Below are 72,089 nucleotides of genomic sequence, written 5' to 3' on the forward strand. Positions count from 1 at the left end.
TTTCAGTGTCTTTATCCAGGTATACTTCAAATTATGAAAGAGTCACTATAACAGCTTTATCCTATTTTATGTATTGATTTTGAGCTTGATCAAATTATCTTTAAATTTATCTTCAGCAAGTTTTCCTGACACACTTATGGTTAGTATTTGTCTTGTAATTTTCACAATTTTTATTTTCCATCCCATCTACAATGGCACAGATATATGTTTAACCAAACAAAAAAGGATGGAAACTTGATTTAGAAGAGTCTGTAAAATATCATGGTAGTAGGCTCCCAGTACATATCATATAGGTTTTAAAAAGAGAAAAAAATCTGTCTTGGGCATTCAATACTCTTTAGGAAGTTGAGAAGTCTGCATTACAGATTTTAAATACATCAGTCCTAATAATCTCTCTCTCTCTCTCACACACACACACACAACAGTTTCCCATTTCCTTTTCCAGCTCACTTTACAGATGAGGAAACGGAGGCAAACAGGGTCAAATGACTTGGCCAGGGTCACACAGCTAATGAGTGTCCGAGGCCAGATTTGAATTCACAAAGCTGAGTCTTCCTGACTCTAGGCCTGGAGCTTTATTCACTGCGCCATTGTTAGAAAAAGAATCCACTGATGGAGGCTGCTGCATCCCTGCGCTTACAGGGATGCGTTTTCGGCTGACGAGTTCGTTCGCTCCTCTTGGAAAAACCCAATTGAGGCCAAAACCATGACGGCCTTCTGCCTTTTTCAGTTCTGATGACCGTTTCTCAGAGCTTGGATTTTTCCCCGTTAAATGCCAATTTTGCTGTTAGCAGCTTTAAAGGAGGGCTCCAGGCCAACTTGGCTGGGTTTCTGGTTGATAACGTGGGAAAGGTCCCAGTCGGGTAATTCCCAGCACCTTGGGTGGTTGTGGAGAGAGGAAGAGGCTCATCTGGGAGGCGGTTGTAGCCGACCACATTTCCGGGGCACTTTTCCCCTTTTTCTTTTTGCCTCTTTGATCAGCAACACCAGAGCGGGCTGCAGAGCGCCATTCTGCTGCTTCAGAAGCAAAGTCTCTCGTTGGGCTTCTTTCTTCTGTGCTGCTCTTGCTGCGGCAAACTCCTGGCCAAGGACGCCTCTTCTTCCCAGGCGGAGGCGTTTCCTTCCCAGGATCCTCTCCAGAAGATTCTTTGGCCGTCCGTCTTCCCGCCCGTGAGCTCTCCTTTCGGCAAACATTTATCCTTGGATTTTCCAGGTCAACCAAGCAAAGCAGGACAATCCTACAACCACCTGCACACATACGTGATAGTCACCTAGAGGACAGGCTACATGCATAGCGCGCATTAGAGTCATCTAGATGTGTGAACACACACACACACATATTTGCTGTTCAGTCCTGTCCAACTCTTTATGACTCCATTTGAAGTTTTCTTGGCCAAGGTACCGGAGTGCTTTGTCATTTCTTTCTCCAGCTCATTGGACAGATGAGCAAACTGAGGCAAACAGGGCTAAGTGCCTTGGCAAGGGTCACTCGGCTAATAGGTGTCTGAGGCTAGATTTGAACTCAGATGAGTCTTCCTGACTTCTGGCCTTCTATCCACCTAGCTGAACACACACACACATATATACCTATCTACACACCCATATACATTTATATATCCCTTATCAGAGGTTTGATTCTGAGATTTTTTTTTGTTCAATCAATAATTTTTCCTTTCTTAGCTCAGGGGAATTGATTTTTAAGAATTTCATCTATCCAAAAATTGTCTAGTAGAGACTTTGCGATCAAGTCTGTCTCTTTTCCCTAGTTCTGGGGGGAGAAAAGGACCTGACATGGTTCTCCTCTATTATCTTATGTTTATGTTTAGTATTTATGTATAAATATTGATATTTGTATATACTTTATACATAAACATATAAATATGTTTATTATTCATTTCACACATCCACTCCAAATACTAGTTATATAGTGGTGATTTTTAGCTATTGTGTTATATAAGATGTTGGGCTAAGCCTAGTTTCTGCCCAGCTGTTCTTTCTCCTTTTCCTAGTGCTTGAAAGATTGATACCGAGTATCAGTTGCAAGGCAGAAGAGAGGTAAGGGCTAGGCAAATGGGGTTAAGTGACTTGCCCAGAGTCACATAGTATCAAAGTATCAAAAGCCAGATTTGAAATCAGGTCTTCCTGACTCCAGGCCTGGTTCTCTATCCACTATGCCACTTAGTTGCACTTACCAAATAGTTTAAATGCTTTCTACTTTATAGTAATTTAAAGTCCAAAATTGATATCATTCTCCCTTTATATCTTTCCTTAAAATTTTTTATTGATATCATTTTTTCATATCTCCTAGATCCTTGTATCCTTCTTCCTCCTCCTCCCTCCCAGAGAGCCATCACTTATAAAAAACTTTTTTTAATTTAAAAATTTTTAAATTAATTTAAAAATTTTAATTAAAATTTAATTTTAAAAATAATAAAAGCATTCATTAGGCCATATCTGATGTATTTATATTTATGTTATTTGCAATTATATCCTTATGCCTCATCCTCTTCTACTTTCTTTTCTATTATTTCCCTGAATATTGCAGATCTTTTGTTCCACCAATTTTTTTTTATGTCTAGTTCCATGGTGAATTCCGTTGCTAGTATGATGGGCATCAGATTAAATCTCTAAATTAATTGAGATTATACCTCTATTTTTATTATATTGGTATAACCCTGCCATGAGCAACGAATTACCCTCCAATTATTTAAGTTACTCTCCATCTCCTTAATGGCTTTTTGTACTTGTCACTATACAGGCATTGAGAATGCTCTTGCAGATTGACTCTTAGATATTTTATGCCTTTTGTAAATGTGTTTGGTTCCTCCCTTTCTATTATTTTCTTCTGAATTTTGCTTGGGGATCTCCAACGAGGGAAATCTCTCCTTCAGTGAAGTGGAAACAGTACCAAGACTTCAATCAGCTCCTCATCGGACACTTGCCTGTTGGGGGGCAGTTGGCAAGTCATTGAACCTTGCTGAACCTTGGTTGTCTTATATGTAAAATGGAGATAATAATAATAATTATTAAAGTAGTATCCACCTCACAGAATTGCAACGAGGATCTGATGTAGTCATGTATGTAAAGTGCTTTGCAATTTCAAAGTGCTCCACAACCCTGATCATTACCTCTCGGGCAGCTTATTCCATTTTTGGAAAGCTCTAATTGTTGGGGAGTTGTTCCTAACATCAAGCCAAAATCTACCTCTTCCATTTCCACCCATTGCGTCTGTTTCTGTTCCCTGGGGCCAAGCAGAAAAAGTCTCCTCTTTTCCCTATGGAACACCGCTCTCATGTGGCCCATGAATCTCCTTCTCCAGGGGAAAGTTGGATGAGTTTTACTCTCCAGTGTTTCAGCCTTCAACAACATCCATTCCTTCAGAGCCCAGGGAGTAAAGCGGATCAATATCTTTGTGTATATTAGGACGCTCATGTTTTATTCTGTTTTTGAAACCCTCTCTGTTTATGCAAATTGAGGAGTCTTGATTTGTTTGGACATAATATCTGGATTGCCAAGTAACAATGTGATAATGTCTGTACACTGGCTTGGGGGTCAAGAAACCTGGCTTCCAAGGCTGATTCTGCTACCCCTGTGAGGCTTTGGACAAGTCGGTCATTGGATGGACCTCAGCTTCCTCATGAGCAAAGTGAGGAGGTTAGACTGGGTAATAATAATAACATCACACACTTACGTGGATGTGTAAGATTTACAAATTTATGGCATCAGGGATAGGGCTAGTTGACCTGGCTTCAATTCCTACCTGTGTGACCATGGACCAATCACTTCATAACTCTGGGCTTCCTCTTCCTTCTCTACAAAATGAGGGCGCTATACATTATCATGACTGTATTGATTTTATTTTATACTTGGGGATTTTCAAGGCTTTCATTTCCAGCAGAATACAAGCTCCTTGAGGGCAGGGACTCCGTTGCCTTGTGGACAAAGTAGATGGTGGTTTGGCCACTTCCTTTAAGCTGGTTCGACTCTCTGATCTCTTCTCTCATTACCCCAGAAAGGAATTATGCACCAGTTGTAAAGTAATACAGCCAAATCCATAGAAGAAGGATATAGAATTCCTGACTAGGTAAAACAAAATCCTTGAATAAAATAAGTGCTTGTTAAATGAATGAAAGTTAAAATAATATTAATATAATAATAGCTTACTGTCAGTCTAGCTTTGCTTCATTGGAAGGATCACTTATGTCTGAGGAGAAGGACATTCAAATGCCACCAACCCTTGACTCATCTTTCATCTTTGGAGGTATTTAACCTCAAAAGCTGGAAGCTGGCTTGGAGATGGACTGGCCTTGAGTGAATGATTTTTTTTTTCTGTTTGGTGGCCACATAAGTGGTTCCTGTAGCCATTCCCAGACAGTCTGGGTGTCTGGTGCTAGGCTTTCCAAGAACTCCTCAGTAGGCTTCCTGGTATACCTGCTATTCTAGAGAGAAGGACAGGCTTGTGGGTCAAGATCTTTGGAACCCATGAATGGGAACATATTTTGATAAATAAAAAGAGAGTTGAGTTTGAATTTTGAAGGTTTAAGCTTGTTTTTCTTCAAAATCTCAGCACAGTGTGGTGGATAGAGCTTGGAGTTGGGAAGAACCGGTTGCAGTCCCTGATAAGGGATTGAATTTACTAGCTATGTGATCCTAGGACTTGTTTTCTCATCTATAAAATGAAGACATTGGACTACATGACCTCCCGGGGCCTTCCAGCTTTATGTCTCTCATCCTCTGACTTTTATTACCTGCCTAACAAGAATTTCTAGCATTTCGGATATGCGGGCCAACAGGAAAAGCTATAATCCTTGACCCTCAAAATGAAGCTAGTCCTGACAGATAAAGAATTAACTGCAGGTTCTCTAGAGCCTCGTAAGACTTTAGACATGTCATCGCCTCATAGCTTGCAAGAAGAGGCATTGCTCAGGTCAAAGGAAAAAGATCGAGTCAGCTGATTCTGTTTTAACATACCTTAAAAGTTGCCTCAGAGAATGAGTTGTGTTGATGCTAAATTCTTCAGAGGATGCCAATAATAACACAATTCAACAGATATTTTTAAAACCAGAAGTGGGACTGTGGGTTGGAGATACGACAAGCCACTGAGGAAGCAGGGGGTTGCCCTCCTCACTGAGAAATCCAGATTTGTCCTGGGTTTAATCTTGGGGAAGTCTGACTGCTAAAAGAAGGAGCAAACCTCTTTTTATTCTTTCTTACACCCTATGGATGGCTGAGGGAAAATGGAAATGAAGCTCATAGGGGTTAAATCCCAGATCTCCCCTCTCCTTTTCACAGCCAAATTCTGAGCAGGAGTTATCTACTCTATCTGACTTCCAAAACTCATCACTCATTTGGAACTGTTCAATTAGAGATGCCCAGTGGGCAGCTGGTGGTAGATGACTGTAGTTCAGGGAAGATCCTGGTGCTGAGTATGTAGATCTCAGAGTTATCTCCACAGAAGTATAATTAAATCCATGAGAACTGAGAGAGTTCTCTCACAAGAGAGAAAGTGTAGAGAGAAGAGGTGGGTGCATTCCAAGGCTTTGTCCTAGGTTCTCTTCTCTCTATCTACACCCTCATCCACCATCTTTTACCTGGACAATCAATCAGAATAGCCTCCCAATGGGTCTTCCTGTCTCCAGTTTCTGTAGAGTTGGCAGATGGACTGAAACAAACTCAGGGTAACTGATAGGCCTCAGATCCATCAATGAGTTAGGGAGGTGGCTACCCCAGGCACCTGAAGACTTCCTCTGGCATAATGGGTAGAAGAGAACAATTTGTTCCAATGGGCATGAAGGAAGTTGAAGCAGTCTGTTGAGTATTTAAAAACTTAGTGAGATATCAAAGCCCACAAGGACATCCAGTGCACACCGGGCTATCGCCAGTCATCCTGACTTTCATCTTGCTCCTGGAGAAGAGTGAGACTGATGAGTGTTTGTAACTCTGCCTTCCTTAAATCCAGTTCATGAGAAAGTCAAGACACCACCCCGTGATGCCCTTTGAAGCCAAAGGAAGAATAACAAGAGTCCTCCACCTAATTGTCAAATCTCTAAAGCATAGTTCCTAAAGTATAGTTCACGTTTTAGAGGAGCCTCGTCTCTCCCATCCCCTGCCAAGAAGATTCAGTGACTTCTTCTTGTTTCAAAATCCTCACTTGATCCCACTGTCCCTTCTAGTTATCCTCACGTTGTATATAGCCAATCCTCTGCCATCCTTCACATTTCTCACATACACCCCCCTCTCTCTTATACTCTATTCCCTTCCATAATCCAGAGACACTGGCCTACAAGCTGTTCTTCATAGAGGATGTTCTCTCTCCCAATGCCTCTGTAGGGGCTCATCCTCATTCTAAAATGTTTTGCCCCCTTACTTCTGCTTCTTAGTTTCCTTGGGTGCTTTCAATACTCAGCTCAAAGCTTACCTTCTAGAGGTTGTTGTTCAGGGTCTTCTCAGCTGCTAAAGTTTCCCTGCTCAATTCATCTTCATCTACTATCCATCATATCTCTCTCTCTCTCTCTCTCTCTCTCTCTCTCTCTCTCTCTCTCTCTCTCTCTCTCTTTCCCTCTGTCTGTCTCTATCTGTATGTCAGTCACCACCTGTCTGTCTGTCTGTCCACCCATCCATTCATCCATCCATCCATTCATCTGTCTAGTAATATAGAATAAAGAAACATAGGTTTATGGGATATATAGAAATATACACACATATATTGTATACATTCTCATATATATGTAACACATGGGCTGTCTTTTTAAATTGTGTGACCCCTTCCCCATTAGAATGCCCATTCTCTGACTATTGGGACTGTTTTATTGTTGTTCTTTCTTCATATCCCTTAGCACAGTGCTTGATACAAAGTAAGGTTGAAGCATACTATTCTTCACTTTATTTCCTCCATGAATATTTCTCCCATGCAAGCAATATATGTCTTGTTTCACAACATGACAAATAGGGAAATATGTTTCACATGATAATACATGCACGACCAATATCATATTACCTGCCTTCTTGGGGAAAGGAAGAGAGGGAGGGAGAAAACATGGATTGCAAAACATCTGAACATGAATATTAAAAATTGTATCAACGTGGGATCTGGAAAAAATCAAAATCAAAATCAAAATGAAAAAGTTAATTAAAAAATAGTTGAAAAATATTTGTTGATTGACTGACAAGTATCTGTTCAGTAGTGGCAGTGCGAGGACATGGGGACTTCCAAATCTGTAACATAATGGATAATTTTTTTCTTTGGCTAAACTTTTGGGCAACCCTCTAGTAGTGATGGTGGAATAAAGATGGCAAAAAAGTATAAAGAGATGCTCCAGGACCCAATTTCTGTTATCCAATGTCATGAAGAAAAGAACCATTCAGTGTGAGATGCCCTGCTTCCTTTTTACATTCATCCCAGATATTATTAGGGTAAATGTTAATGTAAAAAGTTGCCATGTGAAGTGATATCATTTTCAATATTTCTGGAATTTGCATCATAAAAGTAGGGAGGAAGGAAATCAAGCAGATTTTGGAAGAGCTAGAATATTCACATATTTTTTTTCTTCTGGGAACAGGTTAGATGGCCAAAGATGGCATCTGGGGAGTGGTTGCCAGATGTCCGGTTTTAGATTCAGATTTAGATTTAGAGCTCAGTTTAAATTCAAGGTTTGCTACCTCCTGGTTTTTAAGTCATTTCAGTCATATCTGACTTTTCCTGACCTCATTTGGTGTTTTCTTGGCCAAGATCCTGGAGTGGTTTGCAATTTCCTTCTCCAGCTCATTTTACAGAGGAGGAATCGGAGGCAAACAGGATAAAATGATTTGTCCAGGGCCATATAGCTAGATGGTGCCTGAGGCCACATTTGGACTCGGGAAGAAGTCTTCCTGAGTTGAGGCCTGGCACTCTCTCCACTGTGCCCTCCTTGCTGCTTTCTAGCTGTATGATTTTAGTCATGTTTCTTCTCTCTGGGCTTCAGTTTCCACATCTGTAAAAGGCAGGAGTCGGACTACATGGCCTCTAAAGTCCCATCCAACCCTGAATCCTATGAACTTAGATAAGGAAAAACAAAAGACTTTCATTTGATTTGGCAAGATAATTTTTATTAATGCAACTTTCGTCTTCAACATGCACTTCTCAAACCCAGTCATGGTGATGAATCAATATAAGTGGAGATCGCAATTCCGTTTAGCTAAGATTCAGACATTTAGATGGCAGAGTCTTTTATGATGGAAACCAGTGATGAGCATTGTTCAAAAGTGAAACTTGTACTGTGAGCTCTTCTAGAAAACCAAGCCTTCACACAGTTCCCTCTAGTCCAATTAGAGCTGCTTCTGCGGGCAGCTGATCCTGTTTTGTGCCATTGATCTGTGTGCAAGTCCATGCTTGTGCAAGCTATGTATAGCTATACTCGTGTGTGTGTGTGTGTGTGTGTGTGTGTGTGTGTGTGTGTGTGTGTGTGTTTCCTAGGCTCTGGGGTGGTAACTAAGAGATGAGGAAAGAAAGTCGAGTGGAGCCCAAAGAGCACTGAATCTGACATCAGAAGAAGGAGGTTCAAATCCCAGCTCTGCCCTCTACAATCCGAGGATGTTGGGCAATCCTAGCCCTTCTCTAGGACTCAGTTTCTTCACCTATGAAATGAGGGAGTTGTACTAAGTGACCTCTATGGTCCCTTCCACTGTGTGACCTGTGAACCTATGAATAGATTGTGTACCCATGTAACACATGAGTGAGGAAAAAGTTTAAGATGCAGTAATTAATGATGGACTTCCAAGGTGGCCATCTGGGATTCCATCTGATTATTTAAAGTTGGGGATGATGAAAAGGCATTGCATTTTTCTTTATCTCTGGGAGGACTTCCGGGAAAGCTGGTCCTACCACTTGGGGGCACTGTCCTTACAAAGATATAGCTCCAGGGAAAGGACATTACTTGGGATGTAGGTTTCACACTTCTTCATTAAGATAATTCTTCCACTTTCTGGAGTCGGAAGAATATTGGACAGGACTCTGAAGATCACAGTTCAAAATTCAGCTCTGCCATTTACTTTCTGGGTGACCTTGTTAAGTCACTTCTTTGCTCTGGGTTAGTCTCAAATTCCTTGTCTATAAAAGGAGGGGTCTATACTAGATGGCCAACCTCTAAGGCTCCCTCCAGCTCCAAAGCTATGTTCCTGTCTCAGCCTTCATTTTCCCCTTCATAATATCAGGAGGTTGCAACAACATGTAAGCTGTAAGACCTCTTCCATTTCTCAGCTATGATTCAATTTTCCTAACAGTTAGGTAGAAGGAATTTCTTGCTCATCATTCAAGGCTCTAGATCTCAGTGGGGTCCAGTGCTATTTATTTGAACCATTTTCCATTTGGGGGTCACCTCCACCAAGTATATAGGACTTCCTGGAAGGGCTCCTTTTAACAGAAAGCCAGGAGGTGTGTCTCTCATCCCCAGTGAAGACTGAATTCTTTGCTTCTCAGGTATTACTCTTTTCTTAAATTTCCTTCAAGCTTGAAGATTGATACACAGATTCATATTTTTAATGATCTTCTTCAACTAACTGTGACAAGGGAAGCAGAGTTCTGTAATCATACTTTAAAAAGTAAAACACACTTTGCTCCTCTATAGGATGGCGGGGACTATGGTTAGAGAATGGAACATACAATCAGATTCTGGTTCAATATTTTTCTTCCTAACGAAGAAGGTTTCAGTGGGGAGAGCATTAAGGGGAAATGAATAAATGATCTCCCTTGCCTAAAATGCATTCCTTCCTTACCTTTTCCTCTTAGAATTCCTTACATTTTTCAAAGTATGATCCTTGTAGATTCTCTTCAATGAGTCCTTTTCTGATTCCCTCAGCACTCTTCCCCACCTTTTTTTCAGGCAAATGGGGTTAAGTGACTTGCCCAGGGTCACATGGCCTGAAAGAGTCTGATGCCAGATTTGCAATACTCACAATTTTTTTTTATTTTAAACCCTTAACTTCTGTGTATTGATCTATAGGTGGAAGATTGGTAAGGGTAGGCAATGGGGGTCAAGTGACTTGCCCAGGGTCACACAGCTGGGAAGTGTCTGAGGCCGGATTTGAACCCAGGACCTCCCGTCTCTAGGCCTGGCTCTCAATCCACTGAGCTACCCAGCTGCCCCATATTCACTATTTTTGAAATAATTTTAATTGCTTTGTCTTGATCTTATATTTACTAATGTTTACATGTTGTCCCCTCACCCCCCCCCCCCACCTCCCATAGAGTAGAAGATCTTGGAGCGCAGTGATTATTTTATTTCTATCCTTGTATGCACAATGCCCAATCCCAAGACTTGTACACAATGGGTATTTTTTTAAAGGCTTGTTGAATTGGGAAAAAAGGCATTAATGAAGCTTTTTTTTTTTTCTTTTAAGAGAGTCTACGGCATTCTGGAAAAACTGAGGAGAAAAATCCCTGTGATATTGTAAATGGCCACGTCTTTCTCTAGCACATCACATGGCTGGTACTGGCTCCAGTGACTGAGTAACTGCTATCCGTGATTAAAGGACATTAGTGGTAGGTAGCATGTGTTTAGGAGCTCAGTAGGGCTGGGGAGCAAAGTCTTTTCTGCTAACTCTCCCTGTCTCCACAGCAGACGGAGCCAATGGGCCGCTTAAAGATATCGTGAGGATGGCACTGCTGCTGGCAGAAGGGCAGTCAAGTGGGACCAGCAGGCATCATGCCTCGAATTCCTCAGGTGTTCCCCATGATCATTCTGGGCTTCCCCATCTGGGAGAATTTGTGCTCTATCATCTTTTTTCTCAGTAATCAACATCCCTTTGAAAACAACACTCAGCCCTTTTGATCTGCCTGGTTCATGCCTGCATTTTGGGGTGATGGCAGCAAAGAAGATCCTTGTGTCATGTGGCCAGTGCCGCTACATTCCCCTAGTCAAGCAACAGATCCGCCTTCTCCTTTTCTCCTTAGAACTTAAATTCAATGAATCTATATCAGATTGCTTGCCGTCTCAGGGAGGGGGAGAGGAGAGAGGACGGGAGAAAATTTGGAACTCAAGATTTTTTAAAAAACCAATGTCAAAAGTTATTTTTACATGAAGTTGGGAGAAAATAAAATGCTATTAAAAACCCTCTACTTTCAGTGGAAGAGATGAATGAAAATGACATTTCTGCACAGTGGCTTAGGGCCCTAAGCACTTTCATATAGCAAAATAAAATCCTCAACCCTTCTCGTCCTCAGAGTCATCTGAATGTTTTAAAATTCACAGTGAATAGAATTCAAACTGAGACACTGGGTCAGGGTTGGACCTTGTTTTCTCCTACTCAGGCAACGGGGATCTCAAACAGGGACCTTGAGCCCTGCCAGCCTTCCTCAGGAATCCCCCAATGATGCTGTTGCTCTTCAATATCCAGTGACCAATTCCAGAGTGATGCTGATTATTTTTCAGTTGATGAATCACAGCTTCAGTTTCTCGGTGTGGTAGAAAAGGCAATAACCACACTGGTAATCAGGGATCCCAATCACCGAATTGTGACTTGGACACTTAGTACTGCCTGTTTGACCTCAAGCAGGTTAATCCCTTCACTTCCCTAATCTTTGGTTTATCCTGTGTAGGATGAGGGGTTTGGAGTAATTGAACTCCCAGTAAAAGATTCCCTCCATCTTGAAATCTCTGATCTTACAAGTCCAGACTGTTTTATTTGCTTCCCCCCCCCAGTCCTTCCTTTCTGTCATAGAATCTACACAAGTATTACTACCAAGGCAGAAGAGAGGTAAGGGCTAGACAACTGGGATTAAGTGACTTGTCCAGGATCACACAGCTAGGAAACATCTGAGTCCATATTTGAACCCAGGACTTCCCATCTTCATTCCATACACTGAGCCACTTAGCTGCCTCTGTCTTTATTTGCGTTCTTGGCACTTTATAAATTCTCTCTCTCTCTCTCTCACTCTCTCTCTCTCTCTCTCTCTCTCTCTCTCTCTCTCTCTCTCTCCCTTTCTCCCTCCCTCTCTCTCTCTCTTGATCTATCTATCTATCTACCTATCTATCGATGTATCAACTGTTCTATCTAACTATTAGGAGCAATACTTCTGGTTGGTTGATTTGTTGTGGCCAACAACTTTCTCTCCAACTCAGTGAATGGCTACCTAGGACAGTGACAAGCAATTATAATTGGCCACTTCCCTGGTCCATCAAAATAAGTATGTGACCAGCCCCCTAGGGCTCTTTTCTGTCCTTCATGTTGGCACTCATACCTTGTAACACATAACAGAAAACCTGCCTTTCAACAATTCTTTTGGCAACGAGAAAGAGGCATGTCATAACGTGTATGGCCTCACTAACCTTGAGATCAAATCTGCCATCTAGAATCATGAGTAAACGACATGAGAAACCCATAACAGTTCTTTTGTTAGTCTCCTTCATTCTTTAGAGGCAGCGTGGGGTAGTGGGAAGAATCAGCCTTGGTGATGAGAAGACTTTCTGGCAGATGTTGGCTGTGTGACCCTGGACAAGTCATACTTTCCTATTGCTCCAAGCAATCCTCTAAGATCATAAGTCGCAAGAAAGATACTGACCAGCATTACTAGGGGGAGTTTCCTCACTCGAAAGTTCCTTATATCAATGAAATCAGTCTCTCTCCCCATCACTACTTCATTCTTAGAAGCCACTTACAAACTGATTAGAATTAATGCAATCCCCTACTGCAGGTGTACAACTTGATTAGGATTCTGGACTCATGGTGATCTTACCATTTCATTCATCTCTTTCACAGACTGTCTAGAACCACTATCTGGTTCTCAAAGAAAATGGAATTTAATTAGATATTAAACTATCCAGGGACATACTTAAAAAAAAAAATCAAAACCCTCAAGGAATCCCTTTCCACACAGACTAGCCTATTGCTTTTGTGAGCCTCCCCCAAACTAGGGTCCTCGTTGTGGATGTCCAGTGCCAGGTCCAGAAATGCCAGGCTATTCCTTCTTTTCTGTAAGTCATGGTGGCACACAAGTCAGACAGGAGACTCCGTCCCATCGAAATCACACAAAGATGAACTGCTTAGCTCTGCTGGGAAATGTGTGGCATAAAGAAAATGAGGCTAAGAACTCTAGAAATCAACTCAGGCAATACATTTTCCTTCCACAAATACCATCTCTTTCTGCCCCCCCCCATTGCTTGCTTGTGTAAAGAGTAGGTATTAAGCACTAATATTAAGGTGTGAATGAAGAGATGTGGACACGCTCACATGTTAAATATACAGATGTGACTTAGGGAACTAAGGATCAAAAAGAAGTAAGCAAATCTCTCACACCGAAGAATCTCAGAGCCATGGGAATCCATGCCCGAGGTTGTCATGTCCTGCAGCATGGGTTGGTTCCAGAAAAGACCACTTGATGTGTCCCATGGCATAACTATTACAGCTGGCAGAGGGTGAGCATGGAATGGAAGGGTTCTCTGCCTTGGGGGAGTCTCAGGTCTCACGCTTCCATCCTCTTGGGTGGGGATTATAGTTGCCATCCCTGAAGGAGAAGCCGTACTCAGACTTGGTCTCCATGGTCATTCTCTCAAACCCAGTCCTAGAGGGCTTCCTGTAATAGGCAGAATATGGCAATGGGACATCATACTGGCTGTTGGCATAAATGGTTTCTCTGGTGCTCTTTGGCAGGCTAGCGATGCCATTTTCCCTCCTGTTGAGTGAACCCAGGTTCGTCTTCTGAAACTGAGGTGCATAGGAAACTCCCAGTTTCCAGTCCTCAAGTGGCTCTGGCAAGCTTTTCCTCTGGGCAGCAGAGACTACATGGGCCACAATGGAATCTTGGATGTTTCTGGGGCCAAAGGCATCATCCACAAGGCCAAGGGGAGACCTAGAGGCTGCTTCCCAAGGTGTGAGTCTCTTGTTGGGTTTTGCAGGCTCACCAGCTGGTTTGCTGGGGTAACTGGGGGAAGGTTGGAACATCAGAGGAGAAGTGGGAGATAGAGTGGGTGTAACTGGTCTTCTAAAAAGTGATGACTGTCCATCATCCTAAAAATAAGAAAATTGTCAACAAACCATATTAGTGTCAAAGATAATCAGTGGGAAGATTCCCCTTGGATGAGGGGCTGATAATCTACTTTCACCCCCAACATATATGGGAGCCCATTCTTCTTAGCACCCCAGCCCTGGTGCTTTAACTTAAAGCATCTTCCTCCTTCTCCTTCTCCTTTCCTCCTCCTTCTCCTCCTCCTCCTTTCCTCCCTCTCATTTCAATCTTACACTGGCACATCACCTTTGTTCACTGTCTCGTCAGGGATAGCATTGCTTAGGTAGGGCAGTCTCAAAACTTGGTTCTGAAAGTAGTCCTGTCCGCATTTCTATGCCATTCTCTCCCTTGAAAAGCAGTATGGTGTTTCTCTTAGAAAGAATACTGATGGTCACATGAAAAAAATGCCCTTAGGGGGCAGCTGGGTAGCTCAGTGGAGTGAGAGTCAGGCCTAGAGACGGGAGGTCCTAGGTTCAAACCCGGCCTCAGCCACTTCCCAGCTGTGTGACCCTGGGCAAGTCACTTGACCCCCATTGCCCACCCTTACCAATCTTCCACCTATGAGACAATACACCGAAGTACAAGTGTTTAAAAAAAAAATTATTGTTTTGAAAGATCACACTGGAGTCAGACAACTTGGTGAAAGCTGGATCTGCACCTTAAAGACCAATGAGGGTATTTCAGTCACTAAGCACAGATTCATGAAGAACACAGATTGGTTCCCAACAAATCCAAACCTAAATCCACAACCACTGTCACAACATCACTGCACACTCTTACAGCCTTAGGAATACACAAATCACTCTCTTGGGCTCCTTCAAAGGAGCAGCAGGTCAGGAGTCAAAGGATTTGGGTCTTAATCCTGTGTAAAAGGAAAGAGTTGAATTCAACATCCTCCAAGATTCCATATATGCTCTAAAATTACCACCAACTTTCTCTAAGCTTCAAAAGAATCTATTTAACTTGGACACCATACATTTAATAACAAATGTACTGATTTCATTCATTTGACTATACTGAAGTGATTATGCACAGACAAGCAGCTATGGGCACCATGGTGCAAAGTACAGTTAGCCATTCTTGCTCTCTACCTTGATTTCCCAGTCTGTAAAATGGAGATAATAATAGCACCTACCTTTAACGGATGTTGGGAAGAACAAATGAGATTATATTTGTTAAGAACTTTACAGTTCCTTTCACAGTGTAGGTAATAAATGCTCCCTCTCTCCCTTTTTCCTTCCTTCCTCCCTCCCTCCCTTCCTTCCTCCCTCCCTCCCTCCCTCCATTCCTTCCTTCCTTCCTTCCTTCCTCCCTTCCTCCCTCCCTCCCTCCCTCCATTCCTCCCTTCCTTCCTTCTTTCCTTCCTTCCTTCCTTCCTTCCTTCCTTCCTTCCTTCCTTCCTTCCTTCCTTCCTTCCTTCCTTCCTTCCTTCTAACTCTTGCTGTGGAATGCCCACAAATGTTAGTGGCCTTATTTCTCGTTGAGTGGGATGAATAAAAGTCTTGTAAGGATGATAAAGGTATTTCTGCATCATGATTGATTTGGAATTGTTCCCATTGCTTTCTCTCTTTGGGCAAGTAACTTCAAGACACCAATTTCCATATTTGTAAAATGAGGAGGTTGAACTAGAGAGTTGCCAAGATCTCTTCAGCTCTACACCTCTAATTCCCCGACCCCGTGTTAGGCTGCCAACTGTCCAATGGTCCCTACCCCTGGCCTCTGGAAAAGGGCAGTACACCTGATAGAGATTGACCTAAACCACAACTTGGGAAAATCTGACACAGGGAGCAATGTGTCACACTATGGAGTAGTAGACAAAGGCTCAAACCAGGAGAGAGGAAGACCTGAGTCCAAGTCTGACCTCTGACATATACCGACTGCGAGATCTTGGGAAAATTACATCATATCTCAGCATCTTAAGTGACTTTCTAAGACAAAAAGTTACAGAACAAATCAGGGAAGCTTTCACACTAGGAGTCCCTCTCACGAATGAAAGAATACGATTGTGCCCCTTGACTCCTGCCTCAAACAAACAACTCATCAGTGGTATCTCTGATATAGGGCAATAATAATAACTGACAAATTTGGAAAATACTTTTAAATCAATAACATACTTTACATTTGATTCTCTGACAACTCTGGGAGATAGGTACTGTCACCCTCATCTTAGAAATGAGGAAAAATTAGAGATATCGGTAGTAACCCAAGAAATCACTTCTGGAAATTGGATTTGATCCCAGCTTCCTGACTCTGATCCCTGCAGTCAGTGGCCTCTGAACAAAGCAGCAAATAGATATCACAAAATGAGGAAGCCATGAGGTGGAAATGGCAGAGCTCAGGGTTTGAAGTCGAAGGGTCTGAGTCTGAATCCTACTCCTACCACTCATTGCCTATGAGACTTTAGGTTTGTAGGCTTTAGTTCCCTGATCTGAAGCAATAGGGAGCCCCCGAAGGTTTTTGATCAGAGTGGGGACATGGTTAAGTTCATCTAGCTGTGGCCTGGATGACCAAGGAAGATTAATGGGGAAGCCATCTGAGGGATGAATTGGAAAGAGGAGAGTCTGAAAGTGGGGAGAAGAGTTTGGAGGCTATTACAATAGTCTAGGTAGGGTAAAGGCAAAAAGAACTAGAGCTGGAGAAGTGGTCTTGGGAGAGGAAAGAAAAGGGAGGAAGGGAGTCTTGGCAATTGACTGAATATGAGGATAGGGGAAAAGGTGAGAGACAGAGGAGAGTTTGAAATGTCTTACAGAAATTGAATCTGGATAACTGGAATGGTTAAGTTCTTGTAGCCAAACAGGAGAGCTTAAAAGAGAAGAGTGGGGGGCAGCTGTATGGCTCAGGGGATTGAGAGCCAGGCCTAGAGGTGTGAGGTCCTGGGTTCAAATCTGGCCTCAGACACTTCCCAGCTGTGTGACCCTGGGCAAGTCACTTAACCCCCATTGCCTAACCCTTACCACTCTTCTGCCTTGGAACCAATATCCAGTACTGATTCTAAAATGGAAGGTAAGGGTTAAAAAAGAGAGAAGAGAAGAGTGTTTAGAAAAGATAGTGGTTGGGGCATACTGAAGATGAAAACTCTGGATCGAGTGTCCAGCTATCAATTGGGATTGTGGAACTGAAACTCAAGATAAAGACTTGGGCTGGATAGATATGTCACTCTAGGCCACAGCTAGATAAACTTGACCATGTCCTCACTGATCAAAAATCCTCAGCACCTCTCTATTTCCTCAGGGATGAAATACAAATCCCACAGGCTAGTATTTAAAATCCTTTACCCCAACTCCGAACTCCCCCCTCCTCACATCACTCCCTTTCATGTACTCTCGGTTCCAGCCACTGACCTACTCTCTCCTCCCAACATTTGATAAATTCCATCTCCCCTCTTGGAATCCTTCATGGGTCATCCCAGGGGCCACTTCTTGCAGAAAGCTTCCCTGATTCTCCCTCCCAGTCCAGCAGATTCCCATGACTGGTGCTCTCTCTCTCTTTTCCTTCAGCTTTTGTCAAGCGGTTCCTCTTCCCATTCATGCCATGTCTCTCCAATAAAAGCTTCTTGAGGGAAGGGGCCGCTTCTGTTTCTGAGGCAGGCAGGTATTACAATGGAGAGATCAATGGGCTTGCAGTCAGGAAGTCTTGAGTTTGCCTCCTGGCTCAGACATTTAAAAGCTGCGAGTCCTTGGGGAAATCAGTAACTCCTCTCAGCCCCAGTTTCCTTATCTATAAATTGCATATAACAATAGGACCTCCCTTACAGTGTTGCCAAGAAGACCAAATGAGATAACATATGTAAGTTTTTTAGAAATCTTAAAGCATTTCATATATTTTGTTTATTGTTATTATTATCATTATTTTTGTATATAAGCACTTTGGAAACTTTAAAGTTAAATGTTCACTACTACAATTATTTTTGCTATTTTTGTGCTTGAATATAGAAGGTGCTCGATAAATCCTTGGTAGATTGAATTGGTGAAAAGAAATATATTAACTATATTTTATATATTAATTATTATTATTAAATATTAATACATTAATTAACAAATTAATATATTAATATTATATTAAATATTATTATTAAATACATTTTTATATATTAAATATATGACTATGTGCCAGGAAAGGTGCTATGTATTGGAAATGCGAACACAAGGAAATGATAGTCCCTGACCTCAAGGAATTTGCACTCTAATAGAGAGACAACACATTTGAATTGAATTCTTATGTCACCTTCAAATAAAAAAATATCAACACTGTGTCTAAAAGTTGTTTTTTCCAATTAAAAGATGACATTTTCCAAGTGCTTCAAGCCAGAGCAAAGGACTGCTGTTATCATCCATTTACTTATTCTGTCTTTTGAAGTGTTGCCTTAAGCTCTGGGTGCTCATATGTACTTATGTAGTAGAGAAATCTGCACACTGCACATTTCTCTCCATAAATAAGAAGGGAAGAGCCTGTCTATTAATGGGCTGTCCCTGAGCTGATGGGAAAAGGCCCAGAGCTTGAGGGGCAGCCACAGCTGGCAAATGACTTGCGGTGTCTGAATGCCATATGCAGAACATTGAGTCTCTCTATATTTAAAGCAGATCATTACTAAAGTGTGATGAGCTCAGCCTTGGCTCCCAAATAACCCTGTCCATAGTACTTGTCCAGTGCCAGGAAATAATGTGAAGGTTTCCCCATGGCTGGAGTTTATTGTCATGCTATTAACTTCTCCTAGAGGGCTAAGCTCCTTGGGGTCATTTCCTGACCTTGAGACATGCTCAACCATGGAGAACTGGTCAGAGGAAACAACTATCATGTTTCAAGGGCTCAGAGAATCTCAAACTGAAAGGAGCACGAGAAATCATCTCATTCTACCTGCTCGTTTCATGAAGGAGAAAACCGAGTCTCAAAAAGGTGATTGGAGCTGTCCAAGGTCACATAGATGGTATGAGCCAGATTTCGATTTCAAACATAGGGCTTTAGTCTCTAATTTCATAAATTCTGCCCTGCTGGACTGGTTCCTCTATGTCAATTTCCTATATTTTGGTCTTTCTGCAAAGTTCTAGAGGAGTCCATGCTTTTATTTCCTTCTCCACTAAACAAAGCATTTTGATGGATGCTCCCCAAATTTTCCATTTCATACATAGTTTCCCCTTCAATTTTCGACCATTTTGGGTGGGACTTTGGAAAAGGTAGGGAGAAAATGTACTGAAGAATTTTTGTCTTTAGAAATTAAATCATCAGAACTCAAGAAAACATATAGTATGTCTTTCTATCCATTTCAGTTATTTCATTAGTCTGGTCATTAAATTCAGAGGTAGGTATTTGATCAGAATGTAAGTAGAGTGTTGCGTTTAGTCCTTGCCATCCATTTTAAAAGATGTTGAAAGACAGAGATAATCCAGAGAAGAAGGAAAAATATAGGGGAGGGGGAATCATGGAGAAAAGAACACTAGAGGCTGAGAGGGAAGTAATTCCCCGTCTTCTGTTATTTGAAGGGCTATCATTTGGAAGACGGGTTATACTTGCTCTACTTGTCCCAAGAGGGCAGTACTGGATCAGTGGCTAAGTGTTTTGAAAGTCAGGGTTCATGGAATGATGGAATTGTGGAATCTCAGAATTCCCAGAGGTCCCTGATACTGAGGCCAGAATTCCCTCTGCAACATTAATGAGAAGTCCTATTCTACTTTGGGATAGCTCTAATTTATAAAGAATGTTTATCTTTACATTGAGCCAATTTTTATTTTCTATCACATGCACCCCAGTCTGGATCTCTGACATCAAACATGACTAATCCTTCTTCCATATCACAATCCTTCATGGACTGTCCTTCTGAGCCCTCTCTTCTTCAGGCTAAATATGCCAGACTCACAGAATCAAAGAATTACATTTCAGAGTTGAGAGGGACCTAAATAGTCACCTAATCCAGTCCATGTCCAAAGAAGAATTCCCTATAACATACCCTACAGCATGCAAAGTTTCCTACAACATACCTGGCCGAGCATCTAGTATATGAAGATCTCTAATGAGGAGGAACCCAATTCCTCCCGAGCCAGTCCATCCCACTTTGGAATAACTCTAATTCTTAGGATTTTTTTCTCCTACATCTCCCCATCTACTTCTATCTCTCTTGGCCCTTAGGTCTGCATTCTGGGACCAAGGAAAACAAAGCTAATATATCTTCCAAATGACGGTCCTTGAAAACAATACTTGAAGAACTTCAGAGTCTTATCTTCTCCAGGCAAGAATTGTAATGGACATTTCTGTCATTACTTCAACCAGTCTTCATGTGGCTTGGACTTGAGACTATTCCTCATGCTATTTACCCTGCCCTGATCAATCTTGAATTTATAATTTACCCTCCTTAAATGCAGTGCTCAGAATGGAACAAAACATCCCAGATATGTTCCGATTGCGTAATCATCCTGGTTACCCTCTTCTGGACACCTCAAACTAAGCACAAGACTTCAGAAGGGAACCAACTATAGACTGGTAACTCTAATAATTTTGCGACTGGTACAAAGTGACCTAATCTCCAAAATTAAAATGACATTGAATCTGCTTAGTCTCCAGGATTTTCCTCAGATCTCTGATAGCAGTAACTCAGTGAGCTCATTTGTAAGTGACTTCAGCACCCTTGGAAGGAACCCATCCAAGCCTGGTGACCTGAGCTCAGTGAGGACTATTGGCATTCTCTCACTGGCACTTAATTCCCACTTAGCTATTTTTTGTGTGTAAGTGCTATACTTCCCACCTAGAGTATTCTTCTTCTTGGTAGGAAAATAAAGGAACAGAGAAGCAGCATATGTGAAAGAATTTCCTAGCCATTAGAGTTTCCTCCCCAAAGGCACGGATGGCATCAATGAGTTCCTCTTTAAATGGCAGCCCCTCTCACTTAATAATTGAAGAACCTGAGGCACAGAGAAGTGAGGACCATTCCCAAAGCCATGGGTCCATTTTAAGTGGCAGAGCCCAGATTCAAACCCAAGCCTACTAATTCCCAGTGAAACACTGTCTTCTGCACTAGGCTGCCCCTTTAGAAGTTCAGTAATCACTTGGCAGGGAGGGTGTTGACAAGACTGATCCTTTCCTGGGTGGCAGTTAAGACTCTTTCTAATTCTCAGATGCTCTGATTGCCCGATTTCTTGTTGCAATCTCTTTTCAAGCAATCGTATCCTGGATCAAACTGACCCCTTTCACATTCTCTCAGAAAGAAATTGGGCAAACAAGAGGCCCCTTAGGGGGACTTAGAATAGAAAATTCAACTTCTGAGGAAATAGTTCTAGGGCGCAAGTAAAATCAGTGTTGAAACTTATTGGAAATGCCCTCCTTTTTATAGAATGAGCACTTACCACCTGCCAGCACAGTAAGGAACACATGGCCCTCCAACCGCAAATGATTATCTCTTTCCATCTCTTTCTCATTCTGTCTTTAAAAAAAACACAACAAAACCCTCACCTTCCATCTTAGAATCAATACTGTGTATTGGTTCCAAGGCAGAAGAATAGTAAGGGCTAAGCAGTGAGGGTTAAGTGACTTGCCCAGGGTCACACATCTGGGAAGTGTCTGAGGCCAGATTTGAACGCAGGACCTCCCATCCCTAGGCCTGGCTCTCAATCCACTGAACAACTTAGCTGCCCCTAGAAGGTATTGTTATCATCAATCATCAATGAAGTGTCTGAGGCGATATTTGAACCCAGGTCATTCCAAATCCAGGCCTGGCTCTCTACCCACGAATGGAGTCCCTTTCCATGCGACTGGTCAGCTAATCATCTCTCAGAGATATGTGTCTGATCTATAAACAGATTCCAGACAGACTGGGAAAAGCATGAGGAAATCAGTGTCATTTCTTCCACTCCTTTGATAATCAGCATTTCTTTCTAAAGTCAGGGCATTGACAGACTAAGCATACGGGGAGGCCAGTCTCTTCTTCTACAAACCTTTCACTGGTCCTCACCCATAATCATTGGTATAGCCTTGCTACATCCTCAGCACACTAAATCCATCAGAGGTACAACCTTCCCAGCTGCAATGTGTGGCATGGCTGTACAGGTACACACACACACACACACACACACACACACACACACACACACACATGTTTTTGCTTTCCTTTGCATTTCCAGTAGGAAGCAGCTTGGCGGCTCAGTGGACAGAGTTGGGCCCAGAGTCAGAAAGACCTGAGTTAAAATCCAGTTTTATACCCTTCCTAGCTATGTGACCTTGAGTGAGTCACCTAACTTCTGATTGCCACATTTCCACTCTGGATGACAAGGTGGACAATGGAGGGACATGGAACCTGCACACTTGAGACTCTGGCATTCCAGAAGAATCCCCCAATCTTGTGTATGCTCCTTATTCCCTGGGACAACAAACCATAAAATACAACTTCACCTGAGTCTGGAAAGGAAGATGCTAAGTAACCAGACCCCAATAAATACGCCAACCGTGATCTATAGGGTATTGGAGCCCCACTCCTTGGAGGAGGCTGTCACCCTAAAGCTGAGCTGCTGCTCCATACTATCAGTGCCACAGAGGCTCCTCTACTAGCCCCTGGGCTTATCCATCAGACCAAGGGCTGCCTGATTAGACTATTCCACCTGCTACTATACCACCATAAACCACCTCTTCTTCAAATAAGATTCTTTTCTTACTTCTGGATTGAACAGAGTTTGATCTCCCATTCTTGGGTTGAGACCCTGTTGCAACTTGGGTGTGTTTCTCCCACACCAGCTGGGGGCACCAAGAGATTGAACATCTTGCCCTTGGTTTCCCAGCAGGTATGTGCCAGAGGCAGGATGTGAAAACCAGTTTTTCTACCTCCAAGACTGACCCCACTAGCCTATACTGCCTCTCTTTTAAAACCTTTAATGGGTTGGATTCATTTGAGTTTTCCTGATCTAATTAAAGGGATCAGAGAGTTTCCATACTGAACCTAGTTGGATTTTGATTATAGCAAAAAAGGTTCAAGTTAGATTCCAAGGAAAATGTTCTAATATCTTGGACTTGGGAGGATAGGGTCAAGCCCTGTAGGATTTCTTGGTATAGGGGACTCACAGAGAAGGAAATTCTCTCAACTGAGGCAGGTTGGTACCCTCCTGCGCCTGAGAGTTTTAGAAAGATACTCTAATGATCTGCCCAAGGTCATACAGCTAGTATGTTTCCAAGGTGCAACTTGAATCCAGTGTTCCTGACTTGGAGACCAGTTCTCTATCCACTGTATCAGCCAGGAGACCTAGAAGTCAGGAGACCTGTGCTAATATCCATCCCATCTCTGAACGTATGAATTGGGCTTTTGCCCACCGAGCCTCAGTTTCTCCATTCCAGAGTAAGTGTGAGGAAGAAACTTTAAAGGGCCCTGGCAACATGAGTCACTTAATTTACTTGGAAAGAACTTACTGAATCTAAAGGCAGAAGCCATTAGTCAATGAAGCTTTCCCCTGGGAATATCTCAGAAGAGAGCTAACTACTTTCCTTCTAGAATATTTCCCATGTACTTTTAAGTGTATTCTTGCTCTAATTAAGCTGGCCCTCTCAGAGCTCTCTTTAACCCAGCAGTTCTTAAAAACAAAGCCTTTGAAACCCAAACAAGCCGCCTCAAGCACTCGAGAGGATGGCATTGTGTAAAGAGGACTTGCTGCCATCTGCTGGGCCTTCTGCTGCACCAGGCAGCCTGCAGAGGCTTGGACCAAAGAGGCCTCCTTCCTTCGGCCATGACAGGCCCCTGGGAAGGAAAAACCCCTTGGAAGCTGGTGAGATGATAAACCCAATTAAGTGTGGGTAAGCTGGCCTGCCAAACCAGCTACAGCCTTATAAAGGAGAAAAGCTGGCCAAGGGCTTCCGGATTGAAGATGCCATGAAGACAAGGCTTAGCCTCAGATAGACAGTACCGTGTGGAGGGAAACCTCCCTTATGCCTCGATGATCTAAAGGGTGAGGAAACTTTTAAAGGTTAAAAAAATAAGGGGCAGTTAGGTGTCTCAGAGGATAGCCATCCAGGTCTAGAGACAGGAGATTCCGGGTTCAAATTTGGCCTCAGACACTTTCTAGCTATGTGACCCTGGGCAAGTCATGTGACCTTAACTGTCTAGTCCTTGCCTCTCTTCTGCCTTAGAATCAATATATAGTATTCATTATAAGATGGAAGGTAAGAGTTTTGAAAACAAATTCAGATAAAGAGATCTAAAAGGGGACAGCTAGGTAGCTCAGTGGATTGAGATCCAGGCCCAGAGATGGGAGGTCCTGGGTTCAAATCTGGCCTCAGACACTTCCTAGCTATGTGACCCTGGGCAAGTCACTTAACCCTCATGGCCTATCCCTTACAGCTCTTCTGTTCTAGAACCAATACACAGTATTGATTCCAAGATGGAAAGTAAGGATTTTTTAAAAAAGAGATTTGAAAAAACCTGTACATATTTTGCCTCCTTGTTCAAGTCCCTTCCACCTTCTGGGGTCCAGTTTCCTCCTAGGGTTAGAATTGGAAGGGATTTTAGAGGTCATCCATCCATTTTACAGAGAAGGAAAATGAGGCATGGAAAAATAAAGTGATTGACTATTAAAGTCATACAGGTAATAAGGATCAGAAGATTTGAACCCAAAGGAGCGAACTCCAAATTTAGTGCTCTTTTCCATTATACTACCCTCCCTCTTTATAAGACTGTAAGAGGTTAGCAGTATTCTAGAACCTCATAAGAGTCCATTTAAAATTTTCAGCATGAACACTTTCATCTTTGGAATTGGCAAGATGCTACAAACTTTATTTGTTTTATTAATTCCTAGACTTAAGAAATAGGAACTGGATTGCTCAGTGGATAGAGTTCTGGGCCTGGAGTCAGGAAGACTCATCTTTCTGAGATCAAATTTGGCCTTGGACACTTACTAGCCATGTGATCCTGGGCAAGTCACATAACCCTATTTGACTCAGTTTCCCCATCTGTAAAATGAACTGGAGAAGGAAAAAGCAAGCCATTCCAATGTCTTTGCTAAGAAAATCCCCAAATGGGATAATGGACAACCTGAAAGGATTAAGAAACAAAATTAACAAAGATCACAAGATTATCAAAAAGAATTAAGAAAGTGATGGAGAAAATGTTAACAATGCCGGTCAATACCCCAAATATGCCTTCCGGGGCTGGTTGTTAAACATTTTCCATCACACCCCAGGAGGTTAGGCTCAGCGACCTCTAGATTCCTTCTAGCTCCACATGAATAACAACAGCCATGCCTAGACATGACATAATTGGCATCTAATAGCACAGAATTCCCAAACAGTTCAGCACCAAATGCCGGCATGTGAAAAAAAGAGAGCATTACCTGATAGGTGATCAGTCTGCATCTCAGAATGTCAACCTTTCAAGGATTCTCCAATGATAGATCATGGGACAAAAGCCCACCTTCCCCCAGCACCTGCCCAAGCCTGGTGCAGAAACTGCCACAATAGCAACACCTGGCAGAACACCACAATCTTGTCCCTCAGCCTGTTCTGCATCCCTGGGCACAAGCCTGGGAATCCAAAGCCAACTCCCTCAGGATCATCCAATGAACTGGACCCAAGTATCCCACTTTGACCAACAGAGGCAATCCAGGTTACCTCATCCCAGACAAACACACTATAAGAGATTGCCCCCTTCTCCCATCTCGTGGAGACTCGGCAGCCATAGTTGCTATTGCTGATCTCTTTTCCCACCTACCCCCTTGCACTCCCTTGCTCTCCCTCTGCCCCCCAACTCTACTGCCATCAGTCTCCCATCCCCATTTGTCCCCTCTTTCCCTCTAAATAAAGCTTTGCTGTATTACTTAACTCTGGCCCCATCTGTCTTGGGTCAGACTGACATCAGAGACCATCTTGCCTGACCATTATCTAAATCTCCCACTTTGGTCATCGAGCCTTTACTGGAAGGCCTTCAGTGAGGGGGAGCTCACTCCTCCACTCCTCTTTAGGAGAGCATTTCATCCTTGCATCTAGCCCAAATCCACCTTTGTACCTCTCTCCACCACTGTTCTACCCTCTAAGGCCAGGCAAGAAAGTTTTATCCCTCTTCCTTGTGCCAGATCTTCCTTTGGATTCTTGAAGACAATTCATATTCTCTCGACACCTTCTCTAATCTTGGCTGAAAGTCCTCAACTCCTCCAGCTGAGCTTCTTGGGACATGATCTCGAGGCTCTTCAGCCTCCTAGTCACCATCCTGCTTATCATCATTCTTCCTAAGATGTGTGTCAGAGCTGGATAGAATATTGGCCATGTGGTGAGACATATACTGAGGTTCATGTGAGCTGTGACCTCTCGGTACTGCCTGTTGAGGCTGCTGTGTGACACCATTGGCTCACCATAGGGTCAGCATCAGAGACTGAGAGCTAGAAGGCACCCTGGAGTCAGGTCCTCTCATTTTACAGAAGAGGAACCTGAGGTTTAGAAAGAAGTGAGTTGCTCAGGGTTACACAGCTAGCAAGTATTTGAGGTAGGATCTGAATCAGGTCTTCCTAGTTAGAGTTTCATTATTTTTTCACCTACCTCAAACTCCCTATCATTTGACAGACTGAATAGCATGCTGGACTAGAAGACTTGAGTTCAAATCCTACCTTAAATAATTATGTGGCCCTGGACAAGTCATTTAACCACTCTCAGTCCTAGTTTCCCCATGCCTAAAGTGAAGCTAATAATTCTTGTGTCAGGAAAGGGTTTTATAAATTTTGAAGAGCTTTAGAAGTAAGAACCTGTTCTGTGTCTTCCTGATTGGCTCTTATCTGTATGGAGAGGGTGGAACATGAGTGTGATGGTCAGGATTACTGGGTAGGAGAAAGGCAAACCATTCTGAGCTTCCTTCATGACCTCCTGTAGGAGACCATCCTGGTTCCTCCCTTTCCTCTCCCCTCTGCTAGTACCTTCCCCTCCAGGATAACCTTCCATCTACTCTGTGATATCCATCATGAATTCCATGCTTTCTTCTCTTTTAGGATGGGAACTCCTTTCCCTTCTTTGAACTTCCAGCACTTAGCACACTCTCTGGCACTATTTGTTTACTGCCTGATTTTAGGGACAGGGATGAGGAGATTTCCTCTTGCCAACACCAGGTGACACCATGACTTTATGGGTATTGTCTCAGCAAGTGACCAAGAACACAAAGAGTTAAGTGACCTACACAGGGCCACACACTAGCATGGATCAGAGGTGAGAGTTGAACCTAAGGCTAGCCTGGTTCCACGGCCAGCTCTCTCCCCCTCTGCCAGGCTGCCTCTCCATGTGATAGTGGCACAGAATTTTGTGAATTATGGGGCATAGGGAGGGCTGACATTTGAGACCTTCTCAAGAGGAATGTGAAACAATAGTTCGGCTAACAGGCTATTTTCAAGTTTGTGTCTCACATAAATGCAGCCACTTTAAAAATACAAAGTTCAAACCAAAGTCAACAACAGCCAGACCAACCAGTGAATTCCTCTCAGTTGGGAGAGGCACCAAGCAGAAGCCAGCCCACTTACTCCTTCCTTGGCCCAAGTACTTTGCTCCTCCCTTCTTGGAGAAGTTCTGCTATAGGGGATAGGGTCAAGTCCCAACGCCAGACGAAGGGGTTGGCACTGTCTATTACTGACCAGATCCACCCCCCTCCCATGCACTTACAACAGTGACGATCTGCAGTACGGGAAGGGAAGGGGAGTTCTGGCCACCTCCTGCGGATAAAGGTGCCACATAGAATAACTGGAGGTCAGACATAGGAATGACACTGCTCCGCAGGACTCTATATGGCCGGCTACCTAGTGTCCTAGTCCCATGATGGCAAACCTGTGGCATGCATGCTGGAGGGTGCCAGAAGGGGTTTTTCCCCTCCCTCTCTCCATGCATGCCTGAAGACATTTCTCACATCATTCTCCCCTCTGTCCAGCAGCCCAATGGAAGTGCTTCTTCTCCCCTGTCTAGGGTAAGGGGGCAGCTCACATGCCGTGTGAATGTCACGATTTGAGCACTCAGTCTCTAAAAGGTTCACCATCACTGCCCTAGTACAAGGTTTCCCAAGACTTCCCCAGGAATGAAGATAGTTCACAAAACAAGGAAGGTCCTGCTATGCCCAGGACTGCTCGAAGGGCGACGTGAGAATTCCAAGGCCTTTCCTCTGAGCTAGGCTCCACGTACCTGGGTCTCATCCTGTGAAGAGTGTTAAAGATTTGGGAGATTGCCCATTTGCCTTTTATTTCCCCTTTCACTTCTTGGAGGTGACAGTAAATGGAAAGATGAGGCCATTGGACATATATTCAGCCTTGACATGTGCTCCTGACTAGCTGTGTGACCTTAGGCAAGGAAGTCACTTTACCTCCTGAGGGTCTCCATTCCTCCTGAGTAATATGAGAGAGTTGGACTAAATGATCATTAAACATCCTCCACCCTCTGCCCCCAGCTCTAAATCTAGGACAAATGGACAAGGCTTATTTGTGTAATTTAACATGTTACTTCCCCTGAGCTGACTATAACATTTTAAACACATTCTCAATTTTACATTAATCCAAAGTAAGCTAAAGAAATTATTTTTATGGATTGTTTTATAAAAAGTAGAGGAGGGGCCATCATTTTCTTTTAAACCAAAGTGACGTATTATTGGGAATTTTCTTTGCTTGACTATGTGAGCTTATTATGAAAATGTGTTTTGTAATTGAATAAAAGTGTTGGGATAATGTAAGCTTAATTCCTAAATAAGTTTCTCCTTCTTTTCTACGGTGGGAGAGGGAGAGTAGGAGAGAAAAAAAAATCAATTTAATTAAAAAAATAAACTTTGATTAAAAAGTAAAGCACACTGAATAGGACATGGTGGGGAAAGTGAGGCATTGTTACAGAAAGTTTGGAAGCTACTGCTTGCTTGTAAGTCAGCCTGGTTCAAAGATGGCTCATGGAGTTGTGAAAGAAGCATTGACTTCATTGAGAGCAGTGGTTCCCAAACTTTTTTGGCCTCCCGCCCCCTTTCCAGAAAAAATATTACTTAGCCCCCTGGAAATTAATTTTTTTTAATTTTAATAGCAATGAATAGGAAAGATAAATGCACTGTGGCCATCACTGCCCCTCTGGATCGCTGCAGCACCCATCAGGGGGCAGTGATGCCCACTTTGGGAATCACTGATTTAGAGGAACTGGTATCAAATCTTCCTTTCATCACTTACTAGCAAATGGCTGTGGCCAAGACCTTTCCCTTTGGGGTCTTTGTTTCCCCCTCTGTAAAATGAGGAGTTTGGATTAGATGATCCTAAGATATTAAGGGTAAGGTCAATCTCCACTCTGAGCTTAGCAGGATTTCCTAAATCTCAGAATCTCCCTCCACCTTTCCCTGTCACCAACACAAACAGAAAATCCCTGGGCTTGAGGAACATCTGAAGTCATCGGTACTTTCTGGAGCCAGAGTTCAGAGCCATCTGAGAGTCATTTGTCATCCCTCCTCCCAAGAACAGCCACCCGCTCAGACTTTTCACAGCTAACATTTCGCAACTGACCCTAGTCCCGAGGAATCAGGGGCTTTAAAAGGGACACTAAACCCCTGGTCCAGGATGACACTGAGCAAAGAGGAGAGGACATTTCTCTGTTTGCTCTCTGTTTGCTGTTCTCTGCAGAAGTTAGTCTGGCTCTAGCTGGGCCCCTGATCTGGCAAGGCTGGCATATGGCAACTTTGGGCACTGAGCTACCCTCTTCAGAGGGCTCATCAGAGGAAACAGATATGCACACTTGAAAGTGACCTGGAATTTCTGTACTCTCTGTTCTGGGACCGACTCAGCCAAGACCCAGAAGCTTGGTACCAGGTTGCCCAAAGGTTTCAGCTACAGAAATGCTCAAAGACTGTCTACTGAGTTATAAAAGGCAAATATTCTGTACCAGTGAAGGGAAAGGCTAAACTGAGTGGAGCACTAACACTTAAAGAATTTTATGTCATGGAGAGAAAAAAGGAGTCAGCATGGGAAGGCCTTAATACATAGTATTAGGAAGATTATCTAAATCAGTGAGATAATGGATTCATCATTTCCTAGAGTATTATGATTATGATTATTTTCATTGTATTTTGAGTCCAGCTAGGAACAGTTCTAGGATAAATCCCTATCCTGATATTATTCCTTTCGGTTTAATATTCTGGAAACTTTTGCACGAGGGGATAAAATGATGCTTTTTCAAGTTGGATTAAAGTATTTGGGGTATAAGCTGACTTTCTAGAGCAGAGGAGATTTTTTTGAACCCTTATCTTCTGTCTTAGAATAGATACTAAGCATACTTTCCAAGGCAGAAGAGCAGAAAGGACTAGGCTATAAGGATTAAGTGACTTGCCTAGGCTTACACAGATGGAAAGTGTCTGAGGCTAGATTTGAACCCAGGACCTCCTGTTTCCAAGCCTGGTTCTCTGTCCACTGAGCTTCTCCTAGAGCAGAAGTTTTAAGGGTGTGTGTATGTGTGTGTGTGTGTGTGTGTGTGTGTGTTTGTGTACATGTATGTATATATACATATATATTATATTATTTAATATATATATTATATATGTGTATATATATCAGACTTTGGCAGTTTGATGAAGGCTATGGGCCCCTTTTCAGAATAATGCTTTGTTCTCTCCCTTCATAATTGGAGGAATGTCAGGTAGAGATTAGATTAGTGAAAATAAAAGTGTCATTTCCTGGGCAGCTGGGTAGCTCAGTGGATTGAGAGCCATGCCTAGAGACTGGAGGTCCTAGGTTCAAATCTGACCTCAGACACTTCCCAGCTGTGTGATCTTGGGCAAGTCACTTGACCCCCATTGCCTACCCTTACCACTCTTCCAGCAAGGAACTAATACACAGAAAGTTAAGGGTTTAAAAATATAAAAAAACAAACAAACAAAAAGTGTCATTTCCTCCTCCTTCCTTCCAGTTCAGAGGCCCCCTGAAATCACTCCCTAGACGGACTCCAAATGAAGGAGCCCTGCTCTCTGAAACTATCTTTGAGGCAGCTTTCATAGCAGGCGTGATGCCAAGTGCCTGGATCTTTTCCCATATGGCTTTGATGAATCCTGTTCGGTCTCTGTTATCTTCATCATCATCATCATCATTATCATCAGGATTGCTGTTAGTATAGACTTTCCTGTGATTTCATTGGCATAAATGGAGGATTCCGAGTGAGGAAACTTCCTCCACTGATACTGATTGCCGCCTTTCCTGCAATTTACAGTTGTAGAGAATTACCTAGATCGCTGAGAAGTTAAGCAACTTGCCCAGGGTCACATAGCCACCAGATGCCAGAGGCAGGATTTGAACCCACAGGTTTTCCTCCCGCCAAGGTCAGCTCTCTGTCCAAAAAGGTTGGTCTTGCTTATTTGGTAGAATGCAAAGCCAGTGCATTGACTCTCATTCTGACATGCCGTCAGGCGCTCACTGCAAGCACCCTTTTATGTGGAGTTTCTGCTTTCTCCACTGTCAAAATGAGCATGTCCTCAGTCTCATCTGAAACAGGAAAAATGCAGCCATATGGAGAAGCCAGTGAGGCAGCAGGATTTAGTGGGTCGAGGACCAACCACCTTTGAGTCAGAAAGAAAGATCTCTGATGCTGATAGCAAGTCATCTCTCCTCTTTGTGCCTGGGCAAATCTCTAAAACACAAGTTACAGATGAGTTCCTGATCTGTGTTGGTTGAGGGAGCTTGTGTGCCAAGAATCATGGACTTGGAGTTGGGAAGGAAACTTAGAAGCCATGGAATCTAAGCTCTTCATTTTACAGATGAGGAAATCGAGGCCAAGTGGACTTCTGTGACTTGTCCATGGTCACACAGTCAGTAGGTGTCTGAGGTGGATTTGAACATAGAGGCCTCTCAGAAGTTTAGGACTCTAGGTTCTATATCACAGTGGCCTGGACCAAAAGAAGGAAAAAGGAACTCACATAATTGTATCTTTTGCAATTGTAAAAGAGACAAGAGGCTCTCTTAAAGAGGTAGCCCTTTATTCCTTCTACATATCATGGTGGATGTATGTCCATCTGTCTGTCTGCATCTTGGGTAACGTGCCCATCTTTGGCATCCTTTATAGAAAGGCCTATTTGACTGAGGTTGCTTCTCAGGAAGTAAACTAGTATGGATATGCTATTTATTGGACAGAATGATTGGCAAGAACTCCACAATGGAATCAATGGATCTTGGAATCAGTGACTCCTGAGGATTCAAATTTGGAAGGAACCGTTGAGGTCATCTAGTTCATGTCCTCTTTGGAGACCCAGAACAGTAGAAATGATATCCCCAAAGCCTTGTAGGTAGTTGAGCTTGATTCAAACCCAGGTTTTCTATTACCATGGCATTCAAGATTTATCTCCCGGCATGCCCCACTCCCTACCTGGTATTTCAGTGGCTGTTTGGATGGCTGGCATTGCTTTTATCCCTATCCAAATTATTAGGACATCACTGAAACTGGGGCCATGTGATTTCTTTCAGACTTTCATGAACACTAGGTAGTCTGAATAACCAATGGCCTAGGTCTGTGGCGGTGAACCTATGGCACTCAGAGCCCTCTCTGTGGGCATGCATGCTATGCCCCCAGCAGAGAGTTCACCATAGTTTACTAGAAAGCCAGAGGGACCCAGGGTCAGGCTGCTCCCCTCCCCATCTCCATGAGCTCCTGAAGACATTTCTCACATCACCAAACCCTCTGAAAGGTTCACCATCACTGGCCTAGGTCAGTAGCCAAGATGGTCACTTGACCTATTGTGGAAACTTCTACTTTCTAAAAGCTGTCTGAAGCAGCTTGCTTCCTTGTATTTTCTGTTTCTAGGAAGAAAATGTTTCCCTCATTCATCTAGAATCTCTTAAATTCTGGGAACACATCAATCATTTTGTTTCCCAGAAGTCTCTTGGCTAGATGGATACATTAGAAGCAGCTAGGTGATACCAGTGGTTAGAGCACTAGGGTCAAGAAGACCTAAAACCAAATCCAAGCTCAGCTACTTACTGGCTTTGTAACTCTAAGCAAATCAACTAACTTCTCTCAGCCTTACTTTCCCTATAAATGGGTATAATAATAGTACCTACCTCCCATGAGGTTGGCATGAGGACAAAATGAGATCATATTTATAAGGTGTTTTGCAAAGCTTAAAGATAAATGATATGGGAAATGACAAAGATAAAGGATATCACTCTTCTTTTTATTATTAAAACACAGCAGTTTTCCAGGGGTATAGCTGCTCTTAGGGACATGGGAAGGTAGAGCTAGTATTGGAAGGTTAGCTGGTCTAATCTCACCTTACCTATCAGAAAACTGAGAAAACCCGGGAAGAAAACACGACTTTTCCCAGGGTCACACATGTAAGAATACTGAACCGAGGCAAGATTCAAGCTTCACGCGCCCCAGCTTTAAGGTCAATGCTCTTCCCACTGGAAATTTTGGAAAGATGCTCACCTGGGAGTGGGCTGGGAAGGAGGGATTCTGGGGTAATCTATCAGGGAAAACCTTTGCAAAAATTCGTCTGAAGATCTAGAACTTATGCATCCCTTCTAAGACAATACCTTTGAAATCAAAGGCTGCAAGGTAGGCAGTTTTCTGTTCAATAAACCCACATTCGAGTCTACGTCTAGGTGTAAAGACTGGACAGTTTCTGCTGCGGCTGGCCTTGTTTTCATGCTTCCTGTCCCACAGGCGTATTGCAAGTCTCCTCCTCCATCTAGTCTCTCTATCCCTCCTCCCAATAATAACCATAAAGGTGGGACATAGTGATGTTCCTATCCTGCCTGGCCATGCAATCATTTTCCCTTTCTAAGCATCTGCTTCCTTTTATCTAAAATCAGGGGAGGGGCTGGATCCAAATTAAGGCAGCAAAGTGCTGCTAACCACTAAGAAGACAGCATGCTGGACTTGGATTCAGGAAGGTCTGAGTTCAAATCCTGAATCAGAGACTCCCTAGCTGTGTGACCTTTAGCAGATGAGGAGACTTCTCTAGACCCTCCAGTTTCCTCCTCTGTAAAATGTGAGGGTTGGACTAGATTACCTCAAAGATCCCTTCAAGCCCATGCCATGACTTGATGAGCTGCATCAATTCTCCTTTCAATTCCCCTTATACTCCCAAGATGCTGTTGAATCAATGCCAAGCCTGTTGTTATTGGTTTTCCTTTTTGTATGGGTCAGGAACAAAGACAAGAAAGGAGCCGTGGCTTCGAATGTCCCTTTGGCCATCTATCCATCAGTGTCATAGCAGGTGAGCCAAGGAGTCAGCTAACCCCATTCTGACTGACAGCTTACCCAACCAGTGGCATTAACAGGAAGAGGGAGAGCATATTCAAATGCACACATCCCAGACATTTCCCAGCTGTGTGACCCTGGGCAAGTCACTTGACCCCCATTGCCTAGCCCTTACCACTCTTCTGCCTTGGAACCAATAAACAGTATTGACTCCAAGACGGGAAGGTAAGGGTTTAAAAAAAAATGTACACATCCATGGAAAGTAGGTATGGTACTGTGCATTTGGATGGAGAAGGACCGAGGCAGAGTCTAGGCGTGGTCTCTTATTAGCTCTATGATATTAGGCAAATTCCCCTACCTCTCTTGGCCTCCATTTGCTCATCTATAAAATGGGGGTTATGATGTCATCTCCTACCTATCTTGCCAGACTGTGCCTAGCCTCAGAGAAGATAGCATTTCCCTGTAAATCTTACTACAGGTTCAGTGAGCTGAAAAGTGGCAACTAAAGATGACATTTACTTATATTTCTCTGCATTTAGTTGGGTCAGGTCTTTCAGAGTTCTAGGTTCTCTCAAGGGAGGAAATGGGGTTCGTGGGCAGGTTCTAGAGGAACAGAAGGACTTTTAAAAATTTTTTTAAACTGACTCGAAACTACCACACCAATGCAACTAACAACAATATGGAAATAGGCCCTGAACAAGGACACATGTTACAACCAGTGGAAATGTGCGTCGGCCATGGGTGGGGGGAGAGTGGGGAGTGAAGGGGAAAGTAGGGGCATAAAATATGTAAACAGGTTAAAAATGAATATTAATAAATGTTTAAAAATTTTTTAAACATTTATTAATATTTATTTCAGAAGGACTTTTTTAAAAGACCACTTTGTCCATAGTTAGTGAGATCCAAAGCTACCTGGTCTGTTTAGACCTTTTTCTATTATGTTCTGAACCCAGGGTTTATAATAATAAGGCTTTGACCTTTTTAAAAAAAAACCAAAAACATTTGTAACTGCATTTCAACAGAATTGCTTTCCTTTATAATTCTGCATTTTATTTGATGAATTTAAAAACATCATTTTGAGAATAGACTTTCCCAGGCTGCCAAAGGGGCAGAGAGGCTGAAAAAGTTACGATGGGGGGGGGGGGAAGGAATCTTGGGAGCCTTGGAAATAGGAGGCTTTCTTCAGGGGGTGGCTTGAGGGACTAGAAATGGTGTCACCTATTGCCCTATTTGGGTATCTCAGAAACTCCCTAAACTTGTTTCATGGAACTCACCTAACCCTGGTAGGAAAGAAGTCTGTAGGATGGGCTTCTTTCCCACCTGAGGCAAATGCCATTGAGTAAAAAGGTGCTGAACTTGAGTTTGGAAGCCTTGGGTTTGAATCCCAGTCTTGCCATTCCTGACTTTGGACCTTAGGCGAGTTTCTTGGAACTTGTTTCGGTTCAAAATCTGAGGAGCTGGACTAGATGAGCTTAACATCCCTTTCATACTCCACTCCTTTCACTTTCCTCCACCAACAAAAATATCCCAGAAGCCTTTGTTTTCAGCCTCCTTTTCACAGGCAGAAAGTGAAAAAACAAGGGAACGTTTTAAGAAAAATTAGTCCTTGGGAGATTGTAGCTCAATTCCTGTTTGAACTCAGGGATAGAGAGAGAAATGTACCTTTGTTGGCATAAGGTACTCCTGGATGAGGAAAGTCCTTCTACAATGCAAGGAATGATGTAAAGTCTTAAAGGATTACTTAGAAATCTTCTAGTTTATTAAATGGCCATACTTTCCCCTGAAAGAATTTAGTCAGTTTTGATGGGTAGATGATTCTCATTTCTAAACCCAGTTCCCTTGCCTTCCAGAATATTATAGTCTAAGCCTTTTTGATCTTAAAGGATTATTTAGAGAGGCAGTGAATTGCCTAGGATCACACAGCTACTATGTGTCAGAACTTGAACTCAGGTCTTCCTGGCTCAAAAGTTTGCTCCGTAGTCACTATGCTACATTACCTGTCCCTTTATGATCTTGTAAGTCTGTAACTGACAACAAAACAGCCAGGGACCTTGCGGATGAGAGAAGAGGGCATTCAGTTCCCTTCCTCCCAGTAGATTTGGCTTTCCCAGAAACAACCCCATTGTTTTCTTGAGTCCTTCCCTATCATGTTGTTTAGAACATCTCTAAGTAAGAGGCAGCATTCAGGGATCTTATGGCAGAATTCTGATTGATCAGCTTCTCTGGTTGTCGGATGAACCAGAGAAGACAAAAAAAGCGCCTTTGGCTGAGAAGTCCATCAGCCTTTCTCAGCCACATGGCACTTAGTGAACTCAGGAAGCTGCCCTGGGAGAAAGTAGGACCTCTGTTGTAATGCTTTATCATTTTTTCAGCAGCAAACTACTCGTGTTTTCTAGTAAGTTCATCCACCCCTTTCGAATATCACCCATTTGCTGCCCTGACATCTCCAGTGTAAATGATGGCATCACCAGACTGAGAAGCACAGCCAAACTCGGCTATCTTATTGAGTCAGACTCCTGGAAGAAGGGAGCCAGAGCTAGCTAGACTAGTCCACAACTTCAAAGGCTTTTTAGCAACAGAAAGAAAACAAAACCAAACAAAACAAAACAATTTAGGCTTTCTTAGAATTCTGGAAACTGAGGCCTGGAAAGAACCCTTGAGAATCAAATCCCTGCTCCCACATCTACAGCCACCATTTGACTGACGGGGAAACTGAGGCCTACGTATGACCCTCCCAAGTTCCCAAAGACTGTGCCGGAGAGCTCTGCAACTCAGCGTGTGAAATGAACAGATCTTTGTCTTAATATGGTGGTCTAGAGTCATCTATGCTCTATCATGGGACTGCAATTCCTTCTTTCACCACTAATAATGTTTCAAAACTTCCTATATCTCATTGCTATGCAAGCTGGTTTCATTTAGTAGAGAAATAGCATAGAGCGTAGAAGAGTTTCCTCTTCTGTAAAATGAAAAGTTTGGGCCTCCTAGCTCTGGGATTCCATGATCTTTGGGGAAAGTACCCACCCTAGTCTAGGTGACTTGAACCCAGAGGAATAGTAGTAGCGGTCTGTCATCATTAGCTCCAAATGAAGGCTCTCTGTTGGGCCTCCCCTCCCTCTACCAGAGAAGTCCGTGGCCTCCTTCCCCTTACCCAGTGCTCAGCCCTAAATCGCTGGAGAACCTTGAGCGGCAGCAGATCTGATGCTCTCCAAGGAACTGGTTTGGAGATGTCATACCTACCCATGCCCAAGTCCTTTGGTTCTTCCTTTTGAAACTCTGGTAAAAGGACGAGGCTGGGCCCTGTTCCTGATGCATCTCAGTCAACAGCATTAACAGACTGATTGACTGGTCTTAAGGAGATCTTCCTAGGCGTTCTTTTCTGAACTATCTCCAGAGCCCTACATTCAAAGCACTTCCTCTTTTCGGGAATCACCAAAGGGAGTATGAGTTTAATTGGTGTGTGTCTCCATCCCTGCCTTACTAAAATAGATGGGTTATTGGATGGGGCCACTACCCTACGGCTATTCCTCCAGATGTGCCTTGAGAACCAGCAGGCAGAGTTGCCAGGGCAAAGGGCGAAGAATCAAACCCATTGTCTTGTAGCAAATTCAGATGTCCGGTTTATTGGTTACATTCTTTGGATAGCAGTGGCAGTATCTGCTCTGCCTCTAGATAAAAAGGCAAATAAGTGAGCAAAATGGAAGGACAGCCTTCCCAAGCTGGAAGGAAAACACCACAGAAAGGACCAAGGACAGAGAAAGCTCATGCAAAATAAAGCAAAATGAGCTAGGCGTCTCTAGCAGACAGGTAAAGAAGGAAGGAATCTTTTTAATGGTCAAGTGAAGAATACAGCCGGTTGCCTGTGACTTTGGGGGGAAAGGACAAAGAGACAGAGAGGGCTAAAGAAGTAGAATGGGACCAGGCAAGTTTCTGGTGAGGTTTCTAGGAGATTCGCCTGGGCAGAATGGCTGCGTTTTCTTCAGCGTTTTTCAGAAACACTTTGCCATTTTCTGCCTTAGTTCAAGTGAATTGCTTTCCGTTGCTACTCTGGACCAGGTGAGCTGCCGGTTCAAGAATTTGGAGGCTTAAAATCGGGATGAGGAAGGTCTTCGGGTCTGTTGGTAGCCCATACGCTGCCTCAGAGTCAGGGGGAAGATGGCATGGCACGTGGCCAACTCCAAGCTGAAGCAGTCAACTTGCCTGGCTCCTTCTGGTCCATCCGAGAGGAGAAAGAGAGAGGCTGTGCAAGAATGCAACAGGAGAGAACAGTGGAAGAAGCCAGCGGTCAGAAAGGAAAAGAAGTCCGGGTGGTTGTCCAGAAATGGCCATGCTCATTGCATCCTTTCCTGGCATAGCCTCCATGCACACATGCATCTCTATGGATACCAGGATCCCTCACGTGATACGGCCCACTCCCCCAACCCTCCTCATGTTGCCTTTGGCTCCCACTGACCATGGCCAGGCACCTGACAGAATTAGACCTGCGTTCAGCTCCACCTTCTTGCACAGATCCATCCCTGCCTTGGCTTAGTAGATCACATGGATGTGCCCACGGCCGGGGGCACTGGTGGAGTACATCATAGAAGCAAAAGAAGACAATGAAAGGGAAAGAGGAAAAAGTGAGCCCTGGGGGCCTGGGGATTTCTTTTTCATACTTGACCTTGAGCTCTCTCCAAGTGCCTGCTTTTCTCCTACTTTCCTGGCTACTCTCTCTGGGCCAAGTCTCTGCATTCCCCACCAGCCAGAGCCCTGAGAAGGGGAGGGCAGGGCAGGGCAGGGCAGGGCAGGGCAGCTGGGGCTCTGCCCTGGGTCTTGGAGGTTCAGAGAGAGCCCATATTGTGAAGCATTGCCCCTCCAGAGCTTAGCGAGAAAACACAGAATTGAACCCTTGCACTTGCATCACAATAATATTTCGTTAAAATTGGAAGCTACTGAGAGCACTAAGGAAAGGAAAGTTTCAGCCCCACCCCAGGGGAGCTCCTCCTCAGCCAGACCCTGCCGTGCCCTTCGCTCCTCCCTCAAATGAACTGGGGTGAAAGGAATTCCTTGGAGGAAACGTTATGCTGCTCACCCCCATGCATCACACCGCCCACATCCCTCCAGCCACATTTACAGGGTCACAGATTTAGAACTGAAGTTTGGCCCAGGCCAATCCCCCTCATTTTTCAGATGAGGAAACTGAGCCCCCGAGAGATTAAGCCACGTGGCAGAGATCACAGAGCAAGTAAGTGCTAGAGGCAAAATTTGAACCCAGGTCTTCTTGACTCCATCAACCAGGAGACCCAGGGGCCCGAATTAGAATGGAGCTGCTTGTCCAGTGGACTTCAGCATTCCCTTACTGTATACTGCGATAGCGGTAAAGCCCATATTAAAAAGAAAAAAACAACCCGTAGCCTGGATTTTCCTTGTATTCCAACCCATTCCCCAGGAGGGCGGAGTCTCGGCGCTAGAGAAAGGTCGCGCCCTAATTCTTAATAAGATAGCGCTCTCTTTCTCGGGCCGAAGCAAAGACGCTCCGAGAGAGTCTGCTTCCGCAGCACCGGAGCTCCCGGCTACGGGGGCTGCCCGGGACTGGAGGTGGGTAAGAGGAGAGCTGGGCCTCGGCTCAACGTGGTGGCCATCTTGGACTCATTGGCAAATGGTAAACTCTTTGGACCCGGCTGTGCACTGACCCATCTGGTGCGATTAACTATGCTAAGGACTCTGCGGGGCACAGCTGGGGCGCCCCAGCACACTGCAAACGAACCCCGGCAGGCCGAGGGGCCGCTCTCCGATTACTTTTCCACAAGGACGTTTCTACTAGCCGGTTTCCACACCTGAACCGTGACGCCGCTTTTCTTGGCCGAGAACTTGGGCCTCGGAGCCACAAAGTAAGTCGGGGGGGTCGACTCCGGCTTGGGAGAGGTGGGCAGGCTAGGCGGCGGCGCCGGGGACGGGCTGACTGGAGTGGCCGCGGCCTCGGAGTAGAAGGCGGGCTGCGAGGGGTAGGCTGGCATCGAGCACACGGAGGAAGCTCGGAAGGTGCTGGGCAAGCTCGCATTGACCGGCGCTTGGGCGGAAGGAACAGCTGACTTCAAGACTGGGACTGGCCCAAGCTTGGCAGCTGGCTTTGGGATCGGGATCTCCTTGGCATCTGGAGGCTGGAAAGTGAAGAGAGATGCATTGAGCTGGTACGGTTGGTGCTTCATCACGTCTAAAGCGTTGAGGGGCTTCTTGCCCTTTTTCTTGCTCTGTTTGGAGGCGGCCGAAGCCGTCGCCAGCGTCTGAGACTTCATGGCTGCTGGAGGGTAGGCCGGGGAGTGGATGGGATTGTAAGCCACCGGCGGAGGGGCTCGAACGTTAGAGGAATATTTCCAGGAAGCCGGTAAAGACGGAGTGGGAGACTGAGGCCGGGCCATGTGGGCCTGCACTTTTTCCGAGTCTACCACATATTTCTCCATCCGTGACTGCCTCTTAGCAAAGAGCTCGGCTCCTTTGCCGCTCATTTTCGGCAATTCGTTGGAGGGTCCCGGCCCGGAGGCTGTCGTCGGGGTAGCGTTTCCCATGGGCGTCACCTTGGGCGTGTAGTTCACGCTGGCTACTGCGGCCTGGGGTCCTTTAAAGGGCCCGGCCACATTCGCGGGAGGAGGTGGAGGTTGGTAAGGAGTGCTAGCAGGCCGAGCTATTTTGATGGCGGAGGCGACGATCCCCTGAGACTGGTTGGAAACGGGGAACGGAGGCGTCTGGCTCGGTGGACACCAGACTGGGGAGATGGGAGTGGTTGGCTGAGAGGAGGAGGGTTTGGCAGAGGGTTTGGGGGCGACGGGAGGTGGGGTCTTCTGCTTCGAAGAGTGGCCCTGCATGAAGTTGCAAGCCTCCGCTCCAAGGCTGAGGTAGTCTTCTTCGGGGCCGGATTCGAACCCGGCCCCAGCCCCCCGCTTGCCCTCTGCATTCTGCACCAGTGACAACAGTTCGGGGTTAGGGCTGACCTTGGGTGCTTCTTTGAAGGTAAACATGGGCTTCGAGGCGCCTCTCCTCCTGGCCTCTTGCAGTATGCCCGTTCTCTTGGCCGGCACCGAAATCCTCTCATCCCGGGAAGCGATCTGCTCTGGTTGCTCATAGAAAGCCTGCGGGGACCACGGGGCCGGCTGGGGCCATGGCGGTGGCTGCGCCGGGCTGGCTAAGGGGCTAGACATCCCTCTGGACAAGACTTCCGGAGGAGGGCTGACCGCAGAGTAGGGGGGCGGCGCAGGAAAGTCGTACAGGGGGCTCGCTAGGTTTCTGGTAGGGGAAAATGGCGCGGCCGTCTGATTCATGGATCCCGGGAAGGGCTTGGCAGTCCTATTGGAGGCGGCCAATCTCTGGGCCTCTGGCATCTCAGGGGCTCCGCTGAAACCGTTGTGCTGCACCGTGTGGCTTCCTTCCACGTAACTCTTGCTCACGGCGCTGGAGCTCTGCACTCGCATGCTCTCTTCCTCTCTCCTCTGGTAGGAAGCGACTGTTCTGAGCCCGTCTGCGCGGCCATCCTCGAATTCCCCGCCGGCCGGCACTCCCTCGGCCTTCTCCTCTTGCTCTGCGGTGATCTGGTCCATCCTCTCCCTCCTCTTGGCAAACATGAGCACGCCCTTCCCCGAGCTGTCTGGCAGCATCTGCATCTTGTCTCTGCTTCTGAGCTTCTTGTCCTCGTCTACGGGGCCAGATCGGTCCCAGTCACGGGTCCCCGCCGGGGTCTCTGGATTGTCGTCGTCAGCGTCGGAGAAGATCTCTTCATCGACCTCCGACTCGCTAGTGAACTTGACTTCCACGAGGCCGTCCCTTTCGCTTTCTTCTTCGGTGTCGGCTTCGCGCCGGAGCTCTCCCGTGCCGTAACTGACCAAGGTGTACTTCTTCGCCCTCCGGCGGCGCTTCTTGAACATCAAAACCCCCTTGGAGTTGGGGTTGAGGGCGTTCGTGAGGAGGAGGGCGATGCTCTTACACTTGGACTTGGCTTCCTTCACCTGCTTCTCCGACAAGCTCTCGCTCCTCCGGAATCCTGGGAAGAAGACAGAGACCGTTAAGGAAACGAACCAGGTCCGGGCAAAGGGATCAAGGGAGACCCCCTCTCAGGTACGTGACAACGCTTCTCCTCCCCCGGAAGCCGCCCCTAGCCCCAGAAGAAGGCAAGAAGCCGGGAGCCCAGGAGGTTCCGCTGAGTTCTTTCTTACAAAAAGGAAGCCTCGTGCTGGGGAGGCTCACGGGAACTGGACAGAGGAAAAGGCAAAGAGCATCTCTACAAAACACTGCCCAGCCAGACTGAGAAGGAAGCCCAACGGTAACCAGGGGGACCAACGGGGCAACTTTGTTACTGCCCTGTGAAATGCAGGGGGCTTCTGGCCGCATATCCAAGTCTCTTTTTATCCCTATGCACATAGGATGGATGTAGGCTGCAAGGAGCAACTGGCTACCCGATTTTATTGGAGCTCCTTGAACTCAAGTTTAGAGGAAATAACAGGAAATTCACTGAATAACAGTGACCTGATCAACACAAGCTCCACAAACAATACAATTCCTGCACATTAGCAATAGCTGGGACAAGAAAGTTACATATACGTGTGTGAATATTTATACACATACACACACACATATGTATACACACACTTGCTGATTGATATGACAAAGTTTTGGGGCCAAGCAACTTTGGTGCCATCATGGTTCCCCAGCCACTGGATCTCCATGCACCCAGCAGAATCGAATGCAAATTGAAGCTTTGTCTAATTTCTTTTACTGAGGCTCATCTAGGTTGACCCACAGGGAGCAAAAAACTCTGAAAATCAAATGTCTTCTCTCTTCCAGCAGTCGTCACAGACTATTCTAGCTTTCACCGGATCTGAATCTATTGTATAGCTGGAAACCGTCCTGTTTAACATCATCCATTTATTTTTAAAACAGCAAAACCAAAAGCAGCTCCTGAAATGATCAAATGCTGATTGGTCATCCAGGCAAGCTGGCTGTCTAGATTTGATCCCATCTTGTGCCAAAGGATATGATCAGGGCTTCAGGTATTCAGAATGGTAGCTGCTCTATTCCCACTGCACTCCAATGATACAAACACAAAGAAGTGTGTCAAGTGTTTTGGGGATGCCTTGTTTAAGCAGCCAAAACAGTGCATTTGGATCAATTCTTTGTATTTTATTTATGTTTTTGATGATTGCTAAGATCCAAACAAAAGAAAAAGAAGTCACCTCAAGGGGGAGGAGCAACAGAAACACACTAAATATTGGGCTTCATCACAAACTTTAGCTTCATATTTTACAAGGACAAGAGGCAACTGTAGAAACCTTAAAGTGATATAGTTGTTCAGTCACTTCAGTTGTGTCCGATTCTTCCTGACTCCATCTGGGGTTTTCTAGATCCTGGAATAGTTTGCCATTTCCTTCTCCAGTTCATTTACAGATGAGGAAACTGAGGCAAACAGTCACTTGCACTGTAATGAGTATCTCAGGCTAGATTTGAACTCAGGAAGATGAATCTTCCTGACTTCAGGCCCTTCGTGCTACCTATTGTACTACCTCAGTGCTCTTAAAACGATGTATAAGTGCTAACTACTGTCATTATTTTTGTTATTTACTAAATTGTAGACTGTCTCCGCTGGAGTACTGAAATCTCAGATTCTTCCACAAAGAGACATCACAAATGGCATAGGGGATACGGGGCTGGCCTTGGGTTCAAGAAGGCCTGAGTCTCAGCACTCAACACCCAACACATAGCAGGAGTTTAACAAACATTCATAAATTGACAAATCTTTATTGACTTACTTCAATCCTTCCTCAGATACTTACTAAGTATCCCACAGGACAAGTCATTTTACCTTATCTAAGCTTAAGCTTCTATCTGTAAAATGGTCATAAAAGGTAGCACCTCCCATAAAGGTCTTGTTGGTCACATCGACCAATCAATAAACATTAAAAAAAAACACAACTATTATTGGATGGGTCTTTCTGTCCTCCTCACCTCTCCCCCCCTGCTAGCACTGGCACTGAATTATGAAATTTCCGGCTGCTTTAGGTCACTTTATTTTCCTAAACTGAAACTTTTGCATCAAAAGGAAATGCCAGCCTAATGAGAGGGAGGGGAAAGGGAAAGGACTGAATCCAAGGGCTTCTGTTTTATTATTTATTTATTATTAAGCATAAAATTTATAGTGATGGTGATGGTGATCATCATTGTGTAACGCTGAGAAAATCTAGTCTGAGTCTCAGAGAGCACTGCCAGCCAGATTTATCTATCGTTCATACATCTGGACTGAGGAACTGACAATTGTAAGATGCCTTGAAATCCTTAACAGGATGCATAAAGCGATTGGTATGGTTATTGTTGTTGTTATTATTATTATTCCCTCAGTTGAGGCTGGTTGCCATCTCTCTCAGTGACCGTTCTGAAACCCCAGAGCCTTCCTCAGGAGGCATCACAAATCTGAGGCTACAGGGAACCCTAAAAGTCCTTCAATCCCAGCACCTTCCTTAAACCAAAGAGGAAGAAAGGATCTGCTTAAGGTCATGCAGAGTCAGGATGTGAATCCAGGACCTTGGGTTCCAAACCCATGGCTCTGCCTTACCTCTTTGCAAACCATACTAATATCTGACATGTATTCTCCCATTTGAACCTCACAGCAACCCCATGAGGTAGGTTCTAGAGGCATTATGCCAATTTTATAGCTGGGGGGAACTGACTTCCCAAAGACTACAAAGCTAGTAAGAGCCAAAGGCAAGATTTGAACCCTGATTCCAAGTCTAGTTCTACCCTTTCAAATACTGAAATTTCCTCACAGTACTCTTCCTAAATGTTCTTCAAAAGGAAGGTTCTCATGCAGATTCTAGTATCATAACTACTCTCCTGTAACTCATTTAAAAACAAAACAAAACTCTGAAGACCTGAGTTCCAATCCCAGCCTGGCTATTTGTTACCTGTGTAACCTTGGGCAGGTAGCCTAACATTTCCAACCTTCATTTTCTCAACAGCAAAATGGAGTAGATCAGGGTTCTCCTCTTTCAGATGTCAAAGACCCCTTTGGTCATTCGGTGAAGCCTAGGGGCCTCTTCTCAGAATAATGTTTTTAAATCCATAAAATGAAATGCTCAAGATTTCAAAGGAAGTCAATTCTAGTAAACTACAATAATCAAAGTGTTGAGGAAAAAAAAAGAAGAAAGTTCGTGGACCCCAAGTTAAGAACTACACAATGTCTAGAATGTTTGCCAGCTCCCAAACTTTCACCCCATAATCCTCCATTCCTTTCTACCTCCAAGGTTAGAAATACAGCTTCTGCCAAAATTTCCTTTTTGCTGTGACTACTAACTCAATACCTAAGAAGGCTAGAGCACAGATTTGTTTTAAGAAATGTTGGCCCCAAATGGGTGTAAAACAAGCTAAGGATGATTTTAAAAAATAATGACCAGATTGGCGATTTCACTGACTCTGACTATGAAGGTAGTACAGCAACTCTGTAAATTAAAAAGTCTGGGAGATTCGACCCCCATGGTCTAGCCCTCACCACTCTTCTGCCTTGGCACCAATACATAGTATTGCTTCTAAGATGGCAGGTGAGCGTTTTTTAAAAATGTGGGAAGAGTGGCTCAAGGCACCAAATATTTGGGCAACTTATTCTTTGCCATAGCCCACATATGTGGTAGAGGTAACACTTAAAGGCACACCTTCCTGACTCTGATGCCAGCCCTCTACCCCGAAGGCCGAGATGCCTTCTGATACAAAAGTTAATAGATCAGGTATCTACGAAAATTTTAACTGACAGGTTTCACGTATGCATTCAACTGTTACAAAGAGAAATCTTAGCCCTGCGAAAGTTTACGAGGCATACACAGGATTATGATTTTAAAATTCTGTTGCGACGGGGGGAGAACAGATCACCTAATTTCTCCTCGGTCTCAGCATTTAAAAAACGTTACCTCGTTTTTAAAAGTTTCTTTTACTAGACGTTAGTGACTGGCTTTGAAAAAAAGGATCTGGCAAGAGTTTGATTTACAACTCCATTAAGTTAGTTCTATTTTAGGATCTAGTCAAATATTTGTCACAAATTAGACACAAATTCAAGTGGCTTTGAATTTCACCAAAAATGTAGGCTCTCACAGGCACTGGGAAGGGACACATCAGACAGACCCAAGAGCTTACCAGAAATAATTCTGTCATCATGACCCAATGATTTTACGAAATCAAGTAGCTGAGATTCTTGAGTGTTCCCATTTTATGGAGGGAGAGAGAGGTTGGGAAGGCTGAGCTCATGCAGGATTCCTGTCTCCAGTCCTCTGGAAACCGAAGCCCCAGTTGCCCAGTTGTTGCTGCCTTGGGTGCCAAAATTTAAAGCATGTGAACTCTTCTCTCTGACGCTCCTTTAATGCATTCTAAATGGGCTGCTTACATATAGATGCTTACAGCACAAACCACAGCCGGCTCCACATGCCACTGAGGACACAGGTGGCTCTGCTAAAAATATGCCACGGAAGGCTTTAGAATTGGGTGCCGCTGCTCCCGGCATCCTTGATTCCAAGCTCTTTGAAGACAGCCCCCAAATTCCTCACCAGGATTCTTGACAGAATCCTTACAGGAAACCTCAACGATAGATAGTTACGGATTGACTGTCTCCTCCTCACTCTCCTTTCCCAGGGACAGCACGGAGACTTGTCTTATCTTCAGTACCTTCCCCTGCCCAAGAAACCCTTCCCTTCGACTACCAAACAGCCTGGGATGTCATCATATTCCCCCTTTGGCACCCCCACCTCCTGGGCTGAGAGTCTGACCTCTGTGTCAAGGGGGTAGACCAGCCAGCCAGGGCACTGTGCACACTCATATGGACTGACTGAGCTGCAGGGATCAGGTGTCCCACATGCTAGTGTCTGTCAAACGGACTTCTGCAAGCATCATCAAGCTGCAGACCTCTCTCCCTCCCTCTCTCTCTCTCTGTCTCTTTGTCTCTGTCTCTGTTCTCTCTCTCTGTCTGTCTCTGTCTCTGTCTCTGTCTCTCTCTTTTACACTTGGACCTGTTTTTAATATCCTTAGTGTAGGCTGACCCTTAAAGGTCCGTCTCCACAGTATCAGCTGCAGCAGACTCAGTGGTCTGGCCCTTTCACCTCACAAGTTTGCCCCTTTCCAATGTGTTTCTGGGTTGTCTCAGGTCAGTGACGCGACTCCTTTTCAAAGAATTCAACCCAAACCCAGCTGGAGCATACTTCTCTTTGGAGGTGCCCATGCCTGGTAAGGGAATAGAGAAGCAAGTGAGACTCTTTCCACGCTCCTAATTGCCTCCGATCTCCGTTCCAAGGGGCTGGCACTGTTGGCCCCCGGTGCCTGCCTACGGGGAGAATGAAGATCGCCAATGGGCAGAATTAGAAATCCTCCTGAAAGAAAAACAGAACGGAGTGGGAGAGGGAAAGGAGGGGGAGGAAGGTGATGGGCCAGGTTCCACAGTCCCTCGAGAGGGGCCAGGCAGGGTGCAGGAGGTACTTACGGGCGTGCCGAGCTCGGTGCTTGTGGGGCCTCCTGTGATCCCTTTCTGAGATCTGCTGATCTTCTCCCTGCTCAGTGCCTTCCGAGGAGATGGGAAAGGAGACCACAGAAGGAGGTGCTTCGGCCCGCCCTCCTTCCACTTGAAAATCACCACACCCCTTTCTTCCCGTCCAGTTGGACCCTTCTGCCTTCTCTCGGTCGTAGGAGTAGTTGACGCTCACTTTCGCCCTGGAGGGGTGAGGGGCTCCTGCCTCCCTGCCTTGGCTCACTTGCGGCTCCCGGCCACTAGAGAGCTGGGTTGCCTTGCAGAGGGGCCCCTGACCAGAATCCTCTTTCTCATCCGAGAACACAGACGTTCCTGGGTCCAGCCCTCCCTGCAGCTGGTCTGGGTGGGGGTCAGGAGAGGTGGGGTTTTTAGCTCCTCCCGGGCCAGTCCCCACTGAAGCTCCAGGGTCCTTGTGTCTGTCATGCGACAGGGACAACTGCAGCTCGACCACAGTGCCCGGCCTGCACTCTTCTGTCTTCGGGGGTCTCCTGGGGAAGTAGAGCTTGGATTCTCCAGAGCCGTCCCCAGGGCTCCTTTCATCCTGGTGGCCAGGAAATGCCCTGGGGCCCGGGCTGCCCTGGGGCCAGATCTGCAGGCTGCTTCTCTCCACGTGGTCTTCTGGTCCCAGGACGGGCTGCTCTTTGTTTTCAGCTTCAGGGATGTAGGTCTCATTTAGCCCAGTGGACGGCCTGCACACAAAACAGAATTCCAGACAGATAAATGCCCGGGGGTTTGTTTGGGGGGCTAGCCAAGGAATCTCGGACGCTTTTATGAGCTCTGAGAAATGTAGCGAGGACAGGCTGCCTCTGCCTAAAAGCCTACAGCAGCGACTGCGACAAATGAGCTTGGCGGGATGTCCCTGTTCCTCCCACCCCTCTGAGAAGCAGCACCCAACAGAGCCGTCTAGGCACTGGCCAAAAAGTCGGGAGGACTTGGGTTCAAGTCCTATCTCAGACCCCTGGGCAAGTTACTTAAACTCTCCCAGACTCAATTTTCTCATCTGTCAAATGAGTGGGTTGGCCGCAGTGACCTAGAAGATCCCTTCCAGCTCTAGATGGAGGGTCTCTTGATCTCCCTCTAAGAGTTTAGCCCTAAAGCAAAAGAGAAAAATTCCTCATCGTGTGGATTTCTCATCTCCATCTTGAGTTTGTCTGGGGTGGGGGAGGAGGGGAGGAGAGTTCAGAATCATCTCTCAGATCCATAGCCTTGGCCTGAGGCCACCATCTGGATGATTAACAGAGTTTTTCAGTTTCCATCCAGATGTTTGATGTCACATAAACCAAGCTCTGCTCTTCCCAGACAGGGCTGCGAGCTTCCAGATAAAAGAGATCCAGTGGTCTTTCTGGAGATTATATTTGGAGAGGGAATGAAAGGGAAGGCCACATCTCTGACCACAGGGAATATTTCATCTTGGTAATAAGGACCCCTTTTCATCTTTGTGATTTGGGGGCTCATGGGATATTTATAATTGGAATTTGGTTGCCTCTCCCATTGAAGGCAGTTGACCGGCTCACTCACAGCTTCTATCACATCTCTTTTGGGTATTCCCCGGAAGTTGAGCCATTTTGACAGGCTGTGCTAAAGTGGTCTAGTTTCCTACCCCAGGCCCTTTGCCCCTGAACTTGGCCCCTTTTCTCCTGTCTGGGTTCCTGTGCCTTTGGCTCAAACTGGAGAAGGAAGTGTAGACTGAAAGTGGTTTCGGATAAACAAATGAACAAAAACCTTCTTTCTCAAGTTTTAAATGTGAAAAAAAGCAACTGTATGAATTTGGATTTTCTGCTTCCTAATTCCCAGGAATGGTCTGCTCTGGCCCTTTCCTACCCTAGCCAGAGATACATGCTTAAGGGAATTTATTCCAATATTGTGAGTCAAAGAACAGCATTATATAAAAGAGAGCCATTATTAGGATTAATAATTAGCCATTATGCTTTATAATATATAATTAATATGATACATTAATTAATACATACTAGATTTAAGTAATTATAATACTATTTTTGTCATTAACTTTTTTTTAACTTTCACAACAACCCTGGGAGACAAATACTGCTATTATCCCCATTTTACAGGTGAGAAAACTGAAATAGAGAATGGTTAAATAAACTAGCAAAGCAGTTTGGCACCTTCTCTGTCAGTCTTCACCTCAGAGAGCTGCCCCAAGCCCCAAGAAGTCCTAGGACTTGTCCCCAGTCACCCAGCCAACATGTGCTAGAGGAGTTCCTTTTTTTAATTTTAAACCCTTACCTTTCATCTTGGAGTCAATACTGTGTATTGGCTCCAAGGCAGAAAACTGGTAAGGGTAGGCAATGGGGGTCAAGTGACTTGCCCAGGGTCACGCAGCTGGGAAGTGTCTGAGGCCAGATTTGAACCTAGGACCTCCCATCTCTAGACCTGGCTCTCCATCCACTGAGCTACCCAGCTGCCCCCTAGAAGAGTTCTTGAACTCGGGTCCTTGAACCTGGCTCCAAGGCTAGCTCTCTATCTGCCATGTTGCACTGCTTCTCTATGAAGAAGGAGTTCTCGACATTTTGTGCTTCATTGGCAGGCTGATAAAGCCTATGGACTCCATTCTGGAATCAAGTTTTTAAATGCATGAAAGAATCTACTTAGGATTATAAAGAAAAACACATATGCTGAAATATTATAATACTATTATTATGATTCGAAAATGAGGGGATGTCCCTGTATTGGGGAATGGCTGAACAAAATGTGGTATATGATGGTGATGGAATACTATTGTGCTTTAAGGAATGATGAATCCATGGATTTCTATAGGAACTGGAAAGACCTTCATGAACTGATGCTGAGTGAAATGAGCAGAACCAAGAGAGCATTGAACACAGAAACTGAAACATTGTGGGATGATCAAATGTGATAGACTTTGCTATTAATAGCAATGCAATGCTTCAGGACAGTCCTGAGGAATTTGTGAGAAAGAACGCTATCCACGTCAAGAGAAAGAACTGTGGGAGTAGAAACACAGAAGAAAACATATGTTTGATGACTTGTTTATGTGGGTATATTGGGGTTTTGGTTTTTAAAAGATTACACTATTCTAAAAATGAATAATGTGGAAATAGGTTTTGAGTAATAAGACATGTATAAACCAGTGGAATTGCTTGTCAGCTCCGAGAGCAGGAAGGGAAGAGGGGAGAGAACATGAATCCTGTAACCATGGAAAAATATTCTAAAAAAATTAAATAATGTGGAAAAAATAATAATACTTTTTTTATGTACTAGGTGTTATGGACAGCACTCTGTATTGGTTCCAAGGCAAGAAGAGCAATACAGGCTGGGCAATGGGCATTCAGTGACTTGCCCAGGGTCATCCAGCTAGGAAGTATCTGAGGCCACATTTGAAGTCAGGGAGATGAGTTTCCCTGACTTCGAGCCCTACATTCTCTCTGCAGCCACCTAGCTACTAGGTCTCCGAGCATACTAAGGCCAGAGGCGATACCAAGAAAGGATAAAAGTGAAGTCAGCCAGAGAGATGAAAACACCTCCGTTTCCTGCCCTCTGGTTATAGCTCATGACATCAAATTGGACCTCCATGGACTAAGAAGCCATGTACTGCATTCATTCTACTCCACTGGAGGCTACTGCAATGTCAGTTTGTAATTTAGCTGGGCTCAGAATCGCTTCTGGATTGCATCTCTCTGAGTTATGGGAGCTCTCAACTGAATACATACAAAATGAAGTAGCCTGAATTCATAAACATTTCCTTGTAGGCTAGAATACTTGGGGACGAGCCAGAGAAATGTTAGCCTTTATTGGTAACTGAGGCCGATTGTACAACATCTATGCATAATCCCCCCACCAAACTCTCAAAAAAAAAAAAAAAAGACAGTGAGAGAAGAGAAAAATCATATTAGAAGATTGTTTTCCCTTCCATCAATACACACACTTTTTCTATAATCTTTCAGGTCTGGTAATTTAAAATATATGTAAATATAATTTAGTCTTCTTGACCCATTGCCCATCTTTGAAGCCTTAGGTGAGCAATTGCTCTGGGAAAAAAGAATCCTATCTTCTGAAGTCACTTTGGTGTAGTGGATAGCATGCTGCTCATGGAGCCAAGAAGACCTGAGTTCAAGAACTGCCTCTGACACATTCAGGATGTGTGACCCTGAAAGTCAAGGAAACTTTCAATTTTCTAAACAATTCTTTCTGACTGATTTGTAGAGAAGGTGCTGAGCTGCATTACTTGAAGGAGTTTATTCCATCAAGAAGAACTCTATACCAAAAAATCACAGATCCAGGCTTTATGCTCAGGTGAGAGATGACAAGGGGAGGAGGGAGAGAGGACTATTTAGTTTCATGAAATGTCATTAATTTCTGCCTCACTTTAATTCTACAAGCTAAGATAGAACTATCCAATTAGTAGTTTCCTTTAGAAAAACAAAACCCAAACCATTAAGGAGAATTAAGAATAACAGTTGAAAAATTCAAGATGATAAGCCCAAAGTTGAATTATTTATTGGGGTCCATTCGGAGATTCATCCCTATAACCTTCGCTAGTTGGAAAATCCAAGTCTGTTTGTCTGAAAGTTTCAGGAAGAAGAGCTCATTGTGATCAGAACAAGACTAGAAGAGGGTGTCCCAGATTACAAATGAATTAACGGTGGAATTTAAGTCACTAAATCAGTGAGGGAATTAGTCCTCCAACAGCCTAAAAAGGAGAGAAACAAGAAGAGAGGGGAAAACAAAGTGCCCAAAGATGGCCCTGTGAGACTTAGCCCTGGTAATTTCAAGCAGTAATCAGGGGCAGTAACATCTACTAAGTCCCTATTACCCATCAGGCACCCACTGCACTTGGGAGCTTTGAAAGCATCTGGCTAGATGAGCCAAGTTTAAATGGAAGATTGTTGAAAATCCTCCTGCGATGCCTCATTGTGGTGTGGATGTGAGTGCATTCTCAAAGGAGGGAGCCAGTGGAACACTGGCTCTGGCAGATACTGCCAAGCTGGAGAGCATCACAGTATTATGAGAGCATAGAGGAAGAGCTACAAGGGAATTCTGAGGCCACCCAGGCCAATTCCCTCACTTTACAGATGATAAAACTGAGGCTCAGAGATGGGGAGCTAGAAGGGGCCTTAGAGGTTTTCTAGACCCCTTCATTTTACAAGTGAGGAAACTGAGGCACAGGGAAGTGAGGCAACTTTCCCAACGTGATATGGGTAGTAAATAGAAGAGTTGGGATTTTAATCCAGGCTCTCTGCCTCTAGAACTATTTCCCTTCTCTTTCCACTCTGCCTCATTGCCACAGTGAAACGCTGTGGGAATGTCCATATGGTGCTGTCATCCAAGGACTGGCTGATCACCTGATTGGCTATAGGCTGAGAAAGTTTATAGCCACAGAGGGGCCATGATCTGTCATGGTGGAAGGGATCTCAAAGGGATCCAAATGAGGATCCTGGGAGTTTTGATACCTCTAAAAGCAACCCTGATCTTCATATACCTCTGTGACTGGACATAATGCTGGCCTTGGAGGAGGACAGCCCAAGTTTGAATCCCATTCCCCACATTTGCTAGCTGGGTGATGTAGAAGAAGTCACCTCTCTTGACCTGTGCTTCCTCATCAGTAAGATCAGTTGGTCTTGGCCTCTAAGTTCCCTTCTAACTCTTTCTCTCTGACTGTGTGATTCGGGTATCCTACGAGCCTTTGGTGATGGAGGTCTCGTCTGGTTGGGAGATTGACCAGATTTTCTTGACATTCTCCAGGAAACTACAACCCCCAGCATGGAAGTAGTGAAAGCAGAGAGGGTTATATCTTCCAAGATGGCAGACTGACAATAAAACATTCTATATTTTGGAGGCAAAGTTTGAGGGAACTTGCCTTGGAAATGTTTAGAGCTTGCAGATTGTTCATAATTTGAAAAAGCTACCATTAGCTCTTATCAAATGAGATTATACTTTACTTCCCTCCACATTCTCTCTCTCCAGCTACTCTGGCCTATTTGTTTTTTGTCAGGCAGGATACCCCATCTCCCATCTCCATGCCTTTGTGATGGCTGTGCCCCATGCCTGGAATCCTCAGCCTCCTCACAAACACCTCTTAGAATCCCCAGCTTATTTCTAGATTTGGCTCAAGTACTATCTTCTTCAGGAGGTCTTTCTCAGTCTATTAGAGGGCTAGAAAGTTATCTTCAAAGGTGACCACCCACCCAGTTTTATATGTACCTAGTTATTTAGGGCAGCTCGATGACATAGTGGATAAAGCACCATGCCTGCAGTCAGGAAGACTCATTTTCCTGAGTTCAAATCCACCCTCAGATACTTCCTAGCTTTGTTACCCTAGGTCAGTCACTTAACTCTGTTTGTTTCAGTTTTTTCATCTGTAATATAAGCTGGAGAAAGAAGTGACTAAATACTTGACTATCTTTGCCAAGAAAACCCCGAATGGAGTCACGAAGAGTCAGACATGATTGAACAACAAGTTATTTACATGTTGCCTACCCCCTTAGAATGTGAACTCCTTGGGGCAGCAGGGTACTCAGTGGATAGAGAGCCAGACCTAGGGGAGGTCCTGGATTCAAATTTGGCTTCAGACACTTCCTAGCTGTGTGACCCTGAACAAGTCACTTAACTCCCTCTGCCTAGACCTTACTGCTCTTTTTTCCTTAGAATTGATGTATAGTACTAATTCTAAGACTGAAAGGCAAGGGTGTTTTAAAAAAAAAAAGAAGAATGTGAACCCCTTGAGAGGAGAGACCGTTTTGCCTTTCTTTGTATCCCTAGCACAATGCTGGCATAGAGTAAGTACTGAATAATTATTTGTCCATCGACTGACTCTTATATCCCCCCTCTTCCTGCAGTCATTTTCTCTTAAGAAGTTGGGAAATACTAAAAACAATCTCCAATTTCTCTAGGAAGGGGTTAGTATTTAAGATACATAAGCTATGTACATGTACCCACATATATGCACATGTAGACACAAGTGTATATTTATAAGTATGCATGTGACTAATAGTCATTCTCCATGATATACATGTTGTTATAGGGAATTAGCTTAGCAGAGTGAAGGCGATTGATGGGAGAAGGTTCTAGAACTTTGAGTGGGTGTTAAAGATTACAAACAAATCCTTCTCAAAAGAACTGTACAGTATTCAGGACCACCTAAGGAATGCTCCAAATCACAGAGAAATGCAAATCAAAACAATTCTGAGGTTTCTCCTCACACCTGGCAAATCAGACAGATGACTCCAAATGGCAATAGTGTTAGAAGATTGTAGAAAGATAGGGACGCTGGTGCATTGTTGGTGGAGCTATGAAATGGTACAAGCATTTTAGAAAGCAATTTGGAATTCTTCAAATGAAATGACTAAAATATCTATACTCTTTGAACCTGACTCCATTAATAGGTTTATTCCCCAAAGAAGTCATCAATAAGAAGAAAGTCCCCACAATATTTATAGTAGCACTTTCATGACAGCCAAGAACTGGAAACAAAGTAGCTGCCCATCATTTTGGGGGAGGAAGGGGCTAAACAAATTATGGCACACGAATGTCATGGAATATTACCGTGCCAATAAGAAATGATGTATGTGATGAATACAGAGAGGCATGGAAAGATGTCCATGAACTGATGTAGAGGGAAGTCAACAGAGCTAAGGAAACAATAGACACAGGAACTACAACATAACGACATAAATGGGAAGATTGATGACATGCCCAAAACAAAAGTGAATGTAATGAATTACAAAGATCTGGCAGGACTCAAATGAAGAGAGCTTCCTTTGTGGATGTGAGAGGTTCCCAGATGCTAAAGATTTTACATGATTGGGGACTTTTCCCAATGTGTTAATCAATTGTTTTGATTTGTTTTCTTCTCTAGAAAATATTATTGGGGGCAGCTCAGTGGATTGAGAGCTCGGCCTAGAGATGGGAGGTCCTAGGTTCAAATCTGGCCTCAGATACTTCCCAGCTGTGTGACCTTGGGCAAGTCACTTGACCCCCATTGCCTAGCCCTTACCAATCTCCTGCCTTGGAGCCAATACACAGTATTGACTCCAAGAAGGAAGGTAAGAGTTTTAAAAACAATTTTAAAATATTATTTGTGAAATGGGATGGCTCTCTGGGAGGGTAGGAGATACATGAGATAACTATGATGATGTAAGAAACAGAAAATATCATTAAAAATTCATTTTTAAAAAAGTTAAGGAGGGGGCAGCTGGGTAGCTCAGTGGATTGAGAGCCAGGCCTAGAGACGGGAGGTCCTAGGTTCAAATCCGGCCTCAGACACTTCCCAGCTGTGTGACCCTGGGCAAGTCACTTGACCCCCATTGCCTACCCTTACCACTCTTCCACCTATAAGTCAATACACAGAAGTTAAGGGTTTAAAAAAAAAAATTTAAAAAAAAAGTTAAGGAGTGATGACATGGTCCAAAATGCAATGACTAGAGAAGAAAGAGCTGTGATGAAATCTTTTGCAGAGAGCTCTCCACATGCTGTCACCCAGAGGGTTGAATGTCATCAGCTCTCCACTGAAGATGAGGAGCTGATTCAAATGCCCTTACTTAGTCAAGAATTGTTTGGAGGACAGAATGGCATTTTCCTTTTTATAGACCTTAGTCAAAATGGACTGCCAGTTATCAGCTGGTTAGCCCAAGGCAAATAGTCCACTTATGCAGGGGTGGGTCCCAACCTTCCAGTCCAGAAGTTCCTCAGCCTTACTCTGGTTTGATGAGAAGACCTTTGGGGTTATTCAAGCTGTCTTTGAAAAGAAAAGATGATAAGATCTCCCTCAAATGGGCTGGAAAGCCTCAAAGAATAGGAGTCCAACTAATGAAAAACAGGGTGGGTAAGCAAAGATTAAATGGAATCATAATAAAAAAATTAAGAGAAGCAGCCCTAATGTTATGATAGGTAGGACAATGGACTCCAAGTCTGAAGACCTGGGTTGAAATTCTTTATTTAAATTTAAATTTGCTTCAATTTAAATTTAAATTAGGCCTCAGAAAATTCACTGGCTAGGTGACCTGGACAAGTAGTTCAGTCTCTCTGGCCCTCAGTTTTCTTATCTGTAAAAATGAAGTGATGGGATCCAGTGGTGTCTAGCCTCAAATATATCATCCCACGAATCTTGGATCAGAGGATTGGCTGTTGTTTTGGTTGTCCTGTTTTTATCACCACATTTCCTTTTCACTAAAAAGAAGCTGATGATCCATATCATTCCCTCTTCCCCTCCCCACGGAGAGCCTTACTAAGGAATTCACTGGACAAACAAATAAATGAAAACACATGACTTCCAGTAGAAGTTTGGAGTCACAAGGGATCTTTCCCAATGGCCAACAGCTCTGACATTTATAATCCTATGCACAAAGAGAATTAATGTTCGGAATAAGGGCCCAGAGATGCTGCAAACCTGGGGTTTCTCCAGGAGCAGGCTGGACTTCCTCAAGAGGTAGACAAATGGATTGAAAAAGCTTCCCAAGGCCAGTGGGCACAAATGGTTTTAAGGCTGCTCTTAGGGTAGTCAATCAATTCAATCATCAAGCATTTATTAAGCACCTACTATGTGTTTAGAAAGGGCAGCTAGGTGGTACAATGGATAGAGTAGGGGGCCTGGAGTCAGGAAGAGTCATAGCCCCAAGTTCAAATCTGACCTCATGCTTACTAGCTGCGTGACCCTGGGCAAGTCACTGAACCCAGTTTGCTTCAGTTCCTCATCTGTAAAATAAGCTGGAGAAGGAAATGGCAAACTATTCTAATATCTTTGCCAAGAAAACCCCAAATTGAGGTAAAAAAGAGATAGGCACAACTGAAAAATGACTCAGCAACAACAACATGTACGTCTATGTACATATAACTAGCATTTACATAATGCTTTAAAGCTTGCAACAAAAATTATCTCATCTATTTTCACAAGAACCTTAGAAAGTGGGTGCTAATTAGTGTCTTCAATAAATAGGTGAGGAATCAGAGGCAGAGAATTTTCCCAGGATCACAGCATTTAGGTGTCTTGAGAATGGATTTGAACTCAGGTCTTCCTGACCATTTGGGGCAGCTAGGTGGCACAGTGGATAGAGCGCTGGGCTTGGAATCAGGAAGACTTATCCTTCTGAGATCAAATCTAGTCTCATACCCTTACTAGCTATGTGACCCTGGGCAAGTCACTGAACCCAATTTGTCTCCATTTTCTCCTCTGTAAAATGAGTTGGAGAAGGACATGGCAAACCATCTCAGTGTCTTTGCCAAGAAAACTCCAAATGGAGTCATGAAGAGTTGGACAAGACTGAAATGACAGAACAAGAACAACTTCCTGATCCCTCACCTAAGATACCTGCCTAACTGCCTCTACACACCCAGTGTCAGGCACTGGAGAGCCCAAGACTGAAAAGAAATGATCCGTTCTCATGAAGCTTATGGTTTTGAGGGCAATCTAGGCATGGGAAAGACAGCACGTACGTATCTAAGTGTCTAGGCATTAATCCAAGGTAGTTAGATACCAAGTAGTCAGGGAGGGAGAGCCTTTGAAGTCAGAAGATTAGGAAAGGCTTCAGCCAGAAAGAGGGTCTTGAGATGCATCATGAAAAAGAAAGGGGCTCTCTGAAGGGGAGGTAAGGAGGAAGGGTCTTTAGGAATGGAGAACCACTAGCACAGAAGCATAGAGATGGAGTGTTTGCCTTCACCAGTGAAAAGTGGATTAATATACAATAAGGCTGGAGGAGGAGTTTGAAGGCAAGATCTTAAAAAAATATATATTATTTTAGGGGGCATCTGGGTGGCTCAGTAGATTGAGGGCCAGGCCTAGAGATAGGAGGTCCTGGATTCAAATCTGGCCTCAGACACTTCCCAGCGGTGTGACCCTGGGCAAGTCATTTAACTCCCATTGCCTAGCCCTTACCACTCTTCTGCCTTGGAACCAATACATAGTATTGACTCCAAGATGGAAGGTAAGGGTTTAAAAAAATTACTTTGACTATATTATTATTGAATATCTTTTATTTTTATATTACCTACATTCCCCACTGTTTCCCTCCCTCCTACAACTCTCCGGAGAGTGATTCCTCTTTAAGAAATGAAGAAAAAAGAGAAAGAGAAAAATATTCAGCAAAACAATTCGTATACCTATAAAAGATGGCCATTAAATGCCATTCTCCTCCATGGAGCCCTACCTCTGCAAAGGAGCTGGGGCAACTCTCTTCTCATAGGTCTTCTTTGGGGCCAATTTGGGTCGCTAAAATTTCCCAACGTGAAATTTTGATGATTTTGTTAATGTCATTCTTTCCATTCACACTGGCGTGGGTATGGCGAATATTGTTTTCTTGGCTCTGATCGGATAAGCTAAAGAGATCTAATGATAGTCTGATGACCATTTTACGTATTTTATGAAGGTCTTCAAAAGCCAAAGGCAGAAGTTTCTTATCTTAGCAGCCTTAGGGAGCTACTAGAGTATGTCAGTTTGAGGAGTGGCATACTTACACCTGTGTTTATGGGCAATCACTTGGCAGCAGGCGAATGGAAGAGGGAAAGAGTCAGGAGATGGAGAGAACAATTAAGGGACACTGTCATTGTTCAGGTGTCTCAATCACGTTTGGCTCTTCATGACCCATCTGGGGTTTTCTTGGCAAAGAACTGGAGTGGTTTGCCATGTCCTTCTCTGGTACATCTTATAGGTGAGGTAACTGAGGCAAAGAAGACTAAGTGACTAGTCCAGGGTCACACAGCTGGTCAGTGTCAGAAGCTGGATTTGAACTCAGAAAGATGAGTTTTTCTGGCTCCGGGTCCAGCACTCTTACCTATCTGCCTCATTACTTGTTTTACTTGGTTACAAGACGTCTCTCAGGAAGTGGATCTACAGAACTGTTTGAAGGCCATTTGGAGATCATTGGTAAATCTGGAGAGAGCAATTTGAGGTGAATGATGAGAAAAGAAGCTGGACTCTAGAGGTGGCAGAGTGAGTGAGAGGAGAAGACTTCAAGGAGCCAGCTTTTTCTGGGAGTTTGGCTGAGTAAGGGAGGGGAGATGGAACACGAGAGCTCAAGGGGAGAAGAATAGCTGGTGAAAGTTGTTTTTCTGAATAGCTAGAAGCCACGAACATATTTGGAGATAGTAGTGAAAGAACTCATTCAGAGGGAGAGGACAAAAATTAGTGGGGATGGAATCAAGGACAAATGAAGATCCTTTGGCTTTGATGTGGAGAAAGACTGCAGTATCGCAAATTGGAGAGAAGAAAGAAAGAGTGAGAGGTGATATCCACAGGTTGGGGAGTGAAGACCCGAGAAGAAGAGGGAGCTTCTCGATTAACCGGAATATCCAATCCATTCTAATCCAATCCTATCCAAGAAGTATTTATTGTGCACTTATGATGTGCTAGACACTAGGTTAAGTGCCAAGGATACAAATGTAAAAGCAAAGGAGCCTCTGTGCTCAAGGGGGTTGCCTTCTCAACCTGGGTTCATGGACCCCCCCCCCCACCAAGAAATCCATAGAGACTTTGGGAGAGCTGCCAAATGGGGTGGGAAAAATGAAAACTTAATTTTCACTAACTTCTAACCGAAAGCCAACATTTCATTCAAATATATATATATATGTATGTATCTATGTATCTATGTAAAGAACTTTGAGAAGGGGTTCCCAAGCTTCAAGAAAAGCCAAAAAGGGGCCCATGACACACGAACATTAAGAACTCTGGACTAAGGGACCACAACACATACGTGGACAAGTGTAATAATGATAGCAATAGTTACCAGCATTGCTAAGGCACTCTAAGGTTTATGAAGTGGCATGACGCAAGATGGAGAAGGCGAGGGTCAGGAAAGGTCTTCATGGAAGAGGAGCCCCCTGACACGGGTTTTGAGGGAATATAGGCTTCTAAGAGGCATAGGGAAGAGCCGAGTGTTTTCTAGGCATGGGACACAGCCTGTGCAAAGACATAGAGACATATCGAATTCCAGGAGCAGCTAGCTGGCCAGTTTAGCTGAGATGTCATCTGTGGGAAGGGGATATTACAAAATTTCTGGAACGTTAGATTACCACGGCCATTCGTAGTGGTTTTACTGGGCTGATTTTGCTTGTCTCTTCAGTTCCAAGTCACTCGAACACACCTCCAGCTCATAAGTGATCTGTTGCTCAAATAAGTAGGTGACCCTCTCCTTTGCCTACTTTAAAAACGGTCAGAAGAAGACCTCCTTACCTTTTGATAAATATTTGGATAGAATCAGTGATGCTTTCCATGAGTTTGATGACTTCTGTGTAGGTGAGATCTGCACACGGGGTGCCATTGATAGAGACCACCTCATCCCCTTCGCGTAGACCAGACTGGGAAGCTTTGCTCTTGCCACGAATCTGAGTGGAAGAGATACAGAGGTCATATGTATACACAACAGTGTGGAAGACTAGAAAGAGTCAGGTGTGAAGAGCTTACTGTATACCAGGCGCTCTACTAAGTGCTGGGGTATCAAGAAAGCAATCCCACCCCTCCTGTAACTTACCTTCCACGTGCAAACAATGAAGGAGACAGAGTAGATGGAAGGCAGTTTGAAAGGGGGAGAGCATTGGCAGCTAGGGGGCTGAGAAAGGCTTCCTGCATAAGGTGAGGCTTGTGATTGGTCTTAAGGAAGCTGGGGAAACTAAGGCATGGGGTGGAATATTCCAGAAACAAGACACCAAGGTGAGGGTTGGGATGCTTGTCCAAAGAAAAGCAAGTGGATCGGTGTAGCTGCAACACAGAGCATGAGAAAGGGAGGAAAGTAGAAGACTCGAAAGGTGGGAAGTGACAGGTCAGGAAGAGCTTTAAATATTAAACAAAGATTTTGATGTTTGATGAAGAGGGTAACAAACCAGAAGCCACTGGTGTTCATTGATCAGCCAAGGTTATTGGTCAGATCTATGCTTCAGAAGATCACCGTGGACATTTAGGAAAGTGCATTGGAGTGGGACCTCCAGAGAAAGAAAGTTGTTGCATTTATCTTGGTGAGAGGTGGTGACAGTATGAACTAGGGTGAGGGGCTGTGTCAGAGGAGAGGTGACATATACAAGAGATGTTTGGAATGGAGAAATGACATGATTCAGCAGTGGATTGGATATGAGGGGTGAAGGATATCCCAACATTTGTGGCTCAGGGTGACTGGGTAGGTAGTGATGCCCTTGATAATGCTATGGATGTTTTAGGAAAGGCAGAATTTCAGAGGAGAGATAATTATGGACCCGTTGGGCTTGAGACACTTATGAAATATACATTTTGAGTTGATGCAAGAGTTTGGGTCTCAGTGTGGCTATTTTCTTCTACGTGCTCTTGGACAAGACATTTCTTCTCCTTGGAGGGCAGGATGAGATGCTCCCTAAAGCCTTTCCATCTCTAGAGCATAGACAATATGATCTAATGGAAAGCATAATGGATTTGGAGTCAGAGGACCTAAGTTCAAGTTCTAGATGTGCTCCTCACTGTCTATGTGACCAGCAAAAGTTGCTTGACCTCTGAGTTTTAGTCACTCTATCTGTAAAATGAAAATCCATCATCCTATGAAATCATCTCCCAACCCCAACGTCTCTAATCTATCTTGATCCTTTACCCCCGATGACAATTTTCTTTCCCAACATAGCTACACTGTAAGAAGGAGAAATAAGGAGATGCAAAGAGGAAGAGAAATGGGAAATAAAAACAAGATGTCAGGTGGAAGAAAAGAGGAGAGGTCAAAGCAGAAGGGAGAATGTGAAATGTCACCAGTGGTCATACATTAAATGAAAATGTTCTTCTTTTTCTTTCCACTTAAAGCAATAACTATTGACACAGACTAGTTCTGGTCCCTGATTTTAAGTAACTTGCATGCCTTGGAGGGCTCAAGATCATGCCAATTCCAGGACTACTTTCATCAGCTTCTATTGGAACCTATCCACACCTTCCCATCATGAAGACATATTAGTTATCCTTCCCAGCTATGAGTCACCTGCAAATTGTGTCCATGTTATTGCATGGTCTATCCAGTGCTTGGAAGGATTCTTTTAGGTCTTCAAAGGTGATCTAGAATATGCCTGAAGGTGATTAATCTTGTCTGTGCCTTCCTTGCTCTCTCTATCACGGGTGGGCAGAGTTGAAAGATCATTTTTTTTCAAAGCCCACCTGACCAGGAATCCTCTTTATTACATTTCTGACAACTGGTCACCCAGCCTTCACTATGATACTTCTAGTGATGGGGAACTCATTGCCTCCTAAGAAGGCTCATTTCACTTAGAGCTAGCTCTACTTGTTAGAAGTGTTTTCCTTACATAGAGTGGAAAATCATTGACCATCATTCTGCCCTCTAGAGGCAAGTAGAATTCCTCATTTCAAAACCTGCTTCAGATACTCAGGAGCTATATAACTCTGAGAATGTCACTGATCCTTTAGGGGCTCAGTTGCTTACCCTCTGAGCCTCAGTTTCCTCATCTATCAAATGAGGAGGTGGACTCCATGTCTCCTGAGATCTCTTAGACATAAAAGTCTATCACCCTTTGATCCTTTTCCACATTACAGGCTTCCAAATATTTGAAAACGGGTATCATATGACTCCTAAGCTTTCTCCAGCTCAGACTGTGCATCCCTTCATCAAATCTGTGACTTGGGCATCTCTCTGAATGTTGTCCAAGTTATCAACTTGTTCCCTAAAGTATCGTGCCTGGGAATGAACACAAAATTCTCAGAGGTGGCAGAGGGAGCACAAATACAGTGAGACTATCACCTGAGCTTCAGTTCACTAGGCCCCTCAGATCTTTTTCAGATATAATTTGGCTGCCCCCAAATTGTACTTGAGAAGTCGATGTTTCGAAGACAAGGGTAAGTCTTCACTCCCCAACCCCACCCCCACTAGACTGGTGACTTCAACAGTATAGAGAACTGCCAATGAGAAACTTCTTCAACCAACATAGCCTGGGACTTTCTCAGTGACTCAGAGTCGCGTAGAATTGCCTGGGCACTGAGAATTAAGTGACTTGCCCAGGGCCAAAGGTAGAACTTAATACGTGTCAAGGGTAGAACTTAAACACAGATCTTTATGACTGCAGCCAGCTCTCTATCATCCACATTGTGCTGACTCCTTCCATCATATTAACTAAATTTCATCTCATCATATTCATTCTAACATTTAGCTTGTTGATTCTTTTTTCAGAGCCTGATTAAGCTTTGAAGACTTATTAGTTATCCTTCCCAGCTATGAGTCACCTGAAAAATTTGTAAACATAATATCTATAGTTTAATCTGAGGAAAGGATAAAAGATTGGCTCCCTGGGGCACTTCACTGGACCTCACCCCCTAAACTCAGCATCAAGTCATCAAAAGCTTCTTTTTCCTTTGGTCACAATTATTTTAAAATCTGTCCTCAAATCGCTACTAAAGTATGGATTCCAAGGCAGCAGAATAGTAAGGGCTAGGCAATGGGGGTTAAGTGACTTGCCCAGGGTCACATAGCTAGGCAGTGCTGAAGCCAGATTTGAATCCAGGACACTCCCATCTCCAGACGTGGCACTATCCATTGGGCTACCTTGGTGCCCCTAGATAGTCTGAAGAGCCTTTTCTTAACAGAGAAAACAGATAGAATCTGAAATTTGACCATTCTGCCTTCTTTCCTTTGGCCAGGATCCATTCAACTCCAAATCACACAACCACTTTCTTCACCTAACTTCTTTCCCCCAAAACATTCCAGGGCCCCTGGCATTCCTCACTAGACTCCTCTCATTCTCAGATTGAACATGTGTGACCCTCTTTGTAAAGCACCACGCCCCAGTTTGGTATTCAAACTCTGTCACCTACAACTTGCAGACGTGTTCATTCCACGTATCCTCACTTTGGTTTCTTTATGTACACACACACACACACACACACACACACACACACACACACCCTTTTTTCTTTGTGTAAATTGTTTCTTTTTGTGCCTTCTGGAGTCTATCCTCAGAAGCATCCCATGCATCCTTAGCAGACTTCCCCTGTAGATGTTGAGCCATGAGCTCTCACCATCCATTCTCTTAACCCTTTGAAATCTTCTCTCCCATACTCCAGGGTCCCGAGTTCAAGGATGGAACCGTTACTTCACAGAAGGCTCTACTAGTTCTGCATCAGCAACACATTCCTTTGTGAGGGAATCGGGCTAGATCCTACATTGCCATCACCTCTTCTGCCTCTTGAAGGAGCAATACAGTAAATGACCACCTGTTCTGTTTTCAATCTAGGGAGCTCCAGTGTCTGCTGGATAGCTGAGGCCGCCCTCAATCACCCCATCCCTACAGACCCAATTAGCATGCCACGCTTCCTTGTTAGATTTATGATCTCTTTGCTTAACTCCTCAGTCCTCGCTGACTGCTCCAGTCTTGGTGGTCTTTGCATGATACCCTCATACTTCTGTTTTTTCTTCTGTTGGGTTTTACCAAATTGCTTTAAGCTTCCCTCATATAATTTTAACATATGACTCCAGGCCTCCCTTATCTTGTCTATCCCTTTTAAATTAGCCATATTCGAGGCATGAATCGCAAGCCCTATTGACCCTGGACTTTATTGGACTTTATTGCTCTTTCTTTGGGTAGGCTTTGTCTCCTGTGAATTACTGAGTGTATTTCCTGTTGGAAGGAGGCCCTCGTCTTCCTCTCTTCTTTTTAGCTTAAGCCTTTCTTAGAGATTGGTATGATTCCTGGTTTTGTCTTGCTTTTGTCAGCCTTCCTATGTGCATTCTACCCCTGCCCAAGAGCCCATCATTGCTATATTTTAATTTGGGTTCCCCCAAAGCCCTATCTTCCAGACTTCCTTTTAGCCCAAATCTGCCTTTCTCTTTTAAAATTCTTGCCTCTGGTTGGCCATGGAGCTAAAAACACCCGTTTCATGTCTACAAACTTCCATTTTTCACCCAGGATTTAGGAATGTTTTTCAGCTTTTTTCTGGCCACATTGTTTGTCCCTAAGTGATTCACTGGAACTGGAGAAGAGCCATCAGGTCTGACAAGTCTGGGGAGTCTTGGGAGGTGCTCTTCCTTCCTAGTCTGGATACACGCCCTGGGGCTACAGGAAACCTTTGCTCATCTTTATTTATGAGTTTTATTCAAAAGCAGAACTTTTCTTTTATCAAGGTAAAACATTTTTGAGCACCCCCCCATTTACATAAAATTATAAACATTACCTACAATATGATGATTGTGTGAATTATAAAACATACACAGATGAGATAAAGATGAAGTAAGCAATGTTTTCAAATAATTTTTAGTTTACTAACATTGCCAGAAATTTTATTCTCATGATGTTTTTTTTAACAATCAGTATGATCAGACAAAAGGATCCACTGGATCCATTGGAGAAGGAAATGGCAAAGCACTCCAGAGTTATTGCCAAGAAAACCCCATAAAGAGATCTGATCCCCAGGATCCAGAACCAACATGACTAAATTACCAAGAACAGGGCCAACTGGTTCAGTGGTTCTGCAGGGGATGGAGTCAGGGAGATCTGAGTTCAAATTTGGCCTCAGATACTTACTACCTGTATGACCACAGGCAATTCACTTGATCCCTGTTTGCCTCAGTTTCTTTATCTGTTAAATGGGGATAATAACAGTACCTACCTCCCAGAGTTGCTATGAGGATCAAATGAGCTCACATTTGCAAAACACTTAGCAGAATTCCTGCCACCGAGTAGATGCCACTGTGATGGTGAAAATAGTTTTGACATCATGGCTTCCCTTGAAAAGGCCTCAGGGATCTTGTGGTGAATCCAGATGTTCTTTGAGAGCTATTCTACTATCAAATACCCTCCTTGAGCCAGAATAGGGAGTAAAAGGGAAAAGGAAAGGAGAGGAAAGGAAAATACAGAAAGGATAATAAGAATAATATCTTTGGAAACTGAGTCAGCCTGGGCGAGAGGGTGGGGAGTCCCAGTTAGTGAGGAATCAGTGGTCTGCAATGCAGAAGAGGAAGTGGTTAATGTTTATATTACTGCTAATAATGTTTAGTGAGAGCAGCAATGTGACTGAGAAGACTTCATTCTTTTGAAAATCTGGGTTTAACCTTTTGAGTTGGACCAATTCCAAGGTCAGCTTCTCAGTTCAGTTTTTTGTTTTTTGTTTTTTTTATTTTTTGATTTTTTTTGGCAAAAAATCAACCTATGAACCAATAAGTATGCATCCATTTATGCAGTGCCTACTGTGTGCTCATCCCCAAGACTGACCAATGGTGACAGAAAAGCAATAAATAAAATAATCCTTACTCACAGAGGGATAGGGGAAAGACAGGTATATGGAGTAGTAGGAGTAGTAGTTTAGTAGTAGCTGTAGTAGTAGTAGTTTAGTAGTAGTACTGTAGTAGTAGTAGTAGTAGTAGCAGCAGTATTAGTAGTAGTAGTAGTAGCAGCAGCAGCAGTAGTAGTAGTATAATCATAGTAGTAATGGGTTTTATACAGCACTTTACATCTTGTAGAGACTATTACAAATATTATCTCATTTGATCCTCCCAACAGCCTTGGAAGGTAGATGTTAGTATTGCCATATCCCCGTTTTACAGATGAGGAAATTGAGGCAGAGAGCAAGTGACTTGCCCAGGGTCACCCAGCTAGTATCTCAGGAAAGGTTTGAACTCATTTCCAACTCCGGGCCCACTATCTGCACATAAGGATTTATAAAATAAATACAAAATAATCCTGTGTAAGAAGAAGAAAGAGCTAGCAGTTGCAGGGACAGAAAGTCTTCATGGAGAAGGACATGCTTGAAGGAATAGACAGATTCCAGGAGGGCAGACATTCCTATCCTGAGGGGATGACCATTGCCAAAACATGCAGATCCATCTTTGGCTGCTCTTTCTAAATCATGATTCTCAACTTTCAAGCTAATGTACAAATCATTTAAAGGTTTTTGCTGAAATTCAGTGAGTAAATTCCTATCTTCCCAGATGTCAAGCAGTTGTTCTTGCAATAAATGGGAAAATATTGCATTTCGTATTTTTAGCAAATAGACTCAAAACTCACTGCAACATTTTACTTTTTAATAGGTTAGAAAATTTGGAGAGGGGTCTCAATTCAACCTGGGTTTGAATTCTACCTCTAATCTTTATTAACTGTGTAACCATGGGCAAGTTATTTGACCCACCTGTGCCTCGGTTTCCTCATCTGTAAAATTAGGGCATTGGACTTCATGACCTCTAAGATGCCCTCCAGCTCTGAATCTATTATACTATGAACCCAAAAACTCCATTTAATGACCACAATGTCTTCTGAAATGGACCACCCTAGGTTAGTCACTTACATAGGCACAAAATATTTATAAAAAACAAGTTAGATGTCTTATCTTAAGGTAGTGAGAGTGAACCAACCCATTTTATGTAAAGGTGGGTCTCCGTGATGCTGAACAGAAATGAATACTTTTGAGATTATTTTCAAATGCAGAAGTTTTCTCAGAAGGCATTAAAACCTCTGAAGAGTTGACCTTTTGGCTGAAGTGCTCAGATCTTTTGTACGGTGGCGGCATACCATCTTGTGATGACAGGAGTTCAGCCTCATAAACCCTCTGTTTTCCCAGCCGGAGTATAAATATGAAGATTATGTTCCTAAAGGATACAATTCCTATTTCTTTGAATTAGTTCTTTTTTTTCATCCTTAAGAGCAAGGAAGATTTTTCTATCAATGGCTGGATAATTATCAGTCTCACAAGCCAAGGTTTTACCAATTCACACTTCGGTGGACTTTTTCTCAACCAGGGACATAAAAAGCAAATCAATAGATGGCAATATGGCATTCTGATGGCACTCTAAGCTTTGCAAAAGTGCTTTACAAGTGTTATCTCATTGGAGATTCCCAAGGACCCTGAGAAGTAGGGGGCTAATATTTCTCCATCCTAAAGTAGAAGAAAATAAGGCTGATAAAGATTAACACTCAAAGGCACACAGTTGATAACAGTCTGAGGTAGAATTAGAACTCAGATCTTCTGGTATCCAAGCCCAGCATTCTATTCTTCAGTCCTAGCATTTTTGTCCACTATAAGACGGAACTGATTGCTGGACATGGACCAAGGTAGGTGCCATTATTATCTCCATTTTACAGAAGAAGCAGGTTAAGTGACTAGCACAGAGTCATACAGGTAGTAAGTGTCTGAGACTGGATTTGGACTCAAGTTTTGCTAACTCCAAGCCCCATCTCACTGCCTCCTAAGAATACACACTTAGAAATGTTTCCTGGATTGAAATGGATTCAATTTTTGGCAGAAGGAATGCTGAAACATAAGGCAGAAAAATGGAAACTATGTCTAGGAGACAGAGAATAAGCAGTGTGGCTGGCATGGAGTATCTGAAGGATGAACTGTGGGAGCAAAGATGTATGATGTATATATAAGATGTAACGTCTAAGAGCATGGAGCCCCAAACACAAAACTTGGGTCTGGCTAGTGGCTTAGTTATGTGATTGGGAGCAAGTCATGGAAGCTCTCAGAGGATCAAAGATTATAAAACCTGTAAAACGGGGACAATACCCATACTAGTGACTTTCTTTGGTTGTGATATTCTTACTCATTCTTTGAACTGATAGCTCCAGTGCCCAGCATGGTGCCTGGAATACAATCATCACCTAGAGCAATGATAGTGAACCTTTTAGAGACTGCATGCCATGCCCCACCCCCTTCCCCTTGAGACCAAGTGCTATGACCCCTCCCCCCCTACTGATTGATGCATGCACCCTCTCCAACCCCACATAAGGGAGGGAGAAAGTGCTCCCATTGGGCTACTGGGCAGAGGGGTGAGTGAAGTGAGGAATGTCCTCAGCCCAGGAAGAGGAGGGGAGCAGCTCTGCCCAAGTCCTCCTGCTTTTCTAATACCAAACTCTGCCAGGCAATGGCATGGCGTATCCACAGAGAGCACTCTGCATGCCCTCTTTGGCACACATGTCATAGGTTTGCCATCACAGACCTAGGGAATGTCAGGTGGTGGATTGATTAGACTTAGGGAAAGGAATTCACTTCTCTGGGCTCAGTTTCCTCATCTGTGAAAATAGGGAGTTAGACTAGATGATATTTAAGATCTCTTTCTCTCCCTTTCTCAGATGATCATGTGTATACTTATCTGATTATATGCCACATGCTCCCAATAGAATAAATGCTTCTTGGTGGCAGTGGGTGTTTTCCCTTATGTCTTTCTATCACCAGCACTTAGCATAGCAACTGGCACATAGTAGGTGTTTAATAAATGCTACTTAGATAGGTTGGTACCATGGCAAAAACATTAGGTCTAAAGTCGGTACTTTTGTGCATTGGTGTCACTGACACTATCTGTGTGACTTTAAGCAAGTAGATTAATTTCCCAGAGTTTCATCTCTGACAGGAAAGGATTAGAGGCAGCTGGGTAGCTTAGTAGATAGAACACTAGGTCTCGAGTTGGGAGGTCCTGGTTTCAAATATGACCTCAGACACTTCCTAGCTATGTGACCCTGGGCAAGTCACTTAACCCCAGTTACCTAGCCCTTGCTGCTCTTCTGCCTTGGAATTGATTCTCAGTATTGATTCTAAGATGGAAGGCGAGGGTTTAAAACAAAAAGAGGAGGGGTTGAACTTAGATGATCTCTGAAGTTCCTTTCAGAATTAAATCTATGATCTTATGAATGGAAAAAAGAAACCAAACAACAAACCCTAAGATACAGAGAGATTAAAGTAGTCTTATAGGCAAATGATTTCAGACCATCCTAAACAGAAGACAGATTCTGTCCTGCCCCTCCAGATCGATCCTCTTTCTCCCCTTTCTGCCTTTTACCATCAAATGCAAGCCTGAATCTTAGATAGAAATGAGCTTGAGCAGAACTGGGCTTTCTACACCTTGTATTTAGAATTGTCATTGTCTTTCAAAGCTTTGACATGGCAGTCTATGCTGGCTGTAGAAGACCATCAGCTGAATTTATGTCAGGTGGCCCATTTTTATGCTGGGCTCTGGCCAAAGGGTCTAACCACCATCAGATCTAAACAAGGAGCACAAAATTTTGATGTCTTCCCCCTTTGTAGGACTGATTTTACTCTTGGAAGGCAAGTGACAATTAGAGAAATCATTTCTAGGAGTCCCGGAAGAAAATATCTATACCTAAAATGAACTTAGATGCCTGATTTCCCCCAAAGAGCTGTGATTCATTCCTTTAGCCTAGTCCTAGAGCTGAAAATGTGTTTCTGCGAGCACAGATGATACTGTCATAACAAGGGCATGAAAATCACGCTAGCAGCTTCTTCCACTGTTGTTCTGAGGGAGGGAAACATTAACAAATATGGAGTGGTATGTGTGCTTTGCTAATCTTTCCTTCCTAAGAATGTAAACCTTCAAGCACTGAGAGAGAGAGAGAGAGAGAGAGAGAGAGAGAGAGAGAGAGAGAGAGAGAGAGAAAGAGAGAGGAGAGGAAGAAAGGATAGAGAGAGGTAGAGAGAGAGAAAGAAGAGAGAGAGGAAAAAGAAAGGAGAGAGAAGGAGAGAGAGAAAAGGGAGAGAGAGAGAGAGAGGAGAGAGAGAAAGGAGAGAGATGTCCCTGAGATTCATAAGGATGCTTCCCTGCACACAAAGAGGACATTTTTCACCCTATTATTGGTTTGTTTTACATAAAGGAGACTTTCTGTGCAAGCCTTTGAATTTCATCAGTAGAACTTTTTGGTGACATTGTGAGAGAATGTGAGAAAATGCAAATGTCTTCTTTCCAGCTCATAAAATCATAAGCAAAATGTAGCCAAATGTCATATAGTTCCACTGGAGAAAATGAGAGATGGTTATTTCCTCTGAAACAAGGCCAAAGGAAACTGAGGACTCTGAGTAAGGACTCTCTGGCTGCAAAGGGCATAACCATCTGTTGAATTGGATATTTCTTAATCACTTTTCAAGAGCAACTCATGCCAATACTCAATCTATGAGCTCATTCATATGGGTTTTCCCTTCAGAATATAGATTGCAACCCTCCTTCCTGTCCTTCTGTATTATCACCACAGGGGCTTCATTCATTGTGCTGGAGGCCTTCCTTTCATTCTGATGACATCACAGGGATACCAAGGAAATATGCAAACTATCCATTGGTAACCCCTTGCACTCACTATGTGACTGGCCCCCTTTCATCCTGTTTTTAGTCTCTCCATCAGAGCATTTCTTGTTTGTAATCTTTGTAGATTTCTAGTAACGACTACTTACTGATCGTGAGAATGAAGAGTAAGGATGATAGGATCTAGTGAAATGGACTTCAGAGGTCTTCTAGTCTAACCCCCCACTTTATAGATGAGGCCACTGAGACTCAGAAATTAAGAAGCTTGCCCAAAGATGATTTACAAGAAAAGATTTGAACCCAGGTCCTCTGACTTCAGAGCCAGTTTTTTTTTTTTCTCAACTCTACTGTGCTGAGGTCTTGGGTCTTTATTTCAACCAACTGTTCTCAACTTTTATGAATGAAAATAGATGGGCCATGGAGAGATTAAGTAATTTTTTCAGACTAGAAACCAGCTCAGGACCTGCCATGACCATTCACCATGGCACTTGACAAAGGTGATCTTGAATTTTAAGACACGGCAATATTTTTCATAAATGAG

The 72,089-nt window shown here is 43.9% G+C and overlaps 1 protein-coding gene across 2 annotated transcripts; it reads right to left on the minus strand.

The window, feature by feature from the left end:
• Nucleotides 1–13,428: 13,428 nt before the first annotated feature.
• SYNPO2 (synaptopodin 2) lies at nucleotides 13,429–47,682 on the minus strand. 2 transcript variants are annotated; one of them, XM_044681008.1, is made up of 3 exons: nucleotides 47,574–47,682; nucleotides 39,916–42,110; nucleotides 13,429–13,980 (listed from the first exon to the last, which is right to left on the minus strand). In XM_044681008.1, exons 2-3 carry the CDS (start codon nucleotides 41,992–41,994, stop codon nucleotides 13,429–13,431), a joined length of 2,631 nt encoding a protein of 876 aa, XP_044536943.1. In that variant the 5' UTR covers nucleotides 41,995–42,110; nucleotides 47,574–47,682. The 2 variants fall into 2 exon arrangements, with proteins under 2 accessions (XP_044536943.1, XP_044536944.1); XM_044681009.1 differs by lacking the exons at nucleotides 13,429–13,980; nucleotides 47,574–47,682 and adding an exon at nucleotides 37,697–38,339 and having other exon boundaries at nucleotides 39,916–42,079.
• Between the last annotated feature and the right edge of the window lie 24,407 nt (nucleotides 47,683–72,089).

This window comes from Gracilinanus agilis, chromosome 6, assembly GCF_016433145.1.
Source record: "Gracilinanus agilis isolate LMUSP501 chromosome 6, AgileGrace, whole genome shotgun sequence".
NCBI classification, from domain to species: Eukaryota; Metazoa; Chordata; class Mammalia; order Didelphimorphia; family Didelphidae; genus Gracilinanus; species Gracilinanus agilis.

Excerpts from the sequence above, each read along its gene's own strand:
- SYNPO2 (XM_044681008.1), bottom strand. The coding sequence starts at position 41,994 with ATGTTCAAGAAGCGCCGCCGGAGGGCGAAGAAGTACACCTTGGTCAGT. Across the intron at positions 13,981-39,915 it reads AAAGCGGCGTCACGGTTCAG|GATGATGGACAGTCATCACT; the intron begins GTGTGGAAACCG and ends TCTTATTTTTAG.